Genomic DNA, 72089 nt, shown 5'->3' with positions numbered 1-72089 from the left:
CTTTCAAAAAGCCAGGAAGAAGCTCGAGCGGTTTCATCTGAGTGCTGTTTTCGAAAAAGGATTGTTAGTGCGGACAATGACACTCAAGTCGGCATCATCAAGTTGCAGGTTGCATATTGAATGATCGGGGAAAATTCTGTCACCATATGGATTATCAGCCTGTCTATTTATATGATAATGAGAGGCGTGATATGATTTTTCTTTTAACATCTTCATGCAGTTTTGCTTCCAGAGTGGATCTCTACCGGCCCACACACACGCACCCCATTGGGCCTGTCTTGAACCCTAGACTCATTTGGTTTATAATAATATAAAGATGACAACTATCCAGTTCGGAGCCAAAACTGCTCGGCATGACTTGAGGACGATTCAGTGCGGGGTTTTAAATTGAAATTTGAATGCATCTTTGAAGAAGGCAAGATATTACTTGTCATGTCATCTTGGTATTTCAATATTGCTCTTGGTCTTGTCCAGATACCTCTGATCCAAGCCTTCCCGTCTTCCATAAACCAGCTGAGGAGGTGATATGATGTGGGGGTGGGGTGATATTCAAAGCTGTGTTGATGTTCTCCCACCTCTCTTCCACGAGAAAGAGGATGGGGGGGGCCAAAAATTTCTAAAACTAGACATGAATATGCGCTCTCCTTTCCATTCTTCATGGGGGGCAATTTCAGGGGGACAAGACACACCACCTCCCTTTTTAGATGCATTTGCTCATGGGACCAATGATCTCCCAAGCTCCTATCTACTAACACCACCTCATGAACACAGACATAAGCCAAAAGAAAAATATACAAATAAATATCAGAAAAAATGCTTGTATCGATCTCCACGTTCCTTGCACTAACTAGAGAAAGCAGGCATTGAATTCTAAACATGAATGGTCCATGGCGCCTCCCAAGACGACTGTGTATTGGAATATATGATAATATCTAATCCTATTTAGGTGAGGGAACACAGTTAAGAACCTACTTGCCTATGTATATATAAATATATAATTAATTTTTCAACTTCCATATGAATATGTTCCCCACCTTACTTGGTCTCAAGCATCCCCCCTGCCTTCCCTCTCTATCTTCAAAATTAATCTCCTATATCTTTATTAATTTGTCACACCATGTTTTTTCAAAGACAAATCAAATGGGGTAAGAAAGGGAGGCTCAATGTGGGATGATGTTCAATCGATGGTAATGAAGCTCAAAAAAAGAATAAAAAAAGTAAACTAAAAAAATATGGCCCCCTACTCCCATATGGCTGCAATCATAATCCAAAAGAGAGATCTATTTTTCTTCATGTACTTGTTGTCAAGCGAGTGTTCGCCTTGCCAGGACCCACCGGCTAGCCTAACCGGCGACAAGAAACGATGGGCTGAAAGTTTTAACCTAAGCATAAGAAAACTTATATGCATCTAGGATTGGACAAGTAACTCAACATAGTCTAAATGACTATGATGGTGAGCAGCATTACGTTTTTCTTTTTTCTTCACTAGTTAGGCAACAGTAAACAACAATGAAAAGGGATGTGAGACTGGTTAACGATGGAGAATTGTTTGGAATCATAATACCCTAAAAAGCAAAGTAATTTTTATCTTTTGTTAATCTTGAGTTGTCTACCCTTTTCGATCCATCTTGTCTTGTTTTCAACTATAGATTAATGTATATCCTCTCCGAGCTACATGATAGGCCATGATCAAAATGTTTGGGTATCGGCACAAAGCGTAACACATCACCAGCCTTCCAATCCAGGCCCTAAAAAGCGAGCCGACAAACTCATTTTATTGGCATCACCATGTGATTTGTGGCCATTACCAAGTCTCTCCCATTCGGTTGGTTCTTCTTTTATGGCATCAAAGGCGATGAAATTTTAATAAATTTGGCAACGCACCGATCTATCATGATTTTTCTCGACTTCTTTAATTTACCCGTTTTGGAAATATTGCTTTATAAGGCCTTCTATGCAGGCCACTGTAGCCATTCGACAAGTTGCTCGCACGCTTTATTTTCGTTTTTAATCTTTTTCTTTTTTTTTATTGCGTTGTAGTATGCTAGCTAGCTAGATGCACAAACCTAGAGAAAACATGATTATAAGATCTAAAGCTTCAATTAACAAGAATTTACGTATGCTAATCATATCTTAAAAAGCTACGTGAAAGATGTTTACTATATATCACCAGTTCATGCCACCATGGTCTAGAAACTGAGTCCAGCTATATTGCTTTAGAATCTATGTGCCATGTACGTCTCTCATTTTAAAGCAAGATTTCTATTCAGCTTTTACAAAAGGGTTTTTTAGATTTAGTACCCCAACATCTAGACAAATAAGTTTCAGCCCAGCTACTATAGTTTATTTATTTTTGTCCTTTAAAAATATTTTTTATTTTAAATTAAATTTTTATTAGTTTTTTAAATTATTTTAATGTAATAATATTAAAAATAAAATTTAAAAAATAAAAAATTATTATTTTAATATATTTATAGATGAAAAGAAGATTAAAAAATAACCAACATTATTATATATTTCCCATGTAAAGTAAGCTCGTAGGCACCAGCAAGTCAGTGAATAATTACATGTTAGCTCATAATCAACAGAGATAAATTATTATACAATAGGGCACGTGTAGAGACCAAACCGTGTAATTAATTAATTGGTATAGTAATTAAATCTCAGTATTAATACTAATTACTAGATATTATCAGTACTCAATCGTGTATTGCCATTGGTTTAATTTGTCTACGCCAACCAAGTCAAGTAATATTTTTGGTTCAAATAAATTAAATTGATTAGTGTTGTGATGCGAATAAAATTAATTTTTTTAATATAATTTTTATTTTTAAATATTGGTAATATTTTTTTAGAAAACATTTAATCATAAATTTAAAATATCATGCATATTGAATAATATTTTTTATAAATATTAATACGATAACATATTAAATAATATTTTTAAAATATTAAAATGATAACATATTGGATTTCCCTATATTAACTTATAAAATCTACAGTCTAGATCATGAAACTATAATAATTATATAAAGAGTAAGTCAAAATAATTATGAATCTTAATTTCTAATCAATTCAATATTAAAGAATAAAATTAAAAAAATATTAAATTAAAAATAACACAAATAAATTTGGGTTAATCTACCAAACCCACTGGGTTAAAGAAAAGAATTGAAAAAAAAAATGAAATCCAATTCTAACCAATTTAATGTTGAAAGATGAAGTAAGAAAAATCAATTAAAAAATATAAAATAAAAAATAAAAATAACTCAAGTCAACTTGGACTAACTTGTTAAACCTGCTACCTGGATCATGAGACTATGATAATACTATAAAAAGTAAATCAAAATAATAATGAAGGCCAATTTCTAATCAACCCAATGTTGAAGGACTAAATCAAAAAAATTAAAAAAGCATAAAAAACTCGGGTTAACCTATCAAATCCGGTTGGGATACCCCCATAAAAAGTAAATCAAAAATAAATTATGAAACTCAATATTAACTAACTTAATGTTAAAGGATAAAATAAAAAAATCAATTAAAAAAATAACTCAAGTCAACAAGGGCTAACTTATTAAACTTGCTACTTAGGTCATGAGATTGTGATATCTTTATAAAAAAAAAATATAAAACTGCATTTCCAACAAATCCAATATCGAAGCTTAACTCAAGAAAAACAAATTAAATTTGTCAAACCAAGATAACTTCACAAAAAGTAAATTAAAAAAAAACACAAAACTCAATTTCTAAACAAATCTAATATTGAAGGATAAAAAAAATTAAATAAAAAGAAGAAGAAGAAGAAGATTGAGTTGTTGGAGGGTGAAATTTAGAAATGGTCCTAAAAATTGCACTAAGTCAACCTGGATTAATATGTCAAATATACGATCAGGTCATGAGATTGAATCAACACTATAGAAAAAAAATAAAAAAAATTATAAATCCCAACTAAACATATTAAATTAAAAAGGACCCAAAAATGAACAAGGTCATCTTGAATTAACCTCTCAAAACCAAAACTTGATTCATGAATTTAAAATAACTCATAAAAACAAAAATAAATATAAAACTCAATTTCCAACCAATTAGATATTAAAGGATAAAATTTAAAAAAAAATCAATTAGTGACCAGAAAAATAACTTGAGTCAACCTTAATTATTATATTACATCAACGAATTGATTTATAAGATCAAGATAAATGTATAGAAAGCAAATAAAAAATAATTATGATTACCCAATTCCAACAGATTTAATGTTAAAAGTTGAAATTAAAAAAAAATCTAAATTTGTGTCACCAATATATGATCTAACAAAATGAAAATTGAAAAAACAAATATGAAGGATGATTCCTAAAATAATCTATTCAAAGAATGAAATAAAAAAACTAAGATTTAGTTGTTGAACAACGAAATTAAAAAGAAAAAACTAAACTAAAAAGGCAAAAAAAAAATATAAACATTATTCTAATAAATAGAGTTTTGTGGGTCAGAGAAAAACATTTTAATGAAAAAAAAAACCTAGGCATTGCTAGAAAAAAAATTAAATTATATGGAATTGATCTGATGTAACCCAACTATTTTGGCGGGTCTAAAGGCAACATGCATGACTAGTAAGAACATGTCAGAGGTCAAACTAAATATTTAATATGAGATTTTTTTAATAAACATTAAAACAACAACATATTAGATTCATTTGAGTCAATTCGGGTTAACATTCCAATCTGTATACCAAGTTATGAGATCAAGGTAGCCTAATAAAAAGTAAATCAAAACAAATTATGGAGCTTGATTTTCAATAAACTCAATATTAAATGATAAAATTAAAAAATAATAATTAAAAAGGACCTAAAAATTAAAGCAAGTCAACTTGTGTTACGTTACGAAACTCGTGATCTTGATTATGAGACCAAGATAACTTGATAGAAAGAAAATTGAAACAAATTATAAAGCTCAACTTTCAATTTACCTAATATTGAAGTATGAAATTGAAATAAAAATTGATTAAAAAAACAAAAAAAAAAAACAACTCTATTCAACTAAATTAGGGATAATCTTGTAGAAAGCAAATTGAAATAGTTTATAAAGTTTAATTCTCAATCAATCTAAATTGAGAAGAAATGCAATAAAAATATGTTTTCCTTTAGTCTTTTGTTAACTATCTATTTGACTCATGTTATATCACATGTTAGATAATTGTTTTTTCAATACAAAAAAAATAATATGCAATCGTTTGCAATGACTTTTTTTACACAAAGAAAAAATTATAATAAAAAATAGAAAATCCTATACATGTTTTTAATTAAATAAATAAAAAATTATATATGATAATAAATATGAAAAAAAGTTATGAAAAAAAACTAAATACTAAATTGAAAAATTAAAAGAGATATATGATCTCGCAACAAAGGCAATGAACCCAGTTATATTGAATAATGATGTTTCTTGAAATCAATTTCTTATTGAATAGGATAATCATAAAAAAAAATAGCAAAACAAAGCATGATGGGACATTTTTTTAACACAAGAAAGAATTCCAATAATTATTAATTATTTTTTAGCAAAAAAAATGAATTTATAATCTAATACATACTAGAGGATTTGTTTTTTTAAAAGTATTGAGATGAAATCATATTGTCTCAACTTGTGTAAACACGAGTTAATTAGCTAAATCTGCAATCTAATACCAATTGAATCACTCTCCATGATTTTCCTCATGGAAAGTTATTTATGTATTATTTGCTAACAACATATTTTTTACAAACTTGAGAAGTTATAATTCAAGGAAGACCAATCATAATATTCTTTTGATGTAAAATTTTTAATCCACCAAAATTAAGATGTCCATAATGAAAAAACCATAATCATGTTTTCTTTTTTAATCTCATAGAAAAACATGAATGAGTAATATTTTGAAAAATAAAAAGGAAACAATTAATTTATCATCATCTTAACTTTAGCAATTAAGCTCAAATTATCAACTTCAATTCTACATACTTCATTTATTCTATAAATCCTTGTCCTTTTTGAAGTTGATCAATGCTAAGTAAATTTGTTTTTAATTCTAGAATAAAGAAAACATCCAATATGGTATGGACAATATTCTTCTTGGTTTAGATTGCTACCATTCCTTTTTTCACAACAAAAACTTTAGATTTATTACCAAACTTCATAAAATCTTAATAAGATTCATCTAAATTAAAGAAAACTACCTTATCTCAACTTATATGATAGCTACTTCTAGTATCCAAGTACTATAAATTTTGGTGATTTCTCTCGTTCATATGACAAGTCAACAATAATGACATTTCATCTCTTTTTTATGTAAAAATAGATTTTTTACCACCACTCTTATTCAAATTAGTTTGATAATCAAACTTATAATGTCCATACATGTGATAGTTAAAGCATTCAACTTTTAATTTGTTCAATAGCTTTAACTTGTAAAAAGTTAAATGATTGTTTTCATATCATTTTTTTCTTTGAAAATTAAAAGACTCATTATCTATAAGTTTTTCTATAAAATATATTGTTATTTTTATTATTTCCTATGCTTCTTCCTCTTCCTTGACCACCTCTTTGTGAGGTAGAAAAATAATTATTACACAAAACTCATAAAGCTTGCTTGTTTTTTTCTCTCTTGTTAATTCAACTTTTGCTTGTAAGGTAGTAAAGAACTTTGCAATTCATCATTGGAGAATTCATCAATATCCTTAAATTCCTCTATTGAGCACAAAATGAAATTGAATTTTGGTGTCAACAATCGAAGATTTTTTCAATGATGGTGATATCTTTGTTTTATAGCCATGGTTGCATCTTGTTAATGGTTGTTATTGTTTGTAAAAAATAAAATGTGACCAACTCTCCTATACTCATTCTTAGAAATTTAAATTTTGTTCAAAGTGTTTGAAGTTGATGCTTTTTTGCTCTAGCTATTCCCTAGTACTTGTTTTTCATTGATTCCAAATATCATTGGAGATATTTGTTAGAGAATAATATAACTCATATTTTAAAATATAATCTAAAAGCTTAAATTTTTAGGTTAAACTGGTCTTTGACATGGTATTAGAATTATAATGATTAAGTGGTCATAAGTTTGAATTTCACCACTACCATTTACTTGATAAAAATTAAGTACAAGGTAATGTGGATTTATATAAGTTTCAAGTCCAAAAAACTTTCACTTAATAAGTTTCAAATCCAAAAAACTTTCACTTAAAAGGATATGTTAGAAAATAATATAAATTATATCTTGAAACCTAAAAGTTTAAGTTTTTAGGTTGAAATAGTTCTTTGACAGTATTTTTTTCTAAAATACTTTTCAAGATTAATCAGTCAATTGATTGGAAAAATAATATTTTAACTTAAAATCTTTTAATTTCTGTCCTTCTATCTTTGTTTTTTTTTTTACACAGCATTTATTGTTGATCCAAATGGTAATTCAATTATTCTCTAAGAAAACATTTTTTTAATACTCTTTAGACCTTAAAACATCATCCACTAACATGCTCTAATTACCATAATATCCATCAAAACATGGAATGGCAAGTTGAACAAAGTTATTGAAGCCATGATTTAAGTTATTTATTTTTAATGATTTTGAAATTATTGCCACAACAATTTGAGGTTCTTTTCTGTTGTTATTGGAAGCTAACTTGTTGCCTTGTTTGCTGAGATTTTATTGTTGCAAAAGAACTCATAACTTTTCCTGCTGCTACCAAGAGTTTATCTTGCTCCATTGATCTCTTAATCAATCTAAACTTTTATACTGAATGTTAGAAACTAAACAAACAAGTATTTGAAGCTTCAAAGATTTTATTGATTAATTCAGAACTCTTAAAATTCTAAATACATTGGCTTTTATATTTATAGATAGATTAAAACCTCCAACAATCATAATCTAGACAATATTCTAATCAACTAGTTCAATAAAAAATTTGTTAGAATTCTTTTTAATTCTTACATAAACTAGAATTTTATCTAAGAAAAACCCAACACAAGAGAAGAATCCAAGTCATTTGCTTTTAATTACAGTGCAAATTGTTGCCTCAAAATTACGATTTGTACACAGTAATATACTCTTCTTCTTTTTTTATTGAGAGAGAGAGAGAGAGTGTGTGTGTGGGATATTTGTAGACTGTCACTACAATTATTCCTCCACTTGCAATATCAAAAAAAAAAACAAAAAGCATTAGTCCTCGATTAATCATGTCTTTAATGATATTCAATTTTTTACACTCCACTAATTTAACCAAACCAAGTATCAGAAGAGATTTAATGGCTCATAATCCGAAATTAGTGAGAATCGAACAATGGTTCCTGGATAGACCACTTTACGACTAGATCATAACCAATGGTTGTGGCACATATTTCATGGGTTCCCTTGTATGTTTATCCATAAACAAAAACACTGTAACGGTGTTCTCAAATCAAGAAATTGAAAAGCTTGAAAAGACAAGTCACACAAAAGATGTAAAGAGAACCAGAATACTTTCTTTCATAAGAGCACATGATTCTACGATTAATAAGAGCCATTCCCTAGTTGCCTTTTCTTTTTCGTTACAAAGTGCAAGTTTCAAGTCAGTTAATCATTGCTCTCTGGACCGCAATTCTACCTGATATCTATGGTGTCCTAGACTATAGTGCTTTGCATGAGAAGCTAGGCGAAATAATTGTGACCCACGCCAATAGGGCCCTCAATCTTCAAGCTCAAAATGCTATATAGTGGATCGTGATCCATCGCTGCTTACATGGACTGTATATGGGACATAAGTATTGCCCTGAAACATTCTATATATGAGAAGGGTCACTTTCTGCCATTTATGAAATATGCCACATTTTTCATGCTTTGAACAACTTTGGTGTTTCGTTAGTCTTGAAATCTCATGATTCTGTTGCATGAATGTCACACTTTATCACATGAGGAAGATAAGAAAAAGATTCCATGGCCAGTAACAATGAAGCAAGCAGGTTACGGTTTGCTAAACTCGAAAGAAAAGTCTCAAAGGGTCTCGAGTCCATTATGACATGAATTGGGAGCAGAGCTCTTTTACCAGCTTCCTGAGGGCAGTGATTAAAGCAAAACTACCGTGTCAGACCATAATTTGACCGCACCATTTGAATCGAGATATTTCAAAAAGAAAAGAAAAGAAAAAAACCAAACACAAACTCCGAAGCCCTTTCGAGTTTCGAAGCGTCACAGAGCAAGTTACCTTTTTATGCTTTTTACCTGGACTGTTGTACCATATGATATGATCATGAATTCCACGCTAAAACAGCAAACCCCGAAGCATTGGGGTCAATTCTGGAGACCTCCGTGTTTAATGTAGGTGTTTTATGTATGTTTTATTTAAGAGGATTTTATAATTTAAAATTGAAATTTTAAATTAAATAGTTTGAATTTTAAATTTAATATTAAATTTGCTTAAGTAATTATAAATTAATATTTTAGAGTTATACAAGTATTACCATGATTAAATCTACTTCATAGATATATCTAGTAGTTTTATTGAAAAAATAATCGAATAATTACAACAACTTAAATATAAAATAAATTCAATAACTTAAAAAATAAATATTTATATTTATAGAGTAATTGATACTCTATTACATCCAAGAATTTAAACTTTGAATAATAAAATATTTTTTTGATATTTTTTGGTTTATAAAATTGAAACTATAAATTTACTGATTATAAATTATCATCTATATAATTATAGTATAACACTTATCCTAAAATATTACCCTTCGCTGATGGATAATCTTATTTAATAAGTATGTTGAGAATCAAATTTTATTTTAAATTTATCTTAACAATCTCTGTTAAACATATGTGAATAATATAGTGATAATAAATATTATTCTTAAAATGAATTTTAATTTTAATTTTGATTGACTCCTTTTTTTATATATATAAATACTTTTATTTACATATTTTTTTGCTCATCTTTATTATTATTCTTCTTTTTCTTTTCTTACATTTTGTCTTCTTCAATTTAACAATCATTTTATAACGTTGGTAAACTTCTTGATTAACTTTCTCTGTTATCATTTTTATTATAGAGCTATCAATAACATTTACTTTCAATTATATAACCTTAATATTATGACGGATAAACTATCAAATACAAGAATTACTATGTTGTGTTTTGTCATGTTACCTACGAAGAAATCATCTTTATTATTCAAAAAAAAAAGCATCAAACATATTATTATTTTTATTTTCATGATCAGCTAGATATCTTTCATTAATTCTCTTTAATTTCTTATATTGTTTTATTATATTTTTGTTTGAATTTATGTTATCATCATCCATTTTAATGATTAAGTTATCATTAGGTTATCATTAAGTTATAATCATCCATTAAGTTAGCATCAAACATATTGTTGGTACTAGTGTGCCTGACATTTTCTAAGGTAACATGATTTTAGGGATCACATAATTGGCCTCTTAATTAAGTCAAAATTAATTTGAGTTTATCGGCCAAAAACAAATAAAAGGGTTAGTTTGAGAAATTTTCTCTGTGTTGTGTGTGCTCGCTAGAATTTAGGTATTATTAATATATATTTTCCAATCTTGTGAGCCAAGATCTCCTCCAAACATTTCAGTATCCTATACGTTATGATGCTATGATTGATCAAATCTTGAACAAAATATGAAGGAGACTCTACTTTTGTTCAACTTGTATTTCTCGTGCCTACATTTGTGCAATCTGTGTTAATTGATGCATATTTGAGTCTTTACAATACTATATTAATTCTAGTAGTTATATATATATATATATATATATATATATATTTATCAAGTTACTCAAATTGAGTTTCTTCATTGACTTCCATATTCTATATCATCAAAAAAAGACTCATGTATAGAAATAACATTTCTACTCCATTGTAACCTAACATTGAACTTAAATCTTCTCATGATATGTGCTATTTAATGCCACTTTTTATTAGCTTGGATAAAATACTATAGCAATTTTTATTAGTCTTCATCTCATAAGTTATTGAAGATTGTAATAATATATTTTTTTTAAAAAAATCATTTTGATCCTTATTCTTGTGATGTATTAGTATTTCTAATTTGATCTTTGTTCTTATAATTTTTTATTTTCAATTTTACCCTTCAATCCAAGTTGATAGTGTACTATTTGTTTTCCTTATTTTGGTTATTTTCTTTCCTTTTTCCCTTAAATTTTCATTTTTTATTAATGTTTTTTTTATATATGCCTTTTAAAATAATTTTTAAATTTATGCTTTAATTAATACCTCTTCTCTATTTTATTTTTTTTGGATTTTTTAGCCTTTTATAATTATTTTTTAATTATATTGTGTGTGTTTAATTTTTTAAGAGGTTATCATAATTCATCTGTAATTTTATATATGTATTTTATATAGATTAAATATTTATTTTTTCATTATATTTTGAATATGTGTAGCCTTGCATAGTATTTTGTTTCCTTTTATTTTATTCAATAAATTTTATTTGTGTGTTGATTTATATTGCAAATTGATTTTAATAAAAAAATTTATTAAATGCAATCATGTAGATGACCTGTTTTTTTTTTTTGGATAAGGGTTTGCAATTTTATCGCAATCACTTTATCTATATATGAGTCAACCCGAGTTAGCCGATAAAATTCATGAACATAGTTATAAAGACAGTGTAATCTCCGAGAAAGCTAAGTAGAATAAATTATAAAGTTTAATTCTCAATCAATGTAATATTGAAGGATGAAAATTAAAAAAAATAAGAAAAGGATAAAAAAACCTGAGGCAATCGGGTTAACCCGGGACCTCGCTCATGAGACTGTGATAACCTAATAAAAAAAAAAAATATTATGAAGCATAATTCTTAATCAATTCAATATTAAAGGATTAAATTGAAAAAAATATCTTAAGTCAAATTGGATTAACTTGTCAACCCAGATCATAGGACCAGGATAAATCTATAGAAAAATAAATAAAAAAAATATAAAGTCAAATACTCAATCAACCCAATGTTGAAGAATGAAATTGAAAAAAAAATATTGAATTAAAAAAGACCTGAAAAAACCTGAGCTAACCTAATGATCTCTTTAAACTCATGACCCGAGTCATGAGACCGTAATAACCCCATAAAAAGCAAACAAAAAAATATATGAAGCTAAATTCTTAAACTACTTAATGTTGAAGGATGAAGTTAAAAAAAAAACCAATTAAAAAAACAAAAAATATGAACTAAGTCTACCCAAACTAACCTACCAAATTTAGATCATAAAATCGAGATAACTCTATAGAAAATAAATAAAAAAAAATCCAACACCTATTAACCAAACATTGAATGATGAAATTGAAGAAAAATAAACCTTGGTTACTAAACAGTAAAAGTTAAAAAATATTTACTATTCATTACCATAGTAAAATGCTTATGCCTTTTAATATATGTTAATTAGATCATTGGCTCGCGCTGCACTATGGGTTATATTAAATTTTTTAGGAACATATAAAAGAAACATCCAAGCGTTGTTAATGTTTTTCTTGTAAGAAAAAAATTTAACCATATAAAGGTCAAGCCAATATGACCTAATAGATTTGTTAAGTTTAAAGACAACCCAATAACTAGTAAAAAGGTTGTTTAACTCATAAAAATTCAAGATATTTTTTTAAAAAAATATTAAAACGATAATATTTTGGATCAATTTAGGCTAATTAGGTTAACCTATCAAATTCACAACCTAAATCATGAGAATATGATAACCGTATATAAATAAGATAAAAACAAATTATAAAGTTTAATTCTCAATCAACCAAATTGTGAAATCCTAGTTAATTTTTCTTGAAACTTTAAAATTTTAACCTGGAGATGGAATAGGTTAAATTAAATTAATGATATAGAATTAAATGACAAAGGATGAAATTAAAATAAATGAAAAAGAATGTAGCACTAATTGTTAGAAAAATGGAAAAGACAGGAACAAAATTAAGTAACGAGGCAAAATGGGTTCACTTTGTAAATATTAAGAGATTGGACTATGGATACCCTTTTTTTTTTCTCTACAACAATAAAGAAGAAAATGGATTAATATTGTCAAGCTTATTTACAAAGATTGAGAAGAAATTCTACAAATTGAAGGGTTTTGGATAAGATTTAGGCTAAATGGTGAGAGAAATAACATCAAGGCATGAATCACATGAAAACAATTGAAAGAAATTAAGAATTTGGAGAGGGAAGGAAGCTGACCAAAAGGGAGAAATAAAGGGTGTCGAATAATTTTTACGAGTTGAGAATCAAAACTCACTTTATCACCATATAAGGGGTTTTAAACTGTATTACATAAGTTAAAGTGAATACGATTAAGAATTGATATATAAATTGTAAATTCTAGGTTAGGATTCATGATGAAAATTAAGGGAAATTATAAATTTACCGTGTTTAATGTAATTAGGATGGAAATGGATGAAAGCAACTTAGAATAATGAACAATTGAAACAAACATCATAGAGTTATAAAGGGTGGTGGTGCGGACCATAAAAGGGACAAATCGGAAAAAAAAAATACAGAATGCATGAATGTTTTTTAGGTGTAATTATTATAGCATGTATTGAAATACGAAGAATGAATCAAAAGAATTATAAATCTTGTATTTTATTTTTATATATATAAAATTAGTTATGATTTGAATTATAAATATTGTAAGTTTGTAGGGAATTATAAAGTTTTCATATAATGTTGAAGTATTATTAATGAAGAAATGTTAGAGAAAATGAATATGCTTTTGGTAAAGGAATTTTGGTTATTTCAATAAGGATGTGAGAAAACAATAAGTTGATTTTTAGGGTCATAAGATTAATGATGTTATAAGATATGTGGAGGAGAACTAGTTACATTGAATGGTAAGGAAACAAATGAAAATACTTTGTTGCATGTTAAAAGAAAAACTTGAAAAAACTAAATAGCATCACCACCCACCTTCCAACTAGGTTTAGGACTTGAAAATGATGAAAATTGAAATACATTTCTTCATAAAAGTTGAAATTAAAGATGTTAGCTTTCCAACAAAACTAATTGAAGTTATAAAACTCTAAATACGAGTTAAGAACTAAGAAATTGTCAAATTAAATCTTGATATATAGTTTTTAGATGTTGTAATAACGAGTAGTTTTAGATGTATTGATGGCAAAATTAGATTGTTTTCCTTTCAGTTAATAGATGTATTGATGACAAAATTAGATTGTTTTCCTTTCAGTTAAGTTGTAACTCTAGATCTTAGCTTTTAGAAGAAACAAATTATATACAGAACTGAATCCTATAACTTCAAATATAGTTAAAATATTGATCAGTGTTTATAAACAATTAATTTAAGTTAAGTTGGTTAGAATTAGCTAACTTTAAATTTTGTTTAGGATTGCTCTTAATGTAAAGATTTAAATTATGGAAATTATAATAATGAAATTTTTAACATGGGTTAAATTGTTAGTGATAATTAGTGTAAGTGATATGAAATCGTATCAAGTTATTTTAAGTAAAGAATAAAATAATTGTTTATAAAATTAAATTTTTAAATAAGTTGAGGATTGAATAGCAAATTATATTGTTTTTGTTGACACAATAGAGACTATAGGACCTATTTAGCAATAGGGAACTAGTTCATACACGGAGACATTAAGTAGGTACTCAATACCTTAAAACTAAAATATTATTTAACTACGAATGTAATTTCCATAAAATATTAAATTTTTTGAGAAACTAGTTACTCTAGTAAATGAGACTAATGCTCGGGTTAATGGATAATTGAAAAAATAGTTATCCTAGTAAATGGAACTAATGCATTGATTAATGAACAATAAGATGAACTAGTTACCATAGTTAATAGGATTAATATCTTGATTAATGGGATAGTGCCTTGATAAATGGATAATTGGAGAAACTAATTCTTAAATTGATGGGACTAGTTCCTTAGCTAATGGATAATTGGAGAAATTAATTAATATAATAATAAAATGAATGTTCGGTTTGGACTAAAGAGAACATTTATATGTCCATACAAATTATATTAGTTTGTATATATATATATATAGAAACACACACGCGCAAGTCATCAAGTTTTAAACATCTTTTAACATTAAAATTTTAATATTTTTTAATGGAGAAATATAATTATAAATTGGCACATAAAATTAATTTTTTAAAATGTAATTTATCATTTTTTACTTTATAATGATAATTTTGTAATTTATCATTTCTAATTTTGTACTGATAATTTCTTAATTGTTCATGACATCATCCTTCATAACTTTTAGTTAATAAAAATCTTTAATTTTATTACTATTATTATAGAAAGTGCATCCTTATAATTGTATATTAATATTTGATTTTCAAAATAATTTTGGGAATACAAATATTCTCTATTCAAGAGATTATTCTGATTTGGAAATAATAATAAAATACAAGATATTATTATTCCTAACATTATATTTGCAAGAACTTGCATGAGAAAAGTGTTGACATTCTTCAATCTTCTTTCAATTTATAGTAATTTTAGTATGTGTTTTATACTGTATCTTTTATGATTGTAATTTAAAAATATAGACTTAAAAAAAGTATTTTTAGTTATAATTTTAAAAATATATATTTTTGATTAAAACTATTGTGAGATGAATTCTATAAAAGTTAAAATAATATGTTTGTTTATTTATAGAGATCTACATTTTATTATCTTACATACAAAAATCCATCTCATAATAATTTTAACTATATATATTTTTGAATAAACACAACTATTTTTTTTTGAAAATATCTATTTTAAAAAGTTGTAAAATTATCACAATATCATATATATTTCTATCAACCTTCACAAGCAATGTATTAATCCCAAGTATTATTATATTAATAAATAATAAGAATTGATCTTCCTCCTAGAAAAAGATGATGATAAAAAAAAGCTTATTTTTCAATTGAAGTACTGTACAGGCATTCCTGATCCCAATTAATTCCTTCCATAAATCTCGACTACTGCTTCACAGACATATATATATATATATATATATATATATATATAAACCTAGCTCAGCAGTAACAAGATCCATCTTGAGAGATTTACAAATGCAGAAGAAGCACCTTGATCTTAAGAGACCACCATTCTTTTAATTTATTTGGTGGCACAAAATTCACCATTCTTTGGTCAAATTATTTCTTAAATTACCCCAAAAATAATATAAATTATTGCATATATTACTCTCACCAGTTATTAATCCAATAACGGTAGAGAGCTGGGGTAATGGGAGACAGGGAAGAAGAGCAACGATTTTGGGTATATATTTTCTTTCGCATTCACATCTTTAAATTATTTTAACATAGTTTAATAATCCCCATATACCTTTTATTCTAACTCTTACCATTTTTCTCGAGATGTTAAGAACCCTAAAAAGAAATAATAATAAACTAAAATATCTTCTCACATGAAGTCAACGGTCAAAGATTTGCATTACCGTCTCTGTCTCCCACACACTCCATTTCCCCCTCACATAACATAACATTCTCCAAAAATCCACACTACCCCAAGCACTATGCACCCCACTTGGGTTCGACACTACATGCCTCGGAGCACCCGCCTCACCCCCTTCCCCCCCACCGAGCAACATTCAGAGAAGATAATTTAATATGAACATGATAGGTATTGATTTGATCTATTTTGAAAAGTCGAAGTTTTTTTTATTAGATGTATAACGAGTAGAGTATAAATATTCTCAAATCTGATTTAAAACTCATCCAAATTTAATTCTATATATATATAAAACCTAATTCCTGTTGGGTTCCTAGCCATGGATGGTATGACGTGTTTCTTAAGGTGGAGAAAAAGGGGAGTGGACAAGTGGCGACAAGGGCGGGGCAAGTGCACGTGGCAAAACTGGAGACATCCTTGGTGGAGGGTAATGTGATGATATGGCAGTGACATCAGCTTGAGACCGCTTTGTGCAACAATTTCTCTTGATTTCTGGGCTTTAAGTTAACGATATATGGCGGGAACTTTCGGTGATGATAAGATGACATGGCGATCTTTTGCTTTCTTTAACCCAGTTTGAATGGTCGCAGATCACTTGACTCCATGTCAATCTCATAGAGATTCAAAGTGACTGGTAAAATTTAGAAGATGCCAAGTAATTCCATTTACATCTCAAATGTAATATGGAAATTTAATGGAAGTTGTGTTTTTTTTTTTTCAGCATTTTAGTGGAATCTTATTATATTAATGATACAGGCATAACTATTAAAATTGATTTGATTTAATAACTTCACTCAAAAAATTTAAAATTTACAATTAAACCTAAATAAAGTTTTTAGTTCAACTAAACAATACATGGACTAGCTAATATTCAATTAACACTGGCTAATATTCAATTAACTCGCTAGGTTTTTACTAATTTAATTGACCTAGCCAAACACAGTTCAAACTAGATCGAGCCAATACCAATTTTAAAATAAAAAAATAAAATAACAAAGTTTTAATAAAAATAATGAGCAAAAATTAAGTTTTCTAGTGATATTATTGTACATATTACATCGTGAACTTTCCCACAAATTATTGTGGATTGGAATAGTTAATTTTTTTAAAATTTTAAATTTGATTCTTAAATTTTTTTTCCCACAATCGAGCCCTTTTGACCCTAAATTAATAGTCAATCACATCTATTTTTGGAAGAGAGGGTGAAATTAAAATACAAGACCAAAGTGAAAAACATAGGGAAAATAGATAACAGCTTTGAACCAAAAAATTAATTTGATCCCTTATCTTTTTTAGTTAATAAGTGATTTCCTTTTATTTGTCAGAAATTCAAATTTTATACTACACTTTATTTTTTTATTTTTTAGTTTTTTTTTGTGAGATGAGAGAGAAACACTCACTAGAACCTAACGTAAAGATAAAAAGTCATTGTTTACATATATTTCAACCACCAAAATGTTGAAATTTATGTCAATGAAATTTATTTGATGAGAAGAGTCTTATAATAGTTGTTTTCAAGCCTCAATATCGTCTAAAACAATCACGTCTAAGTCAAGATTGAGAAATTTAATTCATTTTGATTTTGTGATTTGGACTTATTTTTATTTGTTTATTGGATTGATGGGTTCGTTTGTTGATGTTATGAGAGTGATTGGAGGGTGTTTTAGGGTTAAAATAAATTAAAAATAAGCTTTTTAAGAAAAACTCACTGGCTTGATTTTTCAGCTACCATTGTGGTAGTTGAATTCTAGGCTTACTAACAATACATCATTTGCTACAATGAGCTATATGTTTTTTTACCTTTTTTTTTAAGAAAAAGATCATTTGCCTTTTTAAATTAGAAAAAAACAATTATAGGTCCAAGCACGTGGGTTTGGGTTTGAAGGCCAACATATCTAGGCTATTTCTTTCATAAGCCCTGGGCTCGCACTTCTAGGATGTATTTAGATATTTTTTTTATATTTAGGTTAACTATAGATTTATGAAAGAAAAAAATATTAAACTTGGTGCAATCTATGAACTAGATTGTAAATTCGACAGGTTAGGCCACAAAACACATTGTATTTTTTTTTCATGCATTTTTTATCACTCAATTTTAAAAAAATGCAATTTAAACTTTTGTTATTGATAATATTTTTTTAATTTAAAACCAAAAAAAAATAATTTTACCCTTTTGTTATCAATAATATGTTTTTTCTAATCAAATCCCATGAATTTGTCATTTTTTTCTTTTTCTAAAAAATATGTTTTATACAAGAAAAAAAAATTTCATGCTCTTTGTTTTCATATAAATCTATTAAATAAAAAATAATATATGGGTAAACATTTTATTGAATTCAATGGTCTACATGACTTGCATTACAAAATTGATTGGTTGACTTGAGTTTACATGTTTTTTTAATAGGGTTTTATTTTTTATCAATTTAATTCTATAACGATGATTTGGATGGAGATTTAGCTTTTGAGTTTTTTTTTTTTCATGATTATCATTGCATGTTTCATATATCAATTTAGATAGACATAAACAAATCCAATGTGTTTTTGTTTTAATATTAAATGAAAATATCATTTAATATGTAGGTGATTTTAAATTTATAGTTAAAATCTTTTTTTAGAAGATATGTTAAAAATAATTATAATTTTATTTTGTTTGAAAAAAAATTACTCAGACCTATAGCATAATGCAAGCTAGTGGGCTAGTCAACCCGATGACATGTGGACCCAATTACCTAGTGAACTAAAATCTTCCATGTGCCAATGGCACTCCTATTGAAGAAGATAAACTGATACTTTCTACTATGTATTGATAGCACTAATAATAATAAAGTAGATTTGTGGGTTTGCGCTATACCACATGCTAGAACATGTTTTTGATAAAAAAAAAAAAAAAGATGTTCAAGCAACACAAACATGTTTTTAAAAAGTATGAAAAATATGAGACTTGAGAAATGGACTTGACCGAGAAAAAAGAATAAGGAACCTTAAAAATAACAAATAAAAAAAATCCAAGATAAGCTAGGTTGTTTTGAAAATTCACAAAAAATGATAAAAAGATAGATAAAGGAAAAAAAAAAGCCTAATTGCTAATGATATAAATGATGAATGATAAAATTAAAAAAACATAAACTTAAATAGAAAAAGATAATAAATCAAGCAAATATAGATGAACCTTCTAAACCTAAAATAATATTTCAAACTCACAAGCCATTAAATTTTAGACTTGAGCTAAACGAAGAAGTTGAATTCCCAACTAAGTTAATGTTGACTAGCCAAAGTATATCCAATAAAAAATAACAAATAAAAAGACCTAAGGAAATTCTAGCCATTCTCAAAATTAGTTAAAAAAATTACAAAAAAACAAATATATAAAAATAATGGAAGCTAGTCTTTAATTGAATAAATACTGAAGAATAAAACCTAAAAACACATAGCTTAAAGAAAGAAAAGAAAAACAAGAAAACCCAAATGAACCTCCCAATCTTTAGTTAATCTCAAAACCTTAATGCTAGCTCAATTCCAAGCCAATTTAATATCAAATGATGGAATCATAAAAATATCAAATTAAAACCAAAGCAACAAAAGTAATAATAATAAGACAAGGGATGAAATTTGATAGGAAAAAAAACTTAAGAATTATGAAATCTTGAAAAAATTAAATTTAAAAATTTATCTAAAAATGCAATTAAAAAAATAAAAACTAAATTTGAAAGATTTAAAAAATAAAAGGGGTGAAATTGAAAAGAATTTAAATTTTATAAATTGTTTTAAAAACTTATTTCAAATGTTAAAAGATAAAATAAAAAAAATCAACTTAAAGAACAAAAAATTATTTCAAATGTTAAAGGATAAAATAAAAAAAATCAACTTAAAGAACTAACAAATAAAATCCTAACAAAAAAATGACAAATAAAAAGACTCGAGATAATTGGTGTCATTTTCAATACCACCAAAAAAATCTACATAAAGTAAATAAAAAAAAACAAAACCTAGTCTCCAATTGAATAAATGATAAAGGATGAAAACACACAAGAAAAAAGCTTAAACGAAGAATAATAAAAACCAAACAAACTCATTGTAAATCTCTTAAACCTGGTTTAATCTCTAAAACTCATAGCGCATGAAACTTTGGACTTAGATTCAAACATGAATTTTAATTCTCAACCAATTTAATGTGAAATGATGAAATAAAAAAATCATTAATTTAAAAAACATGCCAAAGTAAAAAAAAATACCAATAATAAAATAAAGATAAAATCTGTTAAGAAAAAAAAACCATAGGAGATTAAAAAAAAAATGTAAAAAATAAACCCCAAACAAAATAAATAGCAATAAAAAAATATGACTAAATTTGAAAGATAAAAAAAATAGAAAGGCATGAAATTGAAAGATAATTATAATTTTATTGATTATTTAAAATTAAAAGAAATAATAACCAAAACGACTAAGACCAAATGTTAAGAAAAAAATTAAAAAGGTTGATTTGAAAATTTGAAGGGGCTAATATGTGAGATTCAAGGTGAAGGCATTAAAGAAAGGATATTGAGACCTTTCAAACACTATTAGTAAAGACATTGTTTAATCATCAGATAACCTTGTATATTTCACTTGCTTACTGATATATTTTTGTTTTATAATATTAAATATTTATGAAAATTCAAAAATTACCTTAAATTAACTTCGTAGTAACAAAAAAAATGATGAAAAGATGTAAATTCCACTGGAGGATAGTTTTTTTAATTTTGATCCTAGAGGTAATTAAGTAATTTAACTTTAATAAAAAGTAAAGAAAAGGGCATAAAATCCCCTAGGCTTAAGCCATCTTTTTTATTCCTAAGGTATGTAAGTAATTTAACTATTCTAGAAAATTGAAAAGATTAATCTACTTCCAAACAATTTGAAAATATCATTGAATCAAGGGGAAAAAATACAATCATGCTGTCAAATCCTACTTGATGGTTTTTTGAGCCCGTGGCAAATTTTTAGAACACTATTCTATTGTATAGTGTTCATTGGTATGCATTATATTAAAAAAAATTTGTTTTATCATAAAAAATATATAAATGTAGCTAAGGTTTTTTCTAGTATTTTTTTTTTAAATTATATGGATATTGATCTTGAATGACCTGGAGGATTCAAAGACATCATTGACAACCAGTAAAAATATAATTTAATTAAAAAAATATAAATAAAATATAAAAATCAACTTAAGTTGATTTGTTAAATTTGTGATTCAAATCATAAGATAAGAATTACTTTATAAAAAGCAAATCAAAACAAATCACTAAGCTTAATCTCAATTAACCCAATATTTAAGAATAAAAATGAGAAAAAATTTCAATTAAAAAAAAGAAGAAAAAACTCAAATTAACCGAATCAATCCTTAATAACCTCATAAAACATAAATTAGATAAAAAAATTATAAAATCTAATCATTAATAAATCTAATATTAAAGAATAACATTAAAAATAATATATTTACAACTTTCTCTACTTCTTTTTTTATAGAAAGTTTTAACGAGTCACTAACTATATAATATAGAATTTATCCTTTGTCAACCCTAAACCCAACAACCATCGTTCTTATTATTTGATTCTAAAGCTTTAAAATGAAAAACTTAAATTTCAATGCCTAATTTTTCTTCATGAAAACCGTTTAAGATGTTAATACACATAAATTTAAATCTCTATACTATACATAAGTCAAATCGTTCTTAGTTGTGCACCTTCATTTTATAACGTCACAAGAAATTACAAGGCTATAGGTATAAATTGCATCAAATTAACGGCTTGACCAAATTGTCTCCTATTAATAAGAAGGTTGTAGGATAAATTGAATTTCTTCATGCACGTTTTCCCTGCTACCTTTCATTAGTGACACATAAACACGATATTTAGACTTTCCAGCGTTGCGTGTTCCTAATAACCTGTATGTCTTTGACTTCAAACAACAAAATTGAGTTCCAAGATTTGTTAGGTAACAAAATGGATAGACATGAGTCTTATATCTCCCAAGTTCAATGTAGTTTTCCAGGTTTAATGTGAGCCCCCCCTGTAAGTATCTGCCGGGACATCCCTGTCAAAGAAATTTCTTGAAAAAGCAATTGAAACTCTCAAGCTTTTAAAGAAAAAGTCAAAATTGTTTGTTGTTATTTTCTTCTTCTTCTTCTTCTTTCCCTAAGAGATTGCTAGCAAGCGTCCATGTTTGGCAAAAAAAAAAAAACAGGAGGGGGTAAGAGGACACTCCCCACCTTGATAATTGCGATTCTGTCTAACAAGTTAGGCATAGCCCCTGAGAATCTGTCGGTTTTTTTAAGAAGAAAAAACCCTTAAAACCTGCTAATATAAAACCCCATACATACGTGTATCAGCTATCTAACAAATTAAAATACAATAAGAAGCCAATATTTGGTCTCTCAATTGTTCATCATTACGTACAGAAGCCAGCATTTTTAGCTTATATATTTAGTTTTTAGCAGTTCCATAGTAATTTAAACGCCAATGATATGCCAAGATTGTGAAAGAGAAATGTGTGTCCACATCGTTGAGCGGCTTCAAAAGAGCAGAGCGAAACTGTTCACACTAGTTTTTTTTCCAATTCTCACCAAATTTACTAGCTATGAAGCAATAAATGCCCTCAAAGACTCCTTCCCAAATCCCATGTGTACTTCCACGAGTCTCGTGTTAGGTTTAACCATATTCCCATTTTTCAACCTTCTTCCCACATACAATGGCAATGTTCACACACATGATCAATTTTCAATAGCACGCGTTGCGACACGGGTTGAATAAAATTTTGTTAATGTAAAAAAATATTTAAATATTACTAGTATGTTTTCTTATAAAAATAATTAATATTGAATTAAAAATATAATAAATATTAGAAGATATCTTTTTTAAATATGAACACGATTATATATTGAATGATACATTTTTATTTTAAAAAATATTGAGATGGTGGCATATTGAATTGACCTAAATTAACTTATCAAATCTACAGCCTGAATCATGAGATCATGATAACCATATAGAGAAAGAGAATAAATAAAAAATATGAAGGTCAATTCTTAATCAATTTAATATTGAAGGATAAAATTAAAATAAATATATTAAATTAAAAAAGAACCAAAAAAAATACTCTAGTTAATCCTGGTTATTTTGTCAAATTTACGACTCAAATTGTTAGATTAGATAACCCAATAGAAGTGAGATTAAAAAAACATTACAAAACCCAATTTCTAACCAACCCAATGTTGAAGGATGACATTAAAAAAAATCAATTAAAAAAAGACTAAAAAAATATCACAAGTCAACCTGAACTAACCTATTAAACTCACAATTTAGGTTATGAGATCGAGGTAATTTCATAAAAAGAAAAAAAATATGAAGTTTCATTTCTAACAGATTCAATATTGAAGGTTAAAACCGAAAAGAAAAAAATTCATGAAACCCAGATAACTCCACGAAAAGCAAATTGAAAAAAAAATAAAAAGTTCAATTCTCAAATAACCTAATATTTAAGGATAAAATTGAAAGAAAAAAATATATTAATTTATTCCAGGGTGAAATTAAAAAATAAGCATTCAATTAAAAAAAGACCTAAAAAATAAATCGAGTCCACGTATGTCTACCTATCAAACTCATGACATGAATCAAGATATTGAGATTTATAAAAGATCTTAGTACAATAGTTACTTAATTAAAGAAGACAATAAGTTTTAAATAAGAATTTGAACAAGAAAAAAACTTTTAATTTGTTAAAGAAAAAACTTATTTCAACCTCATTACTCGTTTTTCCTAACTCTACAAAAACTTTTAATATTAAATGTGATCTTCAAATATAAATATTGAAACTATTTTAATACAGGATAATAAGCCCATAACTTATTTCGATAAAAAACTTAATGGTGTAACTCTAAACTATCCTACATATAATAAAGAGATCTATGCATTAGTGAGGAGTTTGAAGACTTGACAATATTATCTTTGGCTTTAGAAATTTGTAATTCATACCGATCACCAATCTTTGAGACACTTGAAAAGTCAATGTAAGTTGAATTGCAGACACGCTAAGTGAGTGAAATTTATTGAGATATTCATATATGTCATCAAATACAAGAAAGTTAAAGAAAATAGAGTTGGAAATGAAATATCACAAATGTGGTAAAAGACTTACATATAAAGATATAATAATAAATAGAGAAAAAGAATAAACAATATGCATTCAAGGCTAATAAAGAATACAAATTAGTAAAGTTTGAACAAAGAGATTGAATTTAGGTGTATATGAGGAAGGAAAGGTTTCCTGAACAAAGAAGTTCAAAATTGATATCTCGAGGAGATCGTCATTTTTATATCATAGAGAAGATTAATAACAATGCTTGCAAAATGAATCTATTAGGTGATAATAGTATTAGTAATACATTTAATGTTTTTAATCTTTCTTTATTTGATGAAGGTAATGATTCGAGGATGAATCATTTCTAGGAAAGAAGGAATGATGTGATCCAAACAATTCTAAAAGATTCATTAGAGGTTTCAATTGGTTTGGTGAAAAGACTTAGAGCTAAGAAATTTAAAGAGCTAAGAAATTTAAAGAGGCTTTCAACGAGTTTCTTCAAAACATAATGAAAAATTTAAAGAAACTTTCAACGAGTTTCTTCAAAACATAATGGCTAATATGGATTTCAAAAGAATATTAAATAATAAGACTTTTCTGTGCGTATAAGATATAACAACAACAATTTTTTAGGAGGTTTGGGATAGAGAAAATCAAAATTCTTGAAAATAAAAATGAATGTTATTTAATTTTTATTTAATGAATTTGCTATATTCTTTGATGATAAAAAATATATAATACTACGAGATTAATTATTCTTTAGGATAGAGAAAGCAAGAAAAAAATTATACTAAAAAGTTAAATTTAAATTTTTTTAAATTTATTTTTTAGTTGTTGTTTTTACTTCTTAAATCATAAGCTTTGATTTAATATCTATACTGTATTTTTTAATTAAAAAAAATATGGTCTTAAAAAAGAAGGAAGACTTTTTTTTTAGTCCCAAATAAATTCTTATTTAAAGTCACGTTAAATATTTAAAAATTCATGATTGTACAAAACCTAAATTATATGACATTAATACGTTATTGTTTTTCAATTAAGACCTTTACTAATACAAAATAAAAATAATATAATACAATTTTGTAATATTTTCTTAATAAATAAAATACCAATTAATATATAAATTGTAACACGAATGTAGAATGTGTTTCTGTGAGTGTATTTTTAAAAATTATTTTCTTATTTAATTAATTTCAATTAATAAATAGAAAATAAATATTGATCCATTGAATAGGTTGTTGGGAATAAATGCATGTAATATCAATATTTTCAACTCTAAATTGATTTATTTTTAAACTCGAGTTTTAAATTAACTAGGGTTTAATAATTGTGATGGAAAAAATGCATAATATCTCAAAAACACATATAAACTTACAATCATGATTTTATAAAACTGTAAAATCTTCCACTTTGATGAAAGTAAAATTGATTGTGTGATTAATAATAAATGAATAATTAATTAAACATTGGAAAAATAGACATAAAATAGAATGTGCAACCCAATTTAGGCTACCCTGATTTTATAAAATTAAAAAGAGTTTATTTAATATTGTAATAGTAATTATTTTTTAAAATATTTTTTATTTGAAAATACATTAAAATAATTTTTTATATATAAAAATTTATTTTTGATATCAGCATATAAAAATAATCTAAAAATATAAAAATTAATTTAAAATAATAAAAAAATTAAAATTAAATTAAAATTTTTAAAAACTCTATTTGAACACGTGTCAACTTTTCAAGTAAGGCAACCAGCTGAAAAATTCTCAATTATTTTACCGTACATAAATACACACATCTCTCCATCACCTTATTTGACTTCAAAATATCGCGCTAAATTGGTTTATTAAACGCCGTTCTTTTGTTACCCGGGAAATGGAAGTAAGGACTGCCGGTATTTTGGAGGACACCCGTGGTACAAGCACGCCTATAACCGGTGGAATTACTGCGGTCTTACAGGGAACTGCCGATCAAACCCATCGTGTAAAACCGGATGTTGCCGGTCAAGATGGCTCCCTTTTATGATCTCCAAACACCTTGAGGGGGTCCATTCTAAACGGTTCCCGGTTTTTCGTGTACGGCATTCACAGCACACTCACCTCAGCATTAGCTTTCTTAAAAAATTAACTTATTTTTAATATATATATATATATATATATATATATATTATTTTAAAATTTTAAAATGAAATATTTGTGAAATAATAAAATATGTTCTCGGACTAGTTTTTGTTTTTTAAAGTTAATGTTGAGTTTTTCTAATTAAAGATTTGTTTATATAATAACAAAATTTTATTTGTAACAAGAAAAAAAGCAAGAACGGAACCATTTAATTAATTTATTTGACCATCTTGTTGATATAATTATTATTTTTTTACATATAATCATCCCATTGGTTAAGTTTAATATTAAATACAAATCTAGAAGCAGTATAAGATCCATCTCAAAGTGTTGTTTTTTAAAATTATCAAAATAAAATTAGCACATGAAAATAAAACATTTTTTCAATCTAGAAATTATCATGTTATGTTAGAAGAGAATTAAGATTACTAATTAGATATTTAGCAATATGTGGAAGGTATTGTTAAAAATCTATTTCAATTTAAAAATTTAAATTATTAAGTAAAGTTTTAAAATATAATTTATATTATTTTTTAATATATCTTTTTATTAAAAAAATTTAAACTTAAAACTAAATATATTCATATTATTATATACTTAATTTTTATTAAATGGATAAAAATAATAAAATTTAAATATATAAATACTTAATTATTAAAATTTTAATATTATATTAAAAAATTATTTCAATTTAATAACTTAAATTATTAAATAAAATTTTTAAATATAATTTATAGTACTTTCTCTTTTAACTATATCCAGAAAAGTCGAAGAAAGGCTATCACTTTATTTGACCCACGAAAGCAAGGGAACCCTACTCTTCTGCGTGCGGACATGAACAGTGATGGTAAATGATCCAAGGGGAAATAGCTCGTGTTTACAACAATACCCTCGCTTCTACTAAATATTTACTTGTCGATCCCAAGAAATGAAAACAAAAACCAAAACCACCTTCATGTCTCTTCCCTCTATATATACACTCTTCCACTCCTTTTTTCTCCCACACAACCACTACACGCTTTCTCTCTACAATACACATCTTTTCCGATTCTTGTGTTTTTTCTCTCTCAAGCACGCATCCACACGCTTGCCTTTGAGGTATATCTCTTTCAAAGGTTCAAAAATCATGCCTGAGGCACCAAAAAACACTTTGAAACCCTCTGATTACAACCTTGCCGAGAAGAACAAGGAATCTCTTCAGTTCATTGAAGATGTGACCTCAAACGCTGATGAGGTCCAGAAGAAGGTTCTTGAAGAAATTCTTTCTCGCAATGCTCATGTTGAGTATTTGCAAAGGCATGGTCTTAATGGCCAAACTAACCGTGAGACTTTTAAGAAAGTCATGCCCGTGATTAATTATGAGGATATCCAGCCTGATATCAACCGTATTGCCAGCGGTGATGCCTCGCCAATTCTCTGCTCAAAGCCCATTTCGGAGTTTTTGACAAGGTGGGTGTGTGCAAGTTTTGGCTTTTTAGTACCTTGAGGCTCTTTTTTATTTTTTTAATGTTTTGGCTTAGTGGGCCGTTCAAATCTGTAGTTCTTTCTTTCCGGTAATTTGTAGCAGACTCGTGTTCAATTTTTTGCTGGTTTGGCTAAATTGGTATGGTTTTGATTTGCAGCTCTGGGACCTCAGGAGGGGAGAGAAAGTTGATGCCAACAATTGTAGAGGAGCTGGGGAGGAGATCACTGTTATATAGCCTCTTGATGCCTGTTATGAACCAGTTTGTTCCTGGCCTAGAAAAAGGCAAAGGAATGTACTTTTTGTTCATAAAATCTGAGGCTAAGACACCTAGTGGACTTGTGGCTAGGCCGGTTCTCACTAGTTACTACAAAAGCACCCATTTCAAAGACAGGCCTTATGACCCTTACACTAATTACACAAGCCCAAATGAAACCATTCTTTGCCCTGACTCTTACCAATCCATGTATTCCCAAATGCTTTGTGGCCTTTGCCAGCACCAAGAAGTCCTCCGTGTTGGGGCTGTTTTCGCCTCTGGTTTTATTCGAGCAATCCGTTTCTTGGAAAAATATTGGAAGTTTCTTGCGAATGATATTAGAACTGGCATAATTGACCCCCAAATCACGGATCCTTCGATACGTGAAGCAGTCATGAAAATACTAAAACCTGATGCAAAACTTGCCGATTTTATTGAGGCTGAATGCAGCAAAGAATCCTGGCAAGGAATCATAACAAGGTTGTGGCCAAACACCAAGTATGTAGATGTTATTGTGACAGGCACCATGTCACAATATATTCCAACTCTTGATTACTACAGCAATGGGCTGCCTTTAGTCTGCACCATGTATGCGTCCTCTGAGTGCTACTTTGGTGTCAATCTTAATCCTATTTGCAAGCCAAGTGAAGTGTCTTACACCCTCATTCCCACCATGGCCTACTTTGAGTTCTTACCTGTTAATAGAAATAATGGGGTCATTAACTCAGTTTCCAGGCCTAAATCACTTAAGGAGAAGGAGCAACAAGAACTGGTTGATCTTGTGGATGTCAAGCTTGACCATGAATATGAGCTTGTGGTCACAACCTATGCAGGTAATTAAATTTATCTAAAATCAATGCTCACCCTTTTTCTTCTCTTAATGTATTGCATAGTTTGTCTTACATACATAAAATAAAATAAAAACTGTTGTTGCAGGTCTTTATCGCTACAGGGTTGGTGATGTGCTAAGAGTGGTAGGGTTCAAGAACAAGGCACCCCAGTTCAGCTTCATATGCCGGAAAAATGTAGTCTTGAGCATTGATTCAGACAAGACCGATGAGGTTGAACTACAAAGTGCAGTTAAGAAAGCTGTGAACCATTTGATCCCATTTGATGCAACACTAGCTGAGTACACTAGCTACGCAGATACCACTACCATTCCAGGCCACTATGTGTTATTTTGGGAGCTTAGCCTCAATGGGTCAACCCCTATTCCTCCCTCGGTTTTTGAGGATTGTTGCTTGACCATTGAAGAGTCGCTCAATAGTGTATATCGCCAAGGGCGTGTGTCTGATAAGTCAATTGGGCCACTTGAGATCAAGATCGTTGAGCCAGGGACTTTTGATAAGCTTATGGACTATGCCATTAGCTTAGGGGCATCAATCAACCAATACAAGACCCCTAGGTGTGTGAAATTTGCACCAATTGTTGAGCTCTTGAACTCGAGGGCTGTGTCTTGTTACTTTAGCCCGAAGTGTCCCAAATGGGTCCCTGGTCACAAGCAATGGAACAAGAATTGAAGGGTGTGGAAATTAAGAGCCGTTGTCTCTGATCCCAACTGCTGTTTCTTAAAGCCATTTCAAGGCTAATGTTAAGGAGCCATTTAGGTTAACTCGTGTCTTAATGTTAAGGACCCATTTTAGGTTAACCCGTGTCTTAATGTTTTTCTCCCTTTCTTTTCTTCTCCTTTGTACTCGAATTTTTTTTAGCCGTTGTTTAATATGCATTAGGGACTTTCGGATTAGCAATGTACAAAAACACCTCCTGTTCCAAGGAAAGTGTCCACTTCCCCCCTTCCTTTACTTAATTTAGCTGTTCTTTTCCATTTTATATATGGGAAATTGATTCTTAATTCGAGCCAGGGATCCTGCCCTCTTAAACCTCACAGGGCATGTACTAAAACGGCAAACAAGAAATCCACCCACTTGGAATGAAGTTGAAGCAGTCCTATCTTTATCTACTATTTTTCCGATAAAGCATGCCAGCTTTTGCTACAGTGATTGAGTTAGTCCAAGAGGATGCTGTCCTTTTAGCATTTATGCCAACTTTTTTTCAAAGCGACTGGCACAACAGCTAGGGCACTTCTCCTCTTTGCTGACTTCTCAGTTAACGGTACTCCAAGTAGCCATTTGTACTCTGGAACAAACAACATCAGTTAAAAAGAAGATCACCATTTCAGGGGATCGATCTCAAGTAGGTGAGCTCGACACTTAAGTTTGAAAAACAACTTCATTAGCCGAACCTAGACTCTCCTGTCACTATCGTGAGAGCTAACTGAGAAGTCAAATTCAAGCCAGTAATTTTTATCCAAAAAAAAAGGTCAATTAATCATGAGATGTTCTAATGTTATACTCCATCATTTAAAAAATTGGAATTTCTTTCGAAGGAGGTGTGACTTTTGCGTGGAAGGTTTAAAATCCTACCAATCAGACAATAATATTATGTTGAATATCCTGTTTATTTTGAAAAAGACATAGAAATTAACTAAAACCATTCAGAAGGAAGGGAGTGTAAATATCAGTTGAGTTCTAAGGTCAATGAAAACTACATTCACTCTCTAATTAATCACTAAAATAATGTAATCGATTCTCTTACCAGCCCATCAAATTATTTTCACTTAGGCATAAAAGATTCCCCAAGGAAGGGATGTTTACATAGATTCAAATAGTGAGTGTCTGGGAGGAATATAGTTTCTGCTTTTGGTTCATTTCAAAAATACATTTTCTTTAAGAAATATCAAATTAATATTTTTCAATGATTTTGACATGCTAATATATAAAAAATATTTTGAAAATATCCTGCACTATAATATAATTTCAACACAGGAAGTGTTTTTCATTCACTGCACTTGGGAGGAGTTCTTTTGGAAACCTGGGGGCCAAATTCTCTGCAAAGGCGTGTAAAATTCAGAAATTCAAAGTATTAAGGGAACCGATTAATTAATAACTCTATAGCATGATGGAGTACTGATTTGTTTATGTCATGAAGTGTGATAGTATACGGCAAGAATAATAATATTGAATTTGCATGTTTATGATGATAATGGTTGCCAGAAAGACTCCTTGTGATCTTCCTATGCAAGTATCTATGTCACTTCAAAATAATAGAACCCTGTAACTGCATGCAGCTGCCATGTCCACATTCAAGCATTATTTTATCAAACCCAGGCTAGCAAAGTGTATGTCTACACATCATTTCATGTAATGCTGAGAAAAGCAAGAAATTTATGAAGACTTGTTATATGGTAGAGTATGGCCTATATGAGTGTGTCACTTGGACCCAATCCTCGATATAGCCATGAAAATCGCCTGGAATTCATGTAGCTGGGGGGCCAAAAGACAGCAACTGTAGATAGGGCAGGGAGCTTTTGTTTTGGAGTGGCAGGACAGATAAGGTAGGATCAGTGGCTGCTCCCTTTCTCCATTGCAATTGTCTGGGAAAACAAACAAAATCAGTTTTTGTTTTTTCAGAATGGGCAGTCAGATAGTAATGATAGCAGCCTGTCTGCAGCCAGATAATGCCCCAGAAAAATCTCAGAGACGTATCCTCAGTTTTTTGAAAAGAAAGAGCAAAAGCAGAGGCTTACCACTTATTTGAAGATAAGGTGATATCTTTTTGTTTCTGGTGCATGTTTGCCCTGTGCCTGTATGTGTGTGTACGGTATGGTGCGGTGCAAGTGCGGTATTGGTTTCATACGGTGGGTCTGTCAGCCAGCCTTCATGATTTCCTTAATGATTTTTTATTTTGTTTGTTTGAGCACCAGATTTACTCTGTCTACTCAATACAATAACCCCATGATTTGCTTAATTGCTTTCATGTGTTGATGACGTCAAATATAAGAAAATCATTTTACTTATTAACAGGTCATTCATCGGATTTTTTTTTATGTCTTCATGTTGGTAAAGTTTTGTCTAACATGTAGAAATGTAAATGGTTAAAGGAATGATTTAAAGTGTCTCGGCTAGGTCTAAAAATAATCTGTAGATATATAAAAATATAATTCAACTCAAAATAAATATTTAAAATGTTATTTTTTTAATAAATATTAAAATAATAATATAATATATTAATTTGGATCAATTTAGGTTAACATGTGAATCTGTATATTGAGTCATGAAATCATGATGACTTCATAAAAAGTAAATCAAAATAAATTATAAAATTCAATTTTAATATTAAATTCAATGTTGAAATGTGAAATTGAAAAAATAATAATTAAAGAAAGACTAAAAATATAACTCAAGTCACCCGAGTTAACCTATCAAATTCACAATCAGGTCATGAGATTAAGATAACCCAATAGAAAGTAAATTAAAATAAATTATGAAGTTTAATTTTTAATAAATTCAATATTGAAAGATATAATTAAAATTAAAAAGTCAATTATAAAAGAACATAAAAAAAATCTTAAATCAACCCAAGTTACCTTATCAAACTTGTGACCTAACTTATGAAATGATGATAACCTCATAGAGTAAAAACTAAAACAAATCACAAAATCTAATTAATAATCAATTTAATGTTAAATGATAAAACTAAAAAAATTAATTATAAAAAGAGAAAAAATCTGACTTAACCAAGTTAGTCAGTTTAACCTACAATCAAATTCATGAGACTGAGATATCCTCATAAAAATAAATTAAAAAAAATTATAAAATCTAACCCCTAATAAATATAATATTGAAGGATATAATTAAAATTATTTTTTTAAATAGATTGAAAAAAATTAAAAAATACTATTCAAGTTAATAGTATTTTGTGAGGAGAAAAACAATAAAATCTCCTTCTCTTTTAGCTTTTTTTTTTCTTTTGATATTTATACTTTGAATAAGTGATCACATTTTAGCAATGTCATGCAAAATAAAAATATTTAGAAAATTAATAACAAATAAAAAGTTTGTTTGTTTTTCAATTCACAATGCAACGTATTCAAGACAAAATTTAGAATCATAAAACCCGAAAAGTAGAAATAAAATGAAGGATTAAATATTTGGTTTGCAAAGAAAAGATCAAAATTGGTGGTTATTTGAATTTTCGATCATTTAATGGAGTGAAAATCATTGCAAAAATAAGTAAATAAAATAGTTTCCACACATTTGGTGCACATGAATTGCAAGCAATTGAAGCCCTCCATTAGAACATGCAAATCTGTGAAGCTGCACTACAAATCCTCTCATTTACGGCGAAGATAATAGTGGGCATGAATGGTGTTCAAATCATCTTATCGCACTCGCTCTTCTTTTATACAAGTCATGTTGATGTTAACCCTATCCTCCAGCTTTGAATTAACGCTTCAATTCACTGACTTAGAAGCCTCAAGCTCTTTCAAGCATATGATCATGGCTCCCTAATAAACATGTATACCTCACATCATCAATGGAAGGAAGGATCGGTGGTGAAGTTGGGACTAAATCATACAAATAATCAAGGCATAAAGTACTTGAAATCACTTAAATTAACCCATCCCACGACTCAGTGTTGCCCAATATAATCCAAAAGATTAAATGGCTTTATGAATGGATAGATCATAAAGGGTCGCCTGTCAGCAATATCATTTCTTTTTGTCATTTCACTTTTGTATGCTAGTGTAGATTCAATTCTGGCCTGAAATTCCGGTCTTTGTGAGGTTAAAAAAGAGAACGGAAAAGCGTCCCGTTCTATCATCTTATCTCTTCCTCCTCCTGCTCCTCCTCCTCCTCCTTAACTGATGTCTTATACATTGATGGTACCTCCTTTCTTCTTTCGAATGCATTTACTCACTATCCTATTTGTCATCAGCCTCCTGCTTTTCCTACAGTTTCAAAGCATCTCCTGTCCATTTCGATGCATAAATAATTCCAAGAGCATGTACACTTAGACTAATCTTTAATTATATTATTAATTCTTGGGGAATAAATAAATATGCCCTAGTTTGTTAGCTGCTGCCTTGCCTTAGTCCAGGTGAAGGAGATTGTATTTATCATGAGTTAAGTTATGGAGAAGATAAAATACAAAATGAGTTGAATCTGTTGAGGGTAAGGTATCTCTAATGTACATTTTCCATTAATGCTAGATAAAAATTGATTTTATTTCTTTCTGATCTTTTTGGATTTTAATTAATTTGTTTTCAATACTTGGTAAATGTATAATCTTGGAGCCTTAACAACAGGATTTTAATTTTGTGTTTTTGAGATTTATAGCTTTTCTATTAATCAATTGTGTAATATTTATCATTATCCAAACTTGAATTTAAAATTATTATATACATATGTAATAATTTAAGTATATAATCAAGACTAATTAAGATTGTTTTCATGTAACTGAAAAGTATAGTTTAATTAGTTAATTTTTGAGTTTGTTTTTAATAAATTATTAGTTTAAGTATTATAAATCTTATACCCACTAAAAACTTATATAATCGTTAATTTTAGGATTTATAAAATTAGTCAAGATATGCGCAAGTTGATCTTGACACCCATATTAATTAAAAAAATATTTTTATAAAATAAAAATGCTTCAATCCATCAAGTTTTTTGCTTTAAAAAAAATAAAAAGTGAACACATAAAAATAAAATAAAAATAATTAAGAAAAATAATAACCAATAACTCTCAATTTCTAGGGTCATTTGAAGATATTATAATTATAGTGTTTTAATATTATAAACTACAAAACAATCATGATATTTTTTCTTATCATTATGTAATTTAATTAATCATATTTTAATTCTTATAATGAATATAATTATAGTAATTACATCTCAAAAATCCTGTGTTACATTTAAAAAGAAAATAAATATCATTTATTTTTAATATGTAAGTGTGATAATCAACTGCTAAGTAAACTCATTAATAAGAAATTATAAAACTTTAAGTAAACTCATTAATAAGAAATTATAAAACTTTCTCATAATTATTTTATATTATAATAATAATAATAATAATAATAATAAGTACAATTGCAATAAAAAATGATTTATTACCTTAGAGAACCAAAAATATTATTTAAATTATATAAAAAACAATTTGTATTATTTCATAAGCTTATAATTATTGTATTTGAACATTATTTTATTTTATTTTTAAATTTTAGAACACAATTTTTGTCATTATTTCAAATAACTACAGCAAGTTGCAAATCAATTTAATAGGTTTTCCACAAACTTAAAATAGAATCTGAAAAGGACATGGAAAAAACAATATACCGAAGGCTTAAAGGCGAAGACGACATGTAAGAAATTTAGACAAATCCACGTAGAACGCTTCAATCGAGACCCTTCTTTTCGTGGGACCTACGGGAGTCCTGCCCGTTTGTGAAGCAGCGAAGAATCCGGTAAAATAATATTCGGATGTGGGAGGTTTCTTTCTCTTCGAGTGGGGGACCATTACACGTATCTGCCACGTTTCTCACTGCATGCGTTGACCAAAAATTTTACGGGCCCAACTTGCTGTGCCAATCAAAGAACAGCAATCCACGTGGGGCTGTCCTTTTAAGTTTGTTATCTTCTGGGCCCCACAACTAAGCGCAGGTTTCGTATGGTGTTAGTACCACGGAAGTTATATGATCTTGTCTTGTCATGTACTGACACGTAGCAATATGAGAAATTAAGGACCTTCTTGTCACATATGATCAAGAGTTTTCTTGGTGAGGATCAATTTTGAGTTGATTAATCCTAATTAGTTTCAATCATGTTGAGAGAGAGATGTTTAGCATTGTGTTAACACCTAAATCCCGATAATTAGTTCGTGGTGTATACTCAATGCCCAGTGAATGAAAAATCCATCAAGTTCTTGGAAAAAAAAAATAAGCTAGAAAAATCCTTCAAATTCAAATTAATATTTAAATTAATGTTGTGAAAATTTTAATCTCTCAAGTTTACAAAAATTATATATATTGATGGTTTATTTTTTAATGAAAACAATTTTCATTCAAATATTATGGAATATTTATTTCAACCGCATGATTAAACAAATCTTAAATATATCTTTAATATTTAAATATAACATGCATCATTAGTTTTTTTATTTAGTATCTCCATAGAAGTGAGTAGTGAGGTAGAAATAATTTTTCAAGATGTTTCTCTCTTAAAAATATTTTTTTATTAAAATTTATTTTTTATATTAGCATATTAGAATTATCAAAAAAATACAAAAATAATAATTTAAAATTATATTTTTATCTAAATCTATTATTAGAACACAATATCAAACACCATCTTACAGACAATTAAAACATAATCAAGAATATCTCTTTAATCTATTAGGATTGATTGCTTAATTTTAAGGAGGAATTGAGAATGTGATAACTAAGAAATAACATAAAATAAATCTAATATAATTGGATAAATCAATATATGTGCTGTATATTTTTAATTTTTTTTGGGTTTTAACAACATGATAAATCACCCCTTATACAAGAACAAACACTAATTAATAAAATGCTTAGCTGCATTTTTATTCAAAAACCGATAAACACAATCCCAATCCTCCCATGTAATAGCGAGATGAGTGTAATAAATGACAAAAGGTGTCAATTTATGCGTGAATTAATTTGTGTTGAAAAAAAAAGTGTGTAAACTCAGACAAGCAAAGCTTGATGGAGTGTAAAGGGACATGGAACAAGGTCTTTTTTTGCATGAATTAGGGTTAACCCCTAGCCCATTTCTTCTTCTTCTTCTTGTTGCTTATCTCTTGCCATGCTAGTGATTTAACCACCTGGACAGCACATGGTGAAGAAAAATGAGGATTGATTGAGAGTGATTGAAAAGTTTGATTGAAACATTGAGGGGCTGGTCAATCGAGCTCTTGCTTTTACAGACAACTAAACCAACACCGACTGTGATTGCAGCCAATTATTGTCTTCAGTGATGCTGATAGTGCGCAAAAGTTGATTGATAGACAGCGAGTTTCGCAGCCAATAGTGTAAAATGGATCGATACATGTGAGTAGCTTTTTCTCTCTTTTCTTTTTAAATGATTTTTTGCTTTTTTTTCAAAAATAAAATAAAATGTTTTGTCCGAATTCATGTTACAGGGAGAGATCAGATTATAGGGTTCTTTCATGTATCCTATTCTTGTTACAAAGGCACAATAATTGTTGGGGGACTATGTGATTTATGGTATTAAATAATTTAATTAATCCAAAGTCAATAGTTTGGGGTTGGGAGAATCCGCTACAACTCCCAAAAATCCAGTGTTGAAAATCAATGTCTCCTTTGCTTGTTGTTTAGTCACTTGGATAACAACAAGCAATTGCAAGCCAAAAAAAACAAAGAATCTGCACAAATTATTAATCTCTACACAAAGGGCTTGAATGCATAATTAAGAGTCAAAGTGGGTCCAATTTAATAATAATAATAAGAAGAAGAAGAAGAAGAAGAAGAAGGCGAACCAATCCCCGAAGAAAAAAGAAAAAAAGAAAAAAAAAGGCAAATAATTTGCCAAAATTAGCATAATTTAGAGCCACGCCACCCAAAGTAAAGCCTCTCTCTGTCGGGCCCATGTCCACATGAATCGTTGCATTTCACTAAACCCGAAAGCGAAGGTGACGGCCCAACTACAGTTTATAACACATACATCACCAGACACGAACACGTGTGATCATGTATGTTCACTTTGACCGGCCCTCAGAGAGAAAACCCCACCCACACGTGGGGGAGAACTTACATTGTTTTCTTGTCGGGCCATTTATACAAGGCCTCTAAGCCCGTTCTGGGCCCAATATGTAGACATTAACAGCAGTCAGTGTTGTAACAGTCGGTCGTGGGGTGATGTAGATGTATTTCTAGAAGAATAGTTTGTTATATTTATGTGATCCCATGTAATTGCCACGTACCTAAAGACTTGTATTGGTCTATGAATTTCAATAATCAATGAGATTATTAGAGGATTGAGCTTTGATATTTTTTTATATATTTAATTTTACTATTTTTTAGTATATATTAGCATTTGAGGTATTTTTTTAACACAAAATCTGAAGGATATAATAAAAATAAATTTTTAGGTTAAATTTTTAGTACAAAAAAATGTATCTCAATCTATGATATTTGTATAATATTATTTTGAGTTATTTTTATTTTTATTTTTTATCTTAGTTTGATTAACTTGATAGTCTATAAGACTACGATAAAAGTATATAATCTAGCATAATTCTCTTTTCTTTTCTTTTTTATATTTTTTATATTTTGAGTTATTGAATTCTTAATTTATTAGGAAAATTAATTAACAATACGTGCCATTACATATATTTTAGTAACATAATCTATCTGATTAGGGTTATTATAACATGCTCTTCTAATCTTTGTTTTTTATTTCCTGCTTTTTATGATATGAAGCACTGTGTTGAGGATATTGTTGAGAAGTTTTGCCTTTCGTCTTAACATCTAACATATAGCATTGATGAAACGAACAATACAAGAATGATTACGTACAATATCTCAGCATAAGTCTGAAATAATGAATTATGATATGATAAAGCTCAAGGGATTTTCAAATATTCTGCCTGAGGATAGATGACAGGCAGGGCTCTAAAAAAATGGGCATGCTTAAAATTAAGGAGACATAAGTGGATAAGTGCAAGGATAAAGCCAACTGAACCCCTGCTCATAAACCCTAATTTACTCCTTTTGTCTCTTATAAAAACCTCCTGTTCTTGATCAACCCTACACTTGCATCAATGATTGCTGCTTAAACATTCTTAATACAAATGCAAGAAACATGCCTTGCGATATTTTTAATAATTAAGCGACAACACTCTCACCTTGCTGATGTTAGTCTTGCGCTCGAACAGTGGGAAAAGATACATAGACTCAATTTCTCTTACATGTTCTTGATGATTTGTGGAGGTTGCCTTAATCTTTTCATATATATATATATATATATAGGATTGGTGCCTTGGTGCCTAGTGAAATATCCATGTTTCTAACAATATCTGTCACTGTCAACTTCGTGTAATAAATATTCTCTAAGACACCAAAATAATTGATAGAGAAAGTAGCTACCGAACCCACTCTTGATTACTAATACCTTAGGTGTTGCTTATCAAATTATATATGATATCCCAATCTATAGCGACCACTTGGCTTGAAAATTTATGAGGATAACAACTTGTCGCTGTGATTACTGCAGTTTCCATCACTGAAAACTAATTGGAACAAAGTTGCAGGCACCAAGATATTCCCTATCGTTTTCCATGTTATTGTTTAGTGCTTTCGGAAGCAATTGTCTCTGTCATTTGGTTATATCATGGCTACCAGCTCCGAAAAGGATAATATGTGGACGTACGTGGAAGCTTGCCCTAATTTCGTATGATAATAACTCTGTTTCGTTCATAATGCACGATGGAAAATGAAATGTTAAATGCTTTTTCAACAAATAAACAACCATTCGAGGTCTATTCTAGTTGTTCTGACGAATGGAACATCATTCAAGTCCACTCTAGTGAGAAGTTTGTGCATTAATTTCCTATATCATGTACAATTCGAATTTAAATAAACTTAAGAAAAATTATTTTTTTACAAATATATTAATATATTAGATGACTTATTTTAAAACTTGATTGAAAAAAAAATCATTTTTAATAGATGAAAAGTGGCTTTATGATAACTTTAATATTGATATCTAAAACTTAGCGAGGCTAGACTAATCGATCTAAATTCTAGCTCAGGTTTTTCTAATACGATTGGAATATTGATTTAATTAAACTTAATTTGCTAACATAACAGGTCAACTCACATGATTGACTTAGCAAACATGATATTGTTTTGAAATTCACTTGACAGCCAAATTACACGGATAGATTTAATAAATATGCTCAAGATTAATAAACTTTTAGGTCCTAGTCCTTTTCATTGCTTAAAGGGACATCAACTCAGCCGAAGTGCATGCTCGGTTTTAGTTTTTGTTCTTCCTTTGAATACATGGATGTTTTATATGCCCATCGATCCAGAAATAACGTAAGATTGGATCGATCCATCAGGGATATTTTTCTTTGGTTAGGTTAAACCACAGATTCCGGCAGAAGCCCACCTTCTCAATTATTATTGCTGGCATTTTACACCTCTATTATAGGGTAAATTCTTAACTAGCATTAAAAAACAATGTAAATGGCGTTGAACCGAATGTTATTACATCCCTCTCGACAACATTTTCACATTTTATTAGCTGCATATCAGGATTTATCATGAATTATCATATTAGATGTGATCAGGTGGTTGCTTATCTCCTTACCCAGACACTAGCACCATGAATATGTCCTCTTACCAGAACCTAACTTTTATATACTTTAATTTAGAAATATATTAAGCCTAAAACAACATAAATTTGTTAGAACTAATACACGGTTCAACCTTATACATCGGAATAAAATCTTGTTGTTATGACTTTCACTTGAGGCATGTAATTGTGCAAGGATAGAAAATTAGAATTTGCTTGCATCCTCTATAATGGACTGCAATTTTCTTTGGTGGGCTTTCTTTGTTTTGATGTAAAGGGAAGGCCCTCTTCCCTAGATGGGTTTTATTGACATGAAACTAGACTGGTAGTTTTGGCCTACCGCGGTCCTTGACTGCAAGAAGGCCTATGAAGCTCTCCGGCCTAATATGTAGTAGATCTATTTTATGACACTCCTCTACACGTTCATTAGTTTCACTATTTCTCTCCAAGCCCACACCAAGTACAAGGCAGGTGATGATTTTGTCAACCGCATGATTTTTCGTTGGTAAAATGTGCTGAATGATTTTGATGCCCGATTGTTTTTTCTTTGAAGTATACAATAGCAAAGCTTCCTTAAGGGGTGGAAACTTCTTGTTGCATGCATGGAATTGCAACCAAAATATACTTGCCGAAGAGAGAAACTAGAATTATTTGACAGACAGTTTAGGACTGTGGTATATGCAGTGGACATCTTATCTTAGATCTTAGATACAAGAAAAACATTATCTAGGAGTCTTGGCTTCTGCTGATTATTTGATGCTGAAGCTCTGCTCCTTCTAGCTTCCATCTTAAAATCACCAAGTTTTTCTTCCTCATTTTCTCCCCACCCCTAGTTTGTCGATGTTACAAGGGAATGTTTTCAACATGTAACAGTGGCTAACCTCCATATACCTCATCCGTGGCATCACTCGCTTCACCATTTCCCTCTCCATGTGCAACCTTGGAAGGAACTTTAAACATAAACCCACAGCCTTCCAAGTGGTGCCATTAGTGCCCTCAAAGACAGGACTTGTGGACTTGATGTCTCCATTTTCCATGCAAAGATATTGCAAATGACAGAGTGATGTGGGGTTTATCCATTGTGGGGTAGTGTGGGGTAAGTCCTTCTCGGTAAAGTCTGAGATACAACTCTTCCAGGTACAGAGAAGGGAAAAGAATTATATCATGATACATTATTTAAAAATTTAAATTTTTAGGTGAGATTGCTTGATATCATAATTTAATTTTAATGATTAAAAAGTTATGAATTTAAATTTTATCATTTTTATTTATTTGATAAAAATTAAATATAAAATAATATGAATTTATGTAAATTTTAAATTAAAAAAAACTTTTATTTAAAAAAATATATTAAAAAATAATATAAATTATAATTTAAAATTCATTTAATAATTTAAAGTATTAGATTAAGATGTTTTTTTACCATTCTCTCCGGATCATGAAAGAACTCTTCTTTATCACATCCTTCGGAGTAGTTCCTTCTCTGCAATTTCACTCTCTTCACTTGTATTTACTTTTAGTACCCCAAGTTGTAACAGATTTTGGAGCTCGGCTAGTCGACAACCGTCGTTGTTATCGGCACCCACTGGCTTGAATCCAGATAGCTCTTGAAGATTCAAGAGCCTTCCTATTCCCTGTGGAAGGTACTGAATTGGATTGGGGAACTTGTCATCATCAGCAATGCACGGATCCCCTCTTAAATTGGAATGGGGAACTTGTCATCATCAGCAATGCACGGACCCTTGACTTTTGGTTCATTGATCTTGCATCTGCTTCATTTGTAAAACTCAGACGCCGAGATCTTGCTAAGGGTCTTTGCCTGCCTTGATCATCAAAGCTGCAAAAACCCTCCTCTCTAGCAATTTTGATGGTCAAATCCCTCACCACATCATGCATCCGGAAACTGTAGACTCTTCCACCATAACCTCTACGCTGCACAACTTGAACTAGGCATCTGCTAATTAGTTCTGATAGATCGTCAAAGGCCAGTTCTATCGTGGTTGATGTGTTTCTGCCCTCGATGAAGCCCTCTCCAACCCACCAATGAACTAGTTGCTCAGCGGCTATCTCAGAGTCCTCCGGATATAGGGAAAAGCACAACTGACATTGCTTCATACGAAAGGGAAGCCCATCATAGCTCAACTGCAAAGAAGCCATGACCGAATTTTCGCTTTCTTTTGTGGTTAATGCATCATGGAAATTGTGACAAATCCTTCTCCAAACTTCATTAGATTGAGCTAAGCCTCCGATGGTCTTAACAGCAAGAGGAAGTCCATGGCATTTCTTCACTATAACTTTCCCAACTTCTTCCACTCAGGATGCTGTTTTGTTTCCTCATTTGATGAAAATGCAATTTTGCAGAACAATGCGTAGCTTTCTTCTTTGTTGAGAATTCTCGGCTGATGAATCTGTGCTTTGTCAACTCCCATTTCTATCGCTACACTTTCTATTCGTGTTGTGATTATTATGCAACTACTCTATCCCTCCCTCTTGGGTAGCCCAGCACACGTTCTGTCCCTCCAGCCTGCGGCACTCCAAACATCATCCATTACAATCAAGTAGTTTTTATTCTCAAGCAATTGATTAATCTTTGGCAGCATTCGAGCCATATCCAGCCCATTTACATCCTCTCCCAATTTTTTCAACACAGTTTTCATGATCTCTTCTTCATTGACAGTTTGAGAAATAGATACCCAAATCCTCTTCTCAAAGCGATCAACTACTTGTTTACTGTCAAAAATCTTCTGTGATACGGTGGTTTTTCCTAAACCCCCCATTCCAACAATCCCAACTTGGTGCAACATCCTGTTTTCAGGAAGAATCCAGCGTATTATCTTTTCTGTATCTTCTATCAGACCAACTATGGCAGATTCATCATAAACTGGTGATGTCCACCTCTTTCCTATGCTGCCACGGTCATCATGAATGCTTTGCTGTCCAATTGTCTTGAAATAGGCTTTCAAGATCTTCTGCATCTTCTTAATTCTTTCATTGATAGCTTTCAACTTCTTTCCTGTCCGATACTGGAAGATCAGTTCACATGGGGTGAAGTTGCTGCAGTGCTTAAGACCCTCTTTCCGATATTCAGCTCTGAGCAGGCAATCTGTCAATATATCCTCCGCATCATAAACCAGTTCTCGCAGCATGCTTAAGGTTGTCTTGACAGTTTCCTCCTTTCTTTTGAGCTTGTAAGCATCAGCAAGAAAGGATTTCATCGGATCAAGCTGCGTCTTCATATCATTGAACTCACTTTGAAATTCAAGCACATATTCTCCTGGCTTCTTGAGAACTTGAACCAACTGCTCTGCAAGAGCCTCAATCATAGCCTCTGCCATGTTTTCAACCTGCAATGCCATTGTTCGCTTGTGGCATGCTGGATTTTTTCACGACACTAACGTTATATAAATGTTTGGTGCTGGACCGATACATCAAAGCAAAGGCGTCAAACTGAAAGAAAGCAGGAGAATACCTAGAAGGCGACTGAAAAAAGGTTTAACATCAAAGACTTCCAACTTATCCATATGCTCTCCGGTACCAATAAAAAATGACAGGATTTTTTGTCGCTGCAACACTGTACATGGAATGTAAACCACAAATCAACATAAATGCTTTAAAAAAAAGGAAGTTTTCGTACAGTAGAGCAACCTCTAGACTACTTACGCACTAAGCGTGCCACCGCCCTTTGCATGACCATCCATTTTGGTAACAATCACTGCTTCAACCGCAACACTTTGCTTAAAAGCTTGAGCTTGATCAAATTCAACTTGACCGATACTGCTATCCGTAACAAATATTACAAGCTCGGGTTTCTGGAAGACACTAAACGAAAAGGAATCAGATTTTACTACAATAACAATCAACAATTAATAATAAAAACAACGAAGCATGCAAAACCAATAATAAAAGAATAACATACCGTTGCTTCAGAAACTTGACGGATTTCTTCAAAAAGTGCAGCTTCCTGTTTATGCTGTCCACTGATATCAACAATTATAAGATGACGAGTGCACCGAGGGTTTTAATCTAATGGTGAAAGGGGTTTGTTTTCTTTCACTGTACCTGGATTCGAGTCCTCGTGTGTATGTCTATCACCCCTGTGGTGCCTTACATGCCTGTTGGGTTTGCAGGGTGTTCATTAAACCGTGAGATTAGTCATGGTGCGCACAAACTGGCCTAGACACCTATATGAATAAAAAAAAAATATTATAAGATCACAAGTTTTCTTCTTAAATCTTTTCACACCTTCCACAATAATTTTCACAGGATCTGATTCCATGTAACTGTATCAACAACAAGAATTAAATGTCGATACAGTTGATTACGCCTTTAACGGTTGATTACGCCTGCTTGGAGGATAAATGTTGTACGGAATCAAACTCTATTATAATTGTGTTCAATTAATCATATCATAGCCTAGGTAATAAATGAAGGGGGGTGTTCTTAACTTGAACTCTTAGCATAAGCATGTGTTAGTGTCCGACAATGATTAACATTTACAAAACTCCCCTCTTCTATTGAGGCCCTATGTTTTAAGGTCTTTTTTTTTCGGAACCTCTTCTTCGAGCATCACACCTTCCTTCATTTTAAATGAAAACCTCTTTTCTTTATCATCGATATTTTTATGAATTAAACTAGTTTGAATTCGGTTTATTTGCCTAAAATTCCTAATAGTGCTAATTGATTTTTCATATCTACCACTATCAATGATTTATTTGGTCTCATTGCCAATAATATTCTCATAGCAAGTACTATTCAATAATAGGATAAAAAATTTATTGACTTATTGTGAACCTCAGATTATGAGCTTTTGGTGTCAAGAGCATCTTACCATATAAGCTTGATCATCATCATCCTCATACTCACCTTCACCATCAGGTTCACAACACTCCTCCATGTACAATTTTTCACCTTCTCTGAACTATTTGTCCTCACATTCATAAGTTTTCTCTAAAGATATATATGGGATTTATGCCATTCTTAATGACATCCATAACACTTTATAAGAGCTGGTTTAGTATAAGAATTATGTCTCTTCTTGTTGTCCTTGTCATGAATTACCTGGGGTCGATTTCTATCATAATTAGAGCTTATAATAGCTTGCTTATATTGATTTTTTATATGTTGTAGCTTACCCTTTTTAGCAATGTAAATCGAGGCTCTAAAATTGAACCCTTTTTTGATAAATAAGTCTTGTATTGGTTTCATCTTTTATCAACATTTCTATCTATAACGCCATATTTTGTGTATCAGTAACATTCAACAACATCTAAAGCATAATTATATCTCTAATGGCAGGTTTTAGCTCCTCTACATACCTATCAACTTGTTGTCCATCAATTTCACTTAGATTGTTTTACTCAGCTAAACATTAAAAATTTGTTGTTTATTCATTCATAATTTGAAAATATTAAGAGCACTACTAAAACTTATGGAATAGAAGTTGACCATAATCACAGAGAAAAATCTACCTCTCAACAATTGTTTCATCGACTCCCAAGCCTTAACAGGTCTCTTATCCTCCTGCCTTCTAACTTCCAATAACCTATCTCACCAGACTATAATTTTCTCCATTCTCGAATATAAAATTCTTATATACTCATAAAAATGATCACATGCAACTAACCAATTAAAAAGCTTATATACTTTTAAATTGCCACTTAAAAAGGAAATATCAACCTTTATACAATAGTCTTTATTAAACTTATTATTTCCGGCAACCCTAACTTCAACTTTTTTATTAAAAGAATACTCATAGTCATATTGATAATGAGGATTTGCTTGAACTAGTTCAATGACAAATTGGTTATGTTGGGCATGGTATAATTCTTCATTTCCTTTTTTTTTGTTTTATATTTTTATTTAATAAAAATAAAGTTGGAACAAATATAGAAAAACAATTGGAAAATTTAAAATAAGGTTATGAAGGGCATGTATTTCATTAGAACCTTTTTTTTATTTTACTAAAAACAATTTACTCTAAATTGTGTTTACCATAATATTTACTTTTAGATAAATATTGATATTTTTTACATGAATGCATTGAAAAATATAAGAATAGTACATGTTTTGTGTGTTACCGTGGTAAACCTTTTAACAATAGCATCAATCTTGGCTCTACCTATCAGGTCAATCTATATCTCTAACCCAACCCTTTACATGACTCAAATTTTAAATTGAATCAAATAAAAGTTAATCTGATATGAGTTGGTCAACATGACATGTTCAAATAAGATTTATATATAATCTAATTTGATATCAAGAAAAAAAAAACATTTTCAAGACATAGTTCATTTTAACTTTTTCTTTGTATATATTGAAACAATAATATTTTAAATGAACTTGAATCAACTCAAATTAACATACCATAACTTGGATTTGGATTATAGATCTGGTTGGGTTTGGCAATTTTTTAATCTATTTTTATGTAACATCGATAAAAATAGATATACTTAGAAAAGCTGTCAAATATTTTTTTTAAATCATTGTGAAGACAATACAAAACAAGTATTTGTTAATGTTATAAAAAAATGTTATAAATTAATTCAAAACCAAACAACAAATTGAATGGTATCTAGTCAAATAGTATCTAGAAATAATTTTGCTTTGTTTGTTCTAATGAATTACAATTAAATAAAAAAAAGGTGAGATATTTAAATCTGGATGGTCATTACACGTGATCCATTAAAAAAAAAGTCAGGCACAAGGAATTATAAGGACAAGCTTGCATACATGGTCCACGAGAAAAAAAGATTAAGTGTGGTGGTCTACAAGGCTAGATTTACATGCATAACTAAACATAAGCAACACATTGCATATTGATTTAGCTTTATTCACCTTGGTTGTTAGAATATCAACTTATCAAAAAATCTCATTTTCAACTATTTTTCAAGTTAAAAACACCTAAAAATCAATTCATAAATCTCAATAAACCTACACATATCTCAAAACATCTTTTAATCAATTTTTCCTATGATAATAAGGGTCAAAAAATATAAATGAATTTACTCTTATTAAATGAAATCTATTAACATTAAGATTAGTTTTTTAAATTATTAAAATATAAACAATAAATAATTTTCTCTCTTCTCAACTATTATTTGGTGACTTTCTCTCTTTTTCTTCAAATTTAAAAATTAAGATGTGAACAAAATTAAATTTTAAATCTAAATATAAAAGTTTTTAATTAGAAGATTTCAAAATGAAATTTGCAAAACTCCAAAGAAAAATATTATTTAAAAAATATACTATGAACAATATTAAAAAAAAACTCATTTTTTATTTCACCGCAAATGTTGAACTCTTCTTTTTTATTTTTTCTCAAGCAATAAATTGAATTTATTTTTAATAAAATCAAGCATTAAACCAGAACTTTGACTTTTTTAACATTAAAATAACTTAATAAAAAAATATATCTAAAGAAATTATCATGCGTAATTTTCAACCTACACAATATTTCTTAATAAGAAGGCCACACCAATTAGCTTTCTTTTAATTTAATGCGAGGCAAACAAATATAAGATGTGGGGACTTTCATAGAAATAAAATCATATTAGTAGATGGGTTTTATTTTTTTCTGTTTTTGATGGGCACGTCATCATTATAGAAGAGGTACCACCACAAAAATTAATCATAAAGAGGTCACGCAGAAATCACGATTGTGGACCACACGTGGGCCAACTTTAACAGGCTACCCGCTTTAAAAGGTCTGGTTCTCTCATATATCCAACGAACAATACCCCGTAAAGCGACATGTACACCAAGTCACCGGTTCAGTCTTTTATCCACGTGTGTCAAATCATATAGCTGGGTCACCTCCTAAGGTACCCCACGCGTAACCTAGTCATTATCTCTAGAAAACTTTATGTCCCAGAAACAGTGTCCCAATGGACAGAAGAAACTGCCAAGGACCCCCCTCCAGTCCTGTCTCCTCGGTCTTCAGTGGCAAAAATGAAAATAATACTAATTTTCACATCTTCCGTCATAAAAATTATATAAACTGTAACTTAGGTTCTGCTTCTTCCGTGTGAATTGTAAAATACGAAAAAAGTATTTTTTAAAATTATTTTGTGCTCGTTTATCTTTTTATAAAATATTTTTATATATTTATTTGTAGTAAAATATTTTACATGAAAATTAATTAATAAAAAATATTTTACAATTAATTCTAGACAGTTCAAAGGTAATTAGATTATTTTTTACCTCTTTTTTTTTTTTCTTCCCCTTTGAAATCCAAGCTAAAATTTAGATTTTTCTTTTCATTTATTTTTTCTTTCGATTGTGGTTTTTTTTTTAAGTTTTTTTAATTTCATTTATTTTTATTTGGTTTCATTTTAAGTTATTTTTATACTTATTTCTTTTATTTTTTTTCTTTAATTATTTTTTTTATTTTTTTCAATCTTATTCTTCAACATTTTACTTTATTTATTTTTTTATTTAATTTTAATCTTTATTTTTTTAATTGATTTTTTTTATTTTTTTAATATTATCTCTCAACATTTTTTGTTATCCAATTTCAGTCCTTATCTTTTTAATTGTTATTTTTTAATAATTTTTTTATCCTGAATTACAGATTAGTCAAGTTAACCAAGGTTATTTCAATTTTGAATTTTGAGTTTTTTTTTTTATGTTCTTCCTTCCTATGAGGTTATTATAGGTCTTATATTAGTCAAGTTATCCTTGGACGTGGGTTAGTAAGGTTATCCGGAGTCGTAAATTAGTTAATCCGATATAATTTAAGTTTTTATATTTTTTATTTATTTATTTATTTAAATCTGATCCTTTTTCTATGTTATTTTTAGAAATTTTAATTTTTTAAATATTTTATTTTATTAAAGTGGATATCCAGGTCAACCCAGATTTATTATAAAAGATTTGCTCCTTCAATAATTTCAAGTTTAAACTATATAATTGTTAATCTTGATCTTATATCATAGGTGACGAAGTAGTATAATAAACATAAATTGAATTGAGTTTTTTTATAGAAGTTATTTTTAAAATTAGTTTTTTATTTAATTTGATTATTTAAAATTATGTTAGTGGGTCTTCGAGTTTTAAAATATTTTTTGTTTTTTGAGGTATCTTGATTTCATATTTAACATATTTATTAAATTAATCCAAGTAAATTTAAGTTATCATGTTATCAAGTTAATTTTAAGTTATCGTAGCCCTTTTTTTTCATGTTATAGAAGATGTGGATCCAATTGAAAAAAAAATCTGGCAGGAGGCATAACATACAGGAAAAAAAATGTGTACAGAATCATACCTTGGGACTGAAGTGAAAATTTAACCTTTTTAACCCTTCATTGAGCTGAAGAAGGGGCATGAAGGGGACCTTCAAAGTCCAGTCTTTTTTACTGCAAGTGCATCCGGTAAATTCTTCATGTACTATATACCACATTGTCATTGTAAACGACCAAGATGGCCTTTACTAGTTAACCTATCCAGTTAAAATTTTCTCTACATATTTAGAAGTCACAGATGCAAGACTTGAACTCCACAATTGAAACCTCTTTTGTTCTTGCGCAGAGGAGAGATGAAGACGAAGAGAAAATGAAGTTAGACAAGTGTGTTCTGTTTGCCCGTGTTTACTTTAGGGGACCCAAGATCTTAGCTATATTATTGAAAGTTTGCTTGCGATGAGGGGAAAGCAAATTTGCTTCTGGCATTTTCATCATTCAACCACTTTTATTTTTTGGACTGGCAACAACTTTCTAATCTAATAATTATACCTCCATGGCTGTCAGGCATGCATGGTTTTCACTATATATATATATATATAACATCCTTTTTAAAACGGTAGATATCTAATAAGATCCGAGTTCTAAATAGAAGTTAATTATTATTATTTTTTAAATAAAAATAATATTATTTAAATAAAAAAATAGTTAGTTGATTTTGATCGGGTTTTATTTAATTTATATATAAATTTAGTTAATGTTTTAATAATCTGAAATATCCGGTCTAGTTTACGAGCATCACGATTAATTTTTAAATTTATTGAATATCCTGCAAGTTCAATAATCAAGTAAAATACAACGAAAATAACAAACACACAAATAAAAAATATATTTATTAAAAAATAACAAACACACAAATCTCTTCTATAATTGTTAAAACACAATCTAAATATTAAATTTAAGTTTTCAACAAACAAATCAAGTAAGGTCTATTTATTTCTTTTTTATTTTCAACTTGAATCGGTTTAAAATATATATCAACTGGGTTCAAATTAACATACCAAGTTAATTTGCTCGATAAATACAAAAGATAAATTTATTGTTTCTATTTTTTCAATGCAAAACCTCTACTTGGACCCCATGTTCTTCTGTAGTGCACGACATATGGGCGGTAGTTACCTCACTTGAATGAAATCCAAGTCACAGTGAAACACCAGTTTTCGGAGGCCATTGATTTTATGGTCATTCAGCAAGGTCATTGATTTCATTCAAAGCTTATTATGAAAAATTGGTTGCAACATGGACCAATATTTATAATTCATAGATCGAGACTTAATTTTTATATATATAAAAAGGAAAATGATACATCACAACAATCAACTCTAATATGTCTATTGGTTCCATAAGTAAAATAAAATCAACAAAGAGGAATCCTGCTACACACATCATCAAATATATATATGTATGTATATGCATAAACTCTAGAAATTGAGCCATTAATAGATAGAATTCTAGTTAATTGTGTTTCTTATTTTATAATGACTTGTTAAATCATGGTTAATTTCATGACAAAAGAAGATTTCCTTGCTTGTGCATGTGAATTAAATGTAGGGTTTTAGAAGACAAGAAATTGAAGTTCTTGTTTACTTTGTTTACAATGCTACCTATCATGATTATTCCTTCGCGTGATGGAAGAAGACAAGGGTGCATCTTAAAATTGCTATATATATATATATATACATAGGAGTCTCGATTTTACCTCAAACAAATCTTTTAATGAATTTCATCCCCCAAGTTTCAAAATTCTTAATTGATCATGAATTCCATCTAAATTATGCTCTTTATCATAAAAAAGTTATTCTTTTTATAGAAAACTTAGCAATTTATGTTAAAAAAATTCTAATAAAAAGCCCAAATAAGAAATACAGATTCTTCAAGGGACTAAATAGATATATCTCAAGAAATTGATTTTGACCAATTGATTATTAATATAATAAATACTTACCGACAAGTTGCTATGCAATTATGCAAATTATTCATAGGTGCATTACTTAGGGAAGTTGAAGGATAGTGTGATAGTAATTGTTTTAAAGTATTTTTTATAAGAAAATATATTAATAAAATATATTTTGTATTTTTAAAAATTTGTTTTTGATAGTAATACATTAAAATAATTTAAAAATATATATAAAAAATTTTTAAAACACGAACAACTCACCAAATAATATTGATACAGTATAGCATCAAACCCAACATCTATGATTAAGGCTCATGAGGTGATACATTACGGAACAATACAAGATCCTAATCAAACACACTTTGGTCCCATTTCACCAACAACCAAGGGCAATTCGGTCATTCCACCTCTCTAACCCTCCCTTTTTTTAAAAACAGTCTTCTCTCTAGCCCAAAACCATCCCCCTCGATCCTCTCCTTCCCTCTCTTCACTCTCTCTAAACAAACTACCATGGCCATCATTAACACCAAGACCATAATAGTCTCTCTTTGCACACTGAGCTTGGTGTTCATCTTCTCTCCACAACTCTCTTTCTCCTCCTCAATCCACGACCTGCTTATCTCAAAAGGGCTACCAGCTGGTCTACTCCCGAAGGAAGTGAAGTCCTACACTGTGTCTGAAGATGGCTACTTGGAGGTGTTTCTTGATGGTCCATGCTTGACCAGATATGAGAACAGGGTCTTGTTTGAAAGTGTAGTGAGGGCTAATCTCACTTATCTTAGTCTTTCAGGAGTTGTTGGCTTGTCTCAAGAAGAACTCTTTCTTTGGCTACCAGTGAAAGACATCACAGTTGATGACCCAAGATCAGGACTTATTTTGTTTGACATTGGGGTTGCTCATAAGCAGCTGTCCTTATCACTCTTTGAAGATCCACCTAACTGTAAGCCTCAAGGTATCGCTTTTGTTTAGTCTTTACTTACTTTTTTCCATCAAGTCTTAAATCTTGATTAATTAATCTCCTACTGCAAGTATTTGATTTCATCGTTCTTGGTATTGGCATGCATATTTCCTTTGTAAGTTATGGAATGGATAAGGAAACAGCAGTTGTGCTGTGGGCATGGTTAGGAAGCTGAAGCCGATCACTTGATTTTTATTCCCTGCCATGCCTGTTGCTTTCACTGGCTTGTGTTTCAGTCCCAGAAACTGGCCACAGAGTAATGCGTTTCACCTTTTCCCTCGTTCCGTTAGCTTTCACAGATAATTAGAAGAAATTTCCTACAAAGAACAGGCACAGCATTTTAACCGCAAGGCATAACTGTAAAAACATTGTTTGATGTATTACATTTATATTTTTTCATGATTGGGAGTACTGTTAATCATGTGAATCCGTGCAGGTGAGTCGAAGAATCATGCGAGGAAGGAGAGAGGGTTTGAGGCTGTGAGATAGAAGATGCATGCCATGCTGTTTCAACTTTGTCATTTTCCATGGAATGTTTTGTTTAATGATTCCATAATATAATCTTAGATTAGATTAGAGGTTTTGTTAGTTATATAAAGTATAAAAATGGCAATCATGGAATCTGGTGTCCTTATCAAATTACAGGTTATAATCTTCTAACTATTTGTTAATTGCCTTTTGTTGCCACCCTAACCACTTGATCTAATGTTTACAGTAAAAAAAAAAAAAAATCAAAGCAAGGAATCTAATACAATACAATTATTCTAATAAATCACCATCTCTCCAATCACCCACTTCTACGAATCTTAATAGCGGGCTGCATGTAGAGCACTTAAAAAACAACAAAAATCTTCACGGGTAAGAAATTTTGTGGTGTTCATATGTTATTATATTAATTATTTTCTGAATTATATATTGTTTTAAGAAATGCTAAATAAAAATATTCTTATAACTTTTGATACTATAATTTTTTTTATGTTTGTTTTTTTAAATTTAAAGTTAAGTTTATAAAATAATTAGCTAGATACAATTAATCACTCATGGAGTGGAGTAGAATTCTCCAAAGTTTGGTGCTTCTTTGCAAGGAAAAAAAAACTTTTTTCTTTGATTAACTATTATTATTTAGGTTATATTTGTTTTTGTATTTTAAAAATAGTTTTTAATTTTTTTAATTTTTAATTTTAAAATAATATTTGTTTAATGTTTTTATATTAATGTTAAAAATAATTTTTTTAAAAATAAAAAACTTTATCTTAATATATTTTGAAGCATAAAATATTTTTTAAAAAAAATATTATAACACTCTCAAGTACCCCTTTAATCTCTCTTTATTTTTATACATATTATTGTATTTTTTTTAATGTGAAAATCCCTTATGTCTAGGGAACTAAAATATACGCCGAAATTGGAGGGATCTTAGGTAGGGTCATATACCTTTGTTTTGGTGGACCCACAAGCACCTAAATGTAGGGTTCTCCACATCAATAATTGCACTTTATTTTTGTGATTGTGCCTGTGGCACTTTCGTGGACCTTCGCCTCTGGCAGAGGTGTGGTGATCCTTATTCGATGTTGGGTCATATATCTTTTATTTTATATGTTCAAATTTTAATGATGTTTTTTATAAAATTTTATTTCTTTAAATATCGATATTAAATAAATTATGACATTGGTAGTTTCTTCCATTTCTCTCCTTTATAAATAAATGGAATCTATCACAATTCTAAAGCTATTTGAAATACCTTGGCGAAATTTAATGTAGAAAATAAATTAATTAAAAACTAAGATTTATCTACAGAAATTAGTTTGTGTACTAATTTCTCTTTAAAATAAGCATTTGAACTTGCCAAGGTACCATCATGTTTTTGACTCCCGATATATTTATATATAAAATGTGATTATTTTTTAAAATGTTTTTTATTTAAAAAATATTTCTTATTTTTAAAAATTATTTTTAATATTAATACATCAAGATAATTAAAAAATCAAAAAATATTAATTTAAAATAAAAAATAAAAATATATATATTTTAAAATACAAAAACAATCAAACTTTAACTTCCATCAAAGTTTGGGGCAGTGGGTTATTTGCCAGGAAAAGCGTTATGAGTATTATTTTCTGGTGAGATGCTCTTTTTGCTATCTCATTTCCAACATGAGAAATAATAAATAAGAAGAAAAATATGATTACTGGATCATAATTTTAGTTTTGGATTAGATGTAGGTTATATTAATTTAATAATTTAATATTTTTTTAATGATTAGCATCGTTTTTCATACAAAATATTTTAACATTAACAAAGACACTCCGTTTACATTTAGAAAGTGAGAAATTATTTTTTAAAATATTTTTTATTTAAAAATATAATAAAAGTTTATTTTTTATTTTTAATATTAATAAAAAGAATAATTTTTTAAAAATTAATTTTTTTAAAGCACGATTCTACTATAAAAAAAAGAAGCATTCTTCATCTTTACGCTAAATATGTGAGATATTTCAGGCAGGAGACTTCCTAAAAATCTTGAAATGTCTCATCTTGATTGTAACTCTTTTGTTTTCATCTAACATCTCCATCTCCTCCTCCTCCTTTTCAAATTGGAATCTGATTTTGGCTGGTTACTTGTCCTTTTCATATTTCTTTGCGTTATGAAAGGTCATCTTCTCAACTTTCTTCAATAATTATGGCCAACTTGCTAGGAATGGCTATGAAATTGTTTTTTTTTAAAAAAAAATTGGTAGCATGTATAGATATTTATACTCAGTTTATTTTTGTATTTTAAAAAATTATTTTTGTATTTTTTTTATTTTAAATTAATATTTTTTGTATTTTTAGATTATTTTGATATACTGATATCAAAATTAATTTTTAAAACATAAAATAATATATTTTTATAATATCCCATATCGATAAATAGAGTAGTATATTTTTTGTGTTTTTAGATTATTTTGATATACTGATATCAAAATTAATTTTTAAAACATAAAATAATATATTTTTATAATATCCCATATTGATAAATAGAGTGGTAACTGATTTTATTAAAAGTGCTGATTGTCAATTTATCATATGTGTTTTGGGTTATTAGGTTTAGAAGTGAACTTGCGTCTCTAAGAACAAAATTGCGAGAACAATAATGCTCAAAACGAATAATATATAACAAGTTAAACTGGGCTGTTATATTTAGTATCAGAACCGACTTCACTAATTATCCGATTATGCCGATGAGGTCATCGTGCTCATTGATAGGATGAATTGTAATATTCTATATCAATGGGTGAAGGAATAATAATTAACCTTATTAAGAGATTTGATTGTTAACTTATTATATGTATTTCAGTATTTCAGAGTGCTAGGTTCATTAGTAAATTCGTATTATTAAAAACAAAATTATGAAGATGATAAGAATCAAAATGAATAAAATATAATAAATAGAGTCAAACTATTATAATTTTAATATATTTTTAAATAAAAAAATATTTTAAAAAATAACTACAATTACGCTGTACATATAAAAAAAGTGTGTCATTGTCTTTTGCTTTTGGATTTACGTCATAACCATCCAAGATTTAACCTGCATCATTATAGTATACTCAATAATAAAAATAATAATTATAGTATTAAAAGGGTGAGTTGACAACTAATCAACTTTGAAAATTATGTGAGTAAAACTATATATTGCAATGGGATGCTGATGGCTCTCATGCTCGAGATACATGTAAGTTTTCCAACGACGAGACTGCATTAAGTAATGTTCTTACAAATGTTACAAGTCTATTAGGTGTGCTCGTAATAAAATTATTAAACAACATGATACATGATTCAGTTTAATTACTTGGTATAAGTTAATACAGTTAATGAAAATATCATCGTTTTATTTTTTTAAAAAATAAAATTTAAAAATAATATTATTTTAAAATAAAAAATAATTAAATTTTAACCAAATTAATTGAATTCCAAGTTCATCCATGTAATTGATTTAGTTAAATTAGATCAACTCTGAATTCTTTTATTTGATTTCTTCGTAAGGAACACCATTTCTATATCAGATGGATAACGAGTTGTCTTGTATTACTTGTCATTCCATAGTTTTTTTCCCTCCCCCTGGAACTTGTTTATTGTTTTAAGAAACATAAAACCCGATTACTCGTCGTCCAAATTTATGGAAGATAAACAAGAATAATTAAAAAAAATTAAGAATAAATTAAAATTAAATTCTGCAAATGATCAATCAATCAATAATGTTATCACCCCCTTTAAAATACATCAACCTGCTTGAGCTTTTGAATGCAAGAAAAGGATCCGCGAACTGATGATCAGCCAATGCTCACATATTGTGGTTATCATAGAAATCATGCAAAAAAGACTGCGAAAATAAAAGTGATCATGACTCTGGTTGTGCACGCGGTGCCTCAGGTGACCAAGCCACTTCTTTTGTGCCCTTGGCAACTAGCCGCAACAAGCTTGCTGGGGAGCTCGCCCTTGACAAGACCTCTCCTTAGGCCTGTACCTCGGATGGTGAATGATGACGGTCCCAGGGATGCCCCCTCCATGCATTGGTTCTGCCATCACTTGTTGCGGAGATCTGTATTGGAAACTCAATTGGGCCTTCATCTACAAGGTCAGACATCACTTTAACACGAAAACCTGCATTAATGGGTTATGATTCTATCTTATATACAACTCTTTTTCTTAAAAACACACACACACACGCCCAGAGGGTGCTGTCCTCAAAAGGATCTCTAGCTCTCCACCTCCTAGCACCAACTTGGACATGAGAGTGTTTTATATTATTTTATGAGACTTTCCTCTTTCTTTCTCTCTTTTTTTAATACATTTTATCATTACGGTCGTGAAATTATAGGTATTAAATTCTGACTAGATAGATCAGAATTAGGAATTGGGTTAGTTTAAGTTTGTTAAAAGATCTGCCAGTGTGTAATCATAGTTATTAAATCCGGTCCGGTCCGGCGGGTCGACCCGGGACCCGGACGACCCGGTGACAAACCAGTGCAACAACTCGGCAAAACCCAGTCGATCCGGCGGGTTGAACCATGACCCGGACGACCCGGACAAGACCCGGAGTTTTGGAGGTGGCTCGCTTGAGATGATTGCAAGTCGATCTGGGTTTGGAGATCTTGAGGGTTGGCGTTGGGTTCCATTTCTTTCTTCTAGCCTGAAGATTGATGACTGTAATTTAAAAAAAATTGAAGGTTAAACGAGACCAAACTCACAGTTTCAAGAGAGAGAGAGGCAATAGATGCAGTACCAACACCACAGGTTTTATTATCACCATCAAGTCTTTAACATCTCTCTCTCTCTCTGGCTAATGTTTTCAAGCATGTAGAAACCAGAGAGATTTGCAAGGGAAAGATGTAAAAGAGAGAGGATTCGTGTGGTGCTTTTAAGCTTTAGAGCATGGGTGCGTAAGGAGCAAGGACTGTGCTTCATCTCAGGGGAAAACATGTCAAGAAGCCAGAGAGGGTAGGAGGAGATAGTGATGAGATTAAGAGATCTCTGCACAAAACAACCAATAACCAATAACGTCACCCTCTTCCATGTCTATGCCCTGCCACATGAGGTCCCACTTCACCTCATTATAATTGCTTTCCGTTTCCATTTCTTTCTTTAATCACCTGATCCCATAAACAAGTAAATAATCCAGGTTTTATGTGTTGACCCGGGTTAACCCGGGTTGACCCATAAAACCCAGGACCTGGTTTTTTAACCTACTTAACTTTCGACCGGGAATGATGTAAAAAAATAATCTGGGTGAGATCTTGTATTTTTTTAATATAAAATGTAAAACTCATTTATATATATATATATATATTAAAATTTTATTTTTTTAATATAAAATAAATTTTATTTTTGATTTAAATATCTTAATTTAAAAAAATAATATAACATCTTTTTAATGTGAGATTTAAAACATATTAATAAATATATTCTATGTTTTTAAGAAAAAATATTATTTTTTTAATATAAAATTTAAAACCTATTAATATATATATTCTATATTTTTAATAAAAAATTATATTTTTTTAATATAAGATAAAAAAACTTTTTTAGTTTAAATATTTTAACTTAAAAAATTAATTTAATATTTTTTTAATATGAAATAATTTTTTTTAAAAAAATATTCTTTTAAATTTTATTATTTATAATATATAAAGCTTATATTTATATGGATTTTTTTTTAATTTTTTATATAAAATATTAAAATTTTATTTTTTTATTTTTTTTAATTAATTTTGGTTAATGTATAAAACTCGGACTTGGCCTTTTAGCTGGGTCAAACCTAAACAACATTTTATTTTTTTATTTTTTTTAATTAATTCTGGTTAATATATAAAACTCGGACTTGGTTAATAACTATGGTTAAAATAATTAAAATGCTATGAAATCATTAATATAATTTTAAAAAGATAAATTTAATAATATAAAAAAATAATTAATAATGATTTAAGTGTGCTGCAATTATTGTTAAAAGATAACGAATTACTCACTTATTTTATTTTTTTGTGACTGATATCATCGATATTTATTAGTATTATTAAATTAGTCTCATGAAGATTCTTGTGATGATATTAATATTATTGTAATTAAAATTTCAGTGCTCTTTTGATATCTTTTTCTTTATTTCTTTATTCTCTCTCTCTCTCATCTCCCTTTATATAAACCCTTTTTCACCATCTTTTAAAAAAACGACGAGCTCTAATAATGCTTTTTTTTTTTTAAATAACACGCTAATAAGAAAAATAATCATCAAATAAAGTACTCGGGATTGTAAGAAGGTGATCTACACTTGATCCTGTTTTCTAAGAGAAGCTCCATGACCGATCAGAGCTTTCTGGGTTCTATGTTTTGTTACTCCGACGTCGTATTCTATGCAATCCATGTGCAAATCTCATGCCCAGTGTCCGGTGAGTGAGATCTCCAATTTTACTAGGTGTCCAAATTCTAGCAAGCATAGCTATCCTCTGCTCTCCGTCTTGTCCTTCCTGCTAAACTCACTACGTAGGTGCTCTGTATCTTGCCGGACAGCGGCAGCTACACTTCGATCAGAGCTTTCGGGGTTCTATGTTTCGTTACTCTGACGTCGTATTCTATTTAAATCTATCTGCAAATCTCATGCCGAGTGAGTAAGTTCTCCAATTTTACTAGCAGGCATATCTATCCTCTGCTCTCGGTCTTGTCCTTCCTGAGAACCTCACCACGTAGGTGCTCTGTTTCTTGCCGGACGGCGGCAGCTACACTCGGATTGTGGTATAGATAATTTAAAAAAATCTTATGTTTCCAATGAAGTATAATAAATGATTCCTAAAGTAATTACCATATTTATCCTTTTTTAACTTTCCAACCATGAAAATATTCTTAAATAACGACGAATAAATTTAGTAAATGAATAAAGAAGCTAAATTAATATTATTATTTTAATTGATATGAAAAGATAATTTAGTGTTTTACTTCATTTCCCCCCGAGATTCTTCACCGATGGCTAAAAATTTGTGCTCAATACTCTATTATAATTAAATTTAAATTCAATAAATAAATAAATTAAATTTAAAAGTAAATTGAATTCACTTATTTAAAAAAAATTGAATTGAGTTCATTTATTAATCTCGTCACTTTAATTATATTTCTTTAGATATCTATTAAAAAAAGATAAATAAATATTTTTAAAAATTAGTTTTAACATAAAATTTCTACTTTTTAAAAGTATAAATGAGTACTAAATTATATTTTAAATTTAATTCTTACCTATAAAGTAATCTTAATTGTGAGATTTCATTAAGTTACAACTATGCTGTCCCTGGAACTCAAAGACTTACAATAAAATTAAATAAAAAACATTTAATGATAATTTGAAAGCAACAATTAATAAATGCAAATTCGTTGTATTTTCCTTTAAAAAAGATAAAGTCCTTGAATGAACCAAAAAGCTTCCACTCCAAGGCACCACCACAAGAAAGAACCCGATAAATCCCTCACTCCTCTCTCATATCTCCATCTTCTAATAGTAAATAAAGAAATCGTTTCGCTAAATAAAAACAGAGGAACGTCGCAGCGTTTTCAATTTCCATAATCAAACACGAACTATGGGAGGAGGAGGAGTCATGAGAGCAGCGGTCAAGGTGGTCGGAACTGGAGTGGCCAACGCCGGAATCCGCCGGGGAATCTCTGGTGGAACACCGCCGGTGGAGCAGTCGATGCGCAACGCATCCAGTCCAGTTTCGGCGATCATGTCGTCGAAGGCGAGTGGAGGTGAGGTCGCGGCGGGGATGCAGAGGCCTGCATGGGAGGTGGATGAGTGGGAGTTATCTGGTGGCGTTGAGGAGGAGATGGTTGTGGATTCGGCTGAGCCGGTTGCGAGAGTTGTTTTCTGGGATGCCCCGCCGAGTTTGCAGGAGGCTAAGGCGGCTACTTGTGAATTGAAAGATGCTTTGCAAAAGTAAAGTTTTGATCTTTATTCAAAATTTCTCGTTTTATTTACTTGTTTCTAATTTTACGTGATATTATTGGGCTTTTCTTTTCCGTGTATAAATTTTATTTGAAATTATTTACAATTATGGGTTATTAAAATTCTTGTTTGAGAAATTGAAAGTATGAGGCTTTGATTTTTCTCCCATCTGGTTTCGGTTTGTAGAAACTGTGATTGATATAACCGAAGAAATGAAAATAATGGAACTTAAATCATACTTTGTTTGTTGAATGTATAGAGGAAATGAAGCCTTACCTTTGTAATTATAGTGGCTACTGAAGAAGTTCTTAGAGATTTTCGAACACTTTCTTGTTTCTTATTGAAAAAAAAAAGAACAAAAATTTGCAAGATATTTCAGAGTTTTGGATAATTTATTGTTTCTTGAATCTTCGAACTTCAGGAATTGAAGAAATGATTTATTTTTCGCATTAAATTCCGGTTCTTTCGCTGCCACGTAGGTATATTTGGTGTCATCATTTAGGTTAGGTTTAAATGGTTGATTGAACTTTGCATTCTATGTACGTATGATTGGTTTGGGCGGAGATTTTTAGATGGACCTCTTACTGATTGTTCTGTATATCTTTCATAGTTTTTGAGTAATGCGGTGTGATCAGTTCCCATATCAATTCCTTTTATTTTTATTGAATAATCTCTCATCTACTTTTGAGATGTGCGAGTCAAGGTAGACAGCGTAAATGAAGGATCATACATCGCAACTTGAGTTTGATGTAACTTCTTAGGGCATGGGGCCAAAATGCACGGTAATCAGAAAGTTCCAGTATACATGCTAACAAAAAGCTGTGGCTTTTCTCTTCCTTTTGGGAAGCTTCCAGGCATATAAATACTCTCAAGAGAGAGTGTGTGTTTGTGTCTGTGTATCTTTAATCTCTTTCTCCACTATCATTGCACTTTCGTGGCAGGTGTAGTTGCTGAAGTAGTAAATATTATGAACTGGGGATGCATTTCTTAGAGGGGCAATCAAATACCATCCTTGAGGAATGTATGTTCCTTGATGTTTACTCATTTCTTTTGTGTTTGAATAGTTTTGCCTCTGTAAGATTTCAGAGATCTTATTCTTATTTTTCTGAAAATTGAGGCTTATTTGTCTCTGCAGATCATCTCGTTTATTACTTTTCTAGATGAGCTGTCTTATACAAAGTTGGCTCAAAAATGAATGTGTGATGTTTTGTTTAAGTTATGGAACATCAGTGTTGCCAAAAAAATTTTATTAGCTATGCCATTAATTTACTTTTTGGCCTTTTGTTCCTTATATTGATTCTGGTGGCCTGAAATTGTATTTACCTTTTCTTGACTTTATCGTCTTTCTATGCTGAACTGTTATGCACAGAGTATATCTGTCGTCTCCTAACTTGGGAACTGGCAGTTCACTTGGAGGTAGTCAGCTGTCTGGCCACTCGCTTACAAACTCTGAAACTAAAGGTTGTATTAGCTGTGATCCAAATCGAGCTCCTGTGCCAAAATATGCTATGCAGGCATTTTCATTGCTTAATGAAAGTCCTAAAATTCAGGTTCTGATATATCTCTCTCCCCCTTCAAGTTGTTCTTTCCTTTTCTTTCGTCCTATTGCTTAGACTATTTCGTATTCATGGTGAAGTAATTTGACAATAGAGTTGTTGCACAAATATGTGTGAATGTAGTTTGCTCATACAGAATTAATTTAAGCTTCAATTATGTTTTGTTGTGGTTGATGATGCTTGGTATTGTTAGTTGCAATTATTTTCCTAGCTTAACTTTAAGAACACTAAGCTGTCAATGCATTTCAAAAACCCCTGTGATTTCTCAGGGCCTGGACCATGCTGAGAATATATAACTGATGTACCGCTTTGTTTTATAAATTATAAGCCCCTATATATAACCTGAGGGCTTTTAATTTGATTGGATCTTCAAGGCCTCTTGAACATTTTGAAGTGTATTTTCACATGTTCTATCATTGCATCCAACATAACCTGTCTTTTGATTGATGAAATCAGCCTATGGGACTGTAGTTCACTGACTTTAGTACTATGCCCAGACTGTGGTTGCTGCCCTTGCCTCTGATCCAAATGTCTGGAATGCAGTTTGGGAAAACGAAGCCCTTCAGGAATTGCTGCAGTCACAGAATGCAAGTAAGTGTGCCCTTTTGTCTTTCAATCCACTAGTCTTTCTTATTATTTTTTATATTCCTGTTTTCTATGTCCTTCTGTTTTGCCTCTGAAGCCTAGGAATCTGTTGCAGATAAGGAATCTGTTGCAGATAAGGAGTCTGTTGCAGATAATGAGTCTGTTGGAGATACTGACTCTCAGGATGCAGCGGTATCTTCAAAGAAGCTCACAGAATTATCTGATGATGAAAGTGAAACTGGAAACTCTCAAACTGGGCTCAAGGATGTCATCAATAACGTTAAGCTTACTGTGGTTGACATGGTGACAAATGCATCTGCTTACTTCAAGAAGATTTTTAGCTTTTCATCCGCAGAGCACACACCCGATGCCGCAGATGAAAATGCCGAAAATGCCGGATCATCTACCTTTGAGATGACCCTGGGCTCTCTCATGGCTTTGGCAGTGATGGTCATAATGGTGGTTGTGCTGAGGCGCCGTTAAAACTCTATTCATTGGCAAGCCAACCTGTAAATTTGCCGATTCTACATGCAACTTTATCTGTGTTTTTGGATGGTTGAATGGATGATGGGATTGATGCCAAAAAAAGTTAAAAGCTGTAACATTTTAGCTTGACTCCTTACCTAAGTAATGATCTATGTGCAGCTTTCAATTTATTTCAATTATCCATCCATGGAGCCATAATCTCCTGGCAAGCCATCTATGAGATTCGATTTCTTATTTTCGAGTGTTCTACAGTTTTTCTCTGTACATTCACATAATTGAATTAATTTTTTTTTAAAGTAAATTTTGAAAAAATAATTTTTTAAAAAGTGAATTATTTTATGATATTTGGTAATATAATAAAAAAAATTAAAAAAATATTTTGTAGTGGTTATGTAATAGAAAATAAGTTGAAAAATAATTTATTTTTTTTAAGTTTATTAAAATAATAATAAATAAATCTTACAAATTAAAAAAATTGAATAAAAAATTGAATAAAAAATTGAAAAAAAATGAAATTGAAAAAAAAATAATTTTATAATTTATCTTAAATAAAATAAATAATCAAAATAATAGAGATCAAATCTAAAACATAAAAAATTAAAAGATGAAAAAATTAAAATAATAATAATTAATATTTTATAAATTATTTCAAATAAAATAAGTAACAATCAAAAGAATAAGGACCAAATTTGATAGATAAAAAATTTTAATAAAAAAATACTAGAATAAAATAAATAATAATTATAAAAATAAAGACCAAAATTAATATAAAAATTAAATTTTAAGAGATGAAAATAAAAATTAAATATTTAAAATAAAATAAATATATAACAATAAAAAATTTGAATACCAAATTTGATATAATCAGTAAATAATATGATATTTTTAAATTTTTTATAATTTTTAAAAAGTGTTTTCCAATCAAATTTTTTAGAAAAATAATTTCTTAGAAATCAAGTAAATTTTTTTAACTAAAAAATATTTTTTTTAATTAATTTTTCTAATGACAAATACAAAAAAATATATATATATATATATTTTAAAAATAAATTCCAGAAAAACATAGCTGTAGTCTTGAATCTCTGTTCAGGGACACAATTTTTTTGACAAGACGTTTATTTTTTCTCTTGAATTTGGTGAATCTAAATTTATTATTTTATATTTTTAGTACCCTTCATTTAAGACATTTTGTAGATCCAAGTGCTTTTATTGCATGCATCAAGTAAAACGAGATGCATGGCTAGCTAGCAACATTCCAATGATATATACAAACAATTGTTTACAATTAAAATTGCTGAGGACACGACGACTATGCTTCAACCATCCACTACATATGATGATGCTTGGCATACAAGAGGAATCGCATAACGGCACCAATTCCATGCGTAAATCCGAAAAACCAGCTTTATTCTTCTAGGGCAACCACTTCTTGTGCAATCTCTCTCCTGGATGAACAGATAAAAGAGAAGAACATTGACAAGAATATATCCTACTCTTATTTATATTTCTTGAACAATTGAGTTGCTGTGTCTCAATATAATTCCACTTCAATTCATGGAGTTATCGTCAAGGTATTTATGCTATCAATGCACCACTTTGGTGCCATCAGTATATTTTACCTGGCTCGACTATTTATATTTCATCGTCCTTAGAATGCAGAGATCAAGAACCATAAAATTGGCACTTGAAATGTCTTATTTCAATCTACAAAATTGTGCAGGTTACATGAATACACTGGAAGCTCGTGAAACAAGCACAGGCAGATGGCCATCGTCATTTTCAGGGCGGGGGGGAATCACCCATTGAAGCGCAACCATTCTGCATGGTTCTCTGATTATACCTCGCTACTAATGTACAAAATGTCCTCCTTTTCCAGATGCATCTTTCCTTTGTCTCTTTTACTTTTGACTGGTGTCCGATCTGGTTGACCTCGCTGGACGAACAAATTTTACTTTAGCCTTTTGTAATTGAGGAAACAAGTGTATCGTGACTACTCAATCAAGGAATAAACATGTATACTGATATGCTTGCCTTTTTCAAGACAAAGGCCAAGTATAGATAAGCTACTTCCCATTCATCTGGTGAAAGCGTGCCTGGATGCCAAAGGGCACAGAGACTCAAAAATCAGCATGAAAAATGGCCATTTCATCATGCACCAAATTCAAAGAAAAAGCAAAAAGATACATAACAAAGACTTACTAAGGTCTTGGTTCCCATCACCCAAAGCACCGAGTCTTCGCATTAACTCAACATTTTCTGGTTTCTTCATATTCTCATGCACGAACTCATGATTATTCTTAGCAAAAATCAGCTCAAAGTCATACTGCCAAAGTTGAAAGCATGCGTGCAAAATAAGTGTATCTAGGTAAATGCTTAAAAAGCTTCAAGTGCAACCAGCTTTTAACACCAGCAAAATACATTGACAACTTTGAAAAGATGTTGAAACCACAGGCTTCATTTCCTGCATGGAGATTTTTTTTTAAAAAAAAAAATACTTCAATTTTTTACCTCTTCTGCCAAAGCTTTGAAGACATGGAAGGGCACAATCCATTCAGGACAATCAACAGCATCCTGCAACAGAATCATGGGTATTAACATCATCAGGAGTTTAGAATGAAAGTCGTCACCTAAACCATATAAATTGAACTAAATGACAAAGTAAACAAAGAATTGGAGTTGGTATTTTCTGATGGATAGAAGGGAAGAGAATAATCAGGTTACAATCTTGGCATGTGGTAACTATCAAGTGTCGCATAAAAGCACAACTTCAATCGATGCAAATACACGATGAAATATCAATTACAAGCTATTCTACAGAACATCTGCTTCTAGAGAAACTAGACTTAAGTAAAGGAGAAGAGAAGATAATGCATAAATACCTCTAAATGGAAGTAGTACTTGATACCAAATGGGCTAGAAGATCTGAATTTCTGAACCACAGAATAATGAGCTTATCAGATTTGAGGGGAAACAAACAAAATGCCTGTGATATTGAAAAGAACTAACCTTCTGAGAAAACTCTTCATCAAATCTTACCCAGTACACACTATTACCAAAGGCCAGTCCTTCAGCTGCATATTGACATGAAAAAGAATTCTCTGTCATGAATGGCAAAAATAGTCTTCCATGCACATTAATCTTAATTCTTATATTGGAGGTGTGAAAAAGAACATTTTATGAGAATACTTCAAATAGATTGACTCTAAAAGATCTCAATCAATTATCATTATCCCATGAATTCTTTAAAAGACTCCTCGTTGTTTCATACAGCGTAAACAGACATGCAATGTATCACATTAATAGCAAATTTCATGTTCCGATGAAGGTGCCTCTGGACTGGGCTTTTATATTTGTCGAGTCAGAAAAAAAACACTATTTTTTTGGTTAAGATTCATAAATCTGATCATTTGAAGTTTTTTTCCCATATAAAGAAAATATTTGAAAGGAACAAAACAAAAACCTTCTCTAAGTTTTTTTATGATAACATTGGCATCTGGCATTGTTCCAATGAAGGTTCCTCCAGGCCTAAGTATGGCTGATATATTGGCCAATGCTCTCCGTGCACGTGCCTCTGTTGACCATGAATAGTGCAAGGCAAACTGCAAAGCATGTTGATGCTTCAGAATTAAGTAAAACCACACACACACACACACAAAAAGTTGAGGAATCCTATGGATCCATATCATGATTTGCATAATTAGAGCACAGACAAAAGGGAAGGGCAAGAACTTGGGATATAAAGATTGAAGCACAGGCTAGTTCCTAGGTCTCTGCGGCCATATTGTGCCCTTTTAGAAGGAAAGATATGCCAAAAAGAGCATGAAACATGATGATTTTAGCATTCTCAAGATTCTAGAAAAACAATGTCAAGAGGACGTTTTGTCCATATATTGCAATAATATCCATTATCAAGCAAAGTAGTTGGGAATCCTGTGACACAGCTCCAAAATTCCCAAGGTCAGCATTTTTGAGTCATGAATAGCTCTAGGTTCGGTGAAAAAATGAATGTTGGGCAGCTGCTTCAACAGATGCTGATTCCAGCACCATGCTACAACACAAGATCTCATTAAATTTTGAAAATTGAGATGGTAATCATAATTCACCTGACAACTGACAATATCAAAAGGAGCATCATCCACCAGGACTTCATCCAACTGAAGCTGAAACATGAAAAACTAAGATTCAGTTACTTCTACAATGAAACCAAAATTGTTCATCAATTTAACTTCTGGACGGCACATTCAAGCTTCAACCTACTTGTTAGATCCAAATAGAGGGTAGCATACATATAATTAAAATTAACAAATCACACTTAATGTAATGAATTTGTCGATGCACCAGCTGTTATAGCTGAATGTACCTCAAAACAATCCCCGCATATAAGGCGGGCAGGGAAAGTGAACTTTTTGCGACGTTGATGGTGGTCTGCATCACCATTGTAACGCGTCCGGCAATCTTCCATCTGCATCAACAGTTGAATACATACAGACAATGACCATTAACAACATATATATTTTAAGCATAAAAGTAGATATAACAGGAGATTGAAGGCACCACTTTTTAGTATTAAAGATTTAGGCACTAAACAATATAAATAATCGTATTCATGGTATCTCATATTGCATAGCATGTACTTGGAGATCCAAACTTAAGCATTTACATACAGACAAAGTGTAGCCAGGCATTTAAAAATCGAAGCACCAATTACAAGGACTTTTGATAGTTCATTTTGAAAGAGAAGTAAATCTCTAGGTGGTATGTTTACCGAGCCTTCAGCTATGTCAATGCCAACATAATATCCAGCCTTTGCTTTATCCCATTTGATGAGATCACCACCCTGGAGAACAAAAATGACAACAGAAGATAATTCCTAACAAAATAAGGAGATGTGAACCTTCCAATGCAACTGATTAAAGGAAAGGGATGCACTCTTTACCTTCCCGCAAGCAAGATCAAGAACAGCATCTCCTTTAGCAGTATATTGTTGAACTAAGACACTTTTTATCTGTTCACAGATATGATTATGTTATTTAGACAAATTATCACCTTAAGATATTACTAAGCACTGGAATATGCTACATACCCAATTGTTAAGTTTCTTTAAATGGATAATTGGGCTCGCTTCTCGTTCTTCCAGAGTCTGATTCGTCCTGGCACTATAATGGTCAGCCACTCTCTGAACAAAATCATTAGAAAAATCCGCCTCACCTGCAATCACAAAATTTAGCCCTCAACTTTCAGAATCCTAAACAAAGCAGGAAAGTAAAAGGAAGTTTATTAAGAAACCATTACAATCCTAGATTCTTACTCTCTTAAACCAGACACAACCACGAATGACATTAGAAGTTTTTTTTTAAGAAATAAAAAATCTCTCCAGTTTTCTATACCAAAAGAACACAGAACCAAAAACCCAATCCCAGGTCCCAAAATCAATACCTTAACTGAAACAGAGAAGAAATCACAAATCAAACCCATAAAAAATATAAACACAATCAAAAGTCGAACCCCATAAAGCAATTGCATTCTCATTTTTTCTCTGATTCTAAGAGAAAAACGAAATACTAGCATAGAACTCAAATTCAATATTTAATCATCTCCATTTCCAAAAAAATAAAACCAAAAGCTAGTGGCATACAAAACCCAAGTCCCAAAACAACACCAAGAACCAAATGACCAGCAATTAAATCCACTGTAACTGAAAATGAGCAAAAACTTACAATTTTAAAGTTTCTAAACAACGAAAACCCATGTCAAAGATACAAAAACAAATCCAAAAAAAAAACAAGAAATCAAAAAAGGGCATTTAAGCTTGTGTGAAAATAGAATCACCTTCAGGGGTGTGTTTCAATCTGGATTTCGGTGGGCCAGAAGCAGAAGAGTTGGATGGTGAAGTTGGGTATCCTCGTTTCATGGCAAATTATTGAATCGTTAGTAGTTATTGAAGGTTGTACAAATAAAATTTTTTAGGGTTCTAAAAAGAGAGAATTAATGAAGGAGGAGAGAGGATTTAGTGGTGTTTATACTAATGGAGTTGCTTTCTTTCTAAAAGAGATTAAAAATAGAGACCTTAAACTAAGGGTGTGTGCGTTTTTTTGTTTTTTTTTTTGAAAAAACAAGGTCACAAATACAGGTATGTATCAATTTGGTCCCTGTACTATTTATTTTTTATTGTCAAACAATCTTTCAAATGCATACTTATAAGTCAATTCTCTTCCAATTCATAATCATAAATCTTTAGGTTTTGATTTTAGCTTGTGTTGAAAAGGTTAACTTTTTTATTTGAGATTTGCTTAAACATAAAATTGGATTATAGAGAGGTACAAATTCACTAGGTTCTTAAGGTTCCATATTCTAGCAAGGTTGTAAATTCTTGGAGTAAATTTCAATTTGTTTTCAACTTGGCATATTCATCCTCTTCCTGGCGCTTCCTAGCTTGTGCAGGTATGCTAAACTTAGATGTCCTGAGATCTTCTGTTTTAATGTTTATGAATCAGGAAACCAAAAGGTGTGCATTAACGCTTTAACTAGCTGCGTGTGGGGACATTCACTGTGTCAATATTCCCACCTTCGATTTTTGAAGGGAAAAGAAAAGACTGAAATGAAAACAGGAAAATCAGAGAAAGAAAGAGTTATTTACGTGTATATGGTGACTAGAAGTATACTTTTTGCAGGTTATCTTTTAATTTGAGTCTACTTTTGAACCATTCAGCAGAAGCTTTCGGTATCCTTGTAAGGTTGTTTCTGTTGCCTGAGTTCCATTCCCGTTTGTCCGGACCACCCAAAATAGCCTCGAACATCACAATTGTCTTGCCTGTGTTGATTTAGTTTTCTGTCAGATTGCCCAGATGCGCATTGTCTCAAACGGAAGAATCCAATTCTGAAGCCAAAGATGTATGAACCTAACACAATTTCCATTACCTTGTAGCTGCAGAAATGCTGGAGGGATGGTCCCTGTGGTATTCATTCTCTTGTCGTCCTGTAAGGTCTTGTTTAAAGATATAAACGGTGTATTCAGATCATCCATTCTTGCAACCATGAAGTCAGTTTTATGCAACAACTCTTAGTTTTAGCCTAATGACATTTAATTAAATAGGAAACAATTGCCATTTTCTGCTATAATCACTGGTGAGTTCCCATACTTTCCTTTCACATATTTGAGCAATTTATGGATGCCCCATGGGACAATGTGTGGCCAGAGGGAAGCTGCCTGGAGGAGGAAGTGCATGTAAGGTGACTCACTTTAGTTTGAAATATATAGCAAGAGCTTAGGGGCCAGTAAGTTGTTGGGACGTACTAGTTCTCCGATTGCAACCCCACGACGATAAGCTGCGGTTGAGGACATGAACAAAGATGGTCAAGTCATTGCCTGATTATGCACTCTTCCCAAGCATACAGAACAGTACTTTATATTCTTACAAGTAGCAATCACAGCAGCGTAGGATGATGCATCCGGCAATATTAGTTTCCGAATCCATGTCCTGTCATTCCGAATATATAATATTGTGTAATGATTTATGCCAACAAATTCCAAAGAACCGACTAAGAGTTTCGACATCACTAGAGAGGTCAAAGGTAGTCGTTCGCCCACAAGCTTTTTCATTGAGTGAGGATATTTTCCAGAGAAAAGTGGATCCAGGAACCTGATACGCTTTTGATGTTTTTATATTAGGCCCGTAAGAACCAACTGATTCCTTCCCAAATATTATGAACACAACAAAGCTTCCGTCCAATTCCAAAATCCACTGCTCTTTGTGCCGCATCTTTGTCCTCATCAACATCAGATAGCGCTTTCGTACCACTTGGAATCTAATGCTATTCCATGGAGACCTCCTTGCTTTCCCTGGAAGAAAATATTTTCTATCAGCTGTTTTGTTTATAAAAAAGAAATTGATTGGGCCACCATTTTTATATGCAGGAGTACCTTGAAATGCAGCTGATAACACCAATAAGCAGCGGCACGCGACAAGAGGAAGTTGTGAGCTCCAAATGTATGGCTAGTGGACGAATTCCCCCTCTTACAATGTAAATGAGCAATGATAGTGTTGTTGGTTCCCTAAACATATATACACCGAGAAAATGGTAAGTTTTAAAAAATAGCAGGAGTCTTAAGATCTCGTTACATCATCTAGGATCATGGATTACTTAAATATCATATCTTTAATTTAAGGTTCAATTAACTTAATTAACTTCTCCATGCTAGGTTATCCCAGATAACAAATCATTTAAATGTTTGATTTTTAATATCCGAATCATTAATAAAAAAAATTTAATTTTTTTTTAAGAT

General features: G+C 30.3%; 4 protein-coding genes and 1 pseudogene across 7 annotated transcripts; 3 read left to right on the top strand and 2 right to left on the bottom strand.

Moving 5' to 3' along the window:
* The first annotated feature begins 27712 nt into the window (after positions 1-27712).
* Positions 27713-30268, top strand: LOC105130209 (indole-3-acetic acid-amido synthetase GH3.6-like). The gene is made up of 3 exons (XM_011032613.1): positions 27713-28169; positions 28343-29271; positions 29375-30268. Exons 1-3 carry the CDS (start codon positions 27847-27849, stop codon positions 29956-29958), a joined length of 1836 nt encoding a protein of 611 aa, XP_011030915.1. The 5' UTR covers positions 27713-27846; the 3' UTR covers positions 29959-30268.
* An 11815-nt stretch (positions 30269-42083) lies between these two features.
* LOC105130248 (disease resistance RPP13-like protein 4) lies at positions 42084-44628 on the bottom strand (annotated as a pseudogene).
* A 7561-nt stretch (positions 44629-52189) lies between these two features.
* Positions 52190-53388, top strand: LOC105130208 (uncharacterized). 2 transcript variants are annotated; one of them, XM_011032612.1, is made up of 2 exons: positions 52190-52699; positions 53154-53388. In XM_011032612.1, exons 1-2 carry the CDS (start codon positions 52270-52272, stop codon positions 53204-53206), a joined length of 483 nt encoding a protein of 160 aa, XP_011030914.1. In that variant the 5' UTR covers positions 52190-52269; the 3' UTR covers positions 53207-53388. The 2 variants fall into 2 exon arrangements, with proteins under 2 accessions (XP_011030914.1, XP_011030913.1); XM_011032611.1 differs by having other exon boundaries at positions 52197-52711.
* A 7245-nt stretch (positions 53389-60633) lies between these two features.
* LOC105130206 (uncharacterized) lies at positions 60634-63978 on the top strand. Of its 2 annotated transcripts, none has more exons than XM_011032610.1 (4): positions 60634-61169; positions 62548-62728; positions 63232-63325; positions 63453-63978. In XM_011032610.1, the coding sequence occupies exons 1-4, from the start codon at positions 60817-60819 to the stop codon at positions 63800-63802; spliced, it is 978 nt and encodes a 325-aa protein (XP_011030912.1). In that variant the 5' UTR covers positions 60634-60816; the 3' UTR covers positions 63803-63978. The 2 variants fall into 2 exon arrangements, with proteins under 2 accessions (XP_011030912.1, XP_011030911.1); XM_011032609.1 differs by having other exon boundaries at positions 63435-63978.
* Positions 63979-65278: 1300 nt separating this feature from the next.
* LOC105130205 (mRNA capping enzyme family protein) lies at positions 65279-69873 on the bottom strand. 2 transcript variants are annotated; one of them, XM_011032607.1, is made up of 13 exons: positions 69635-69872; positions 68889-69013; positions 68742-68810; positions 68571-68642; positions 68166-68267; positions 67909-67965; positions 67266-67404; positions 66812-66876; positions 66685-66735; positions 66314-66376; positions 66005-66128; positions 65837-65898; positions 65279-65738 (listed from the first exon to the last, which is right to left on the bottom strand). In XM_011032607.1, exons 1-13 carry the CDS (start codon positions 69714-69716, stop codon positions 65640-65642), a joined length of 1110 nt encoding a protein of 369 aa, XP_011030909.1. In that variant the 5' UTR covers positions 69717-69872; the 3' UTR covers positions 65279-65639. The 2 variants fall into 2 exon arrangements, with proteins under 2 accessions (XP_011030909.1, XP_011030910.1); XM_011032608.1 differs by having other exon boundaries at positions 65679-65738; positions 65837-65921; positions 69635-69873.
* Positions 69874-72089: the final 2216 nt, after the last annotated feature.

The sequence above is a fragment of the Populus euphratica genome, unplaced genomic scaffold, assembly GCF_000495115.2.
Source record: "Populus euphratica unplaced genomic scaffold, PopEup_1.0 scaffold95.1, whole genome shotgun sequence".
NCBI lineage: Eukaryota > Viridiplantae > Streptophyta > Magnoliopsida > Malpighiales > Salicaceae > Populus > Populus euphratica.
Note: the sequence above shows the minus strand (reverse complement) of the source record. Positions and strands in the feature narration are given on the sequence as shown.

Bases quoted from the DNA above. Each gene is read 5' to 3' on its own strand.
- LOC105130209 (XM_011032613.1), top strand. From the start codon at position 27,847: ATGCCTGAGGCACCAAAAAACACTTTGAAACCCTCTGATTACAACCTT. The intron at 28,170-28,342 runs GTGGGTGTGTGC...TTTGATTTGCAG, and splicing joins ATTTCGGAGTTTTTGACAAG to CTCTGGGACCTCAGGAGGGG. The intron at 29,272-29,374 runs GTAATTAAATTT...CTGTTGTTGCAG, and splicing joins TGTGGTCACAACCTATGCAG to GTCTTTATCGCTACAGGGTT.
- LOC105130208 (XM_011032611.1), top strand. From the start codon at position 52,270: ATGGCCATCATTAACACCAAGACCATAATAGTCTCTCTTTGCACACTG. The intron at 52,712-53,153 runs GTATCGCTTTTG...GAATCCGTGCAG, and splicing joins ACCTAACTGTAAGCCTCAAG to GTGAGTCGAAGAATCATGCG.
- LOC105130206 (XM_011032609.1), top strand. From the start codon at position 60,817: ATGGGAGGAGGAGGAGTCATGAGAGCAGCGGTCAAGGTGGTCGGAACT. The intron at 61,170-62,547 runs GTAAAGTTTTGA...TGTTATGCACAG, and splicing joins TTGAAAGATGCTTTGCAAAA to AGTATATCTGTCGTCTCCTA. The intron at 63,326-63,434 runs GTAAGTGTGCCC...AATCTGTTGCAG, and splicing joins GCTGCAGTCACAGAATGCAA to ATAAGGAATCTGTTGCAGAT.
- LOC105130205 (XM_011032607.1), bottom strand. From the start codon at position 69,716: ATGAAACGAGGATACCCAACTTCACCATCCAACTCTTCTGCTTCTGGC. The intron at 67,405-67,908 runs GTGAATTATGAT...CATGCTTTGCAG, and splicing joins TTGATATTGTCAGTTGTCAG to TTTGCCTTGCACTATTCATG. The intron at 66,377-66,684 runs GTATTTATGCAT...ATTCTGTTGCAG, and splicing joins AGTACTACTTCCATTTAGAG to GATGCTGTTGATTGTCCTGA.